Source organism: Solanum lycopersicum, chromosome 11, assembly GCF_036512215.1.
Source record: "Solanum lycopersicum chromosome 11, SLM_r2.1".
NCBI lineage: Eukaryota > Viridiplantae > Streptophyta > Magnoliopsida > Solanales > Solanaceae > Solanum > Solanum lycopersicum.
The window spans coordinates 36,567,688-36,639,776 of NC_090810.1; the positions used below are offsets into that span (position 1 = coordinate 36,567,688).

At 36.5% G+C, this 72,089-nt stretch overlaps 2 protein-coding genes across 2 annotated transcripts in view; both read left to right on the forward strand.

The window, feature by feature from the left end:
* Positions 1 to 1,704: 1,704 nt before the first annotated feature.
* On the forward strand, positions 1,705 to 3,273 carry LOC112940263 (paired amphipathic helix protein Sin3-like 2). The gene is made up of 5 exons (XM_026028043.2): positions 1,705 to 1,876; positions 1,955 to 2,091; positions 2,264 to 2,339; positions 2,407 to 2,513; positions 2,883 to 3,273. Exons 1-5 carry the CDS (start codon positions 1,723 to 1,725, stop codon positions 3,000 to 3,002), a joined length of 594 nt encoding a protein of 197 aa, XP_025883828.2. The 5' UTR covers positions 1,705 to 1,722; the 3' UTR covers positions 3,003 to 3,273.
* A 62,581-nt stretch (positions 3,274 to 65,854) lies between these two features.
* The window catches only part of LOC138339381 (uncharacterized), a 15,136-nt gene continuing 8,901 nt past the window's right edge, over positions 65,855 to 72,089 (forward strand). Inside the window, exons 1-2 of the mRNA XM_069290974.1 lie at positions 65,855 to 65,914; positions 66,249 to 66,323. Of these exons, the coding sequence (XP_069147075.1) occupies positions 65,855 to 65,914; positions 66,249 to 66,323 (135 nt within the window). The remainder of the gene's footprint in view (positions 65,915 to 66,248; positions 66,324 to 72,089) is intronic.

Here is a 72,089-nt window from a genome sequence, read left to right on the forward strand (position 1 = left end):
AATTGTTCTTTTTTGGAATATTTATAAATTTTAATCGTAAGTAAATGCAATCTAGAGTTATAAAGTATAACCCAAAATAGTCCAATTTATTATTATGAAAATTAGTAAGTATGATTTTGAAATTTAAATTCAAAATTTGAGCTCCAATTTGAAATTAAAAATGTTCACGCCTTACCCTAATTTTGAGTTAATTTCAAAATTTTATCTTCTTTTTTTTTTGTCACATCAACCAAATTTTTGGAACTATATATAATGTGCATAGTCCATAATTTATTTTATTGAGACTCTTTACATTACATATACAACTACACTTTTTTTTCTTTCTAAATTCATTTTTTGGCCTCACCTTTTGTGTGTGTTGTACTTCATTTGAGGCAAAAGGAAAAAGGTAGAGAAGAAAAATGAATCTAAAAAGAATTTTCTTTTTCTTATTCTAATCTAGATCATTGATTTAGCTTCTTTTTTGTTCATGGATCTACTGAGATTTTCATTTTTTCTTCTTTACTAGGTGAAATCTTTTAGAGAATGGAGCATGCATTTTTATTCCTTTTTTGTATCGTTTTTATTGTAAAATATTGTTGTTGTTCTATTTTTGTAGGATGAAGCGATTTGGAGATGATGCACATGATAACCCTCGATTTAAGAGGTCAGTTGATTCTTCCCTAGAGAATCGTAAAGTATCTCTGTAGTGATTTTTAATTTATTTACATGACTATCATAAAGTTTTGGTTCTGCCCAAGTTAAACCTTGATTTAAAGTGAATGAAAACGTATATTAACCAGTACTTGAATTTGAGAACAATACAAGTTGGCTTAATTTGTGTAGATACTCGAATAACAACTTGTTCCACTTCATGAGCTTAGAAACACATGAATGATTATTTCTATCACAAAGTTTCAATTTAAAATTGACAAACATTTTTGTATGTATTTTTAAGTGTTAATTATGTAGATATGTTAATCATTTAAACATGTGTACTCCTTTAGTTATACAGAAGTTGTAAATCAATTTAATTCATTTAGCCACTCAAATTACAACTTGTTTCAATTGAACACATGATAAAGTAGCCTTATTTAAGACTTTTAGTTCGAATTTTAGAAAACATTCCAACATTGTTTTCCAAGTATCAATTGTATTGATATTGTAACCAATTAAAATGTTACCTCATTTAGTTATATACTTTGACGTCAATAAGGTGTAAAAATTCAAGCATTTGATTTGCAATCTTCCATAATTTCACCCACTTAATTTATTATTAGATCATACCTATAATTACATAATTACATTGACCATTTAATTTGGTATATATGCCTTTTCTTTTATTATTAGAGGAGGTGACACTCGCAGAGCTAGCAAAGATAAAGGAGGTTCTAGTGCTAGTAAATTTGACTTTGAACACGCAATCAATTTAGTGAACAAAATAAAGGTTAGATATGTGTTATCTTATAATTTTAATAATAAAGGTCGTACTTTAATCTTAACTTACTCAAGTATAACTTCTTGCAGAAACGTTTAGAAGACCATGACTACAAATCCTTCATAAATATTTTGAGCGTGTATAGAAAGGAGAACAAGGACATCAAAGAGGTGTACCATGTGGTAATAAATCATTTGTAATTTGGATTTACAAATGTTATATAAACGACGACCTTCATATTTTTTTTGGCTATTTAGGTTGCCATAATTCTCAATGACCATCCAGATTTGCTAGATGAGTGCACTATGTTCTTGTTGAATTCAAGTACTAATTTGGACAACAACAAAACATTGATGAGGTTGCATAAAGAGCAAAAAACGACGCGTGCTGAAAAAGAGAATATGGGTAAAAGAACTCACATTGAGGATTATGAAGAACAAGTTGAAGATGCACTGAAACGTCAGTTCATGATTAGCACTTTTTGAAAATTTCTATTTGATTAGTATGATTTTTAATATAATTGTTTAATTTTTTCAGACACACATGTCAAAGAGTTCACTTTTTGTGAAAAGGTAAAGGAAAGAGTAAGAAGTCGGGCGGATTATCAGGCATTCCTAAAATGTCTTTATATTTATAGCAAAGAAATAATTACAAGAGAGCAGTTACAAAGATTGGTATGTTGATCATGCATCTAACCTATCATTTTTTCATCCTTTACGACAATAATCTTTGTTTACAATTTCTTCTATCAATGGTTTGATTGCAAATCATAGGCTAGACAAGCGGTATACTAAATAACAAATTGTGATATGATAGATTTGAAAGCATGAAAGATACTTATTTCAGGTTGCTAATACACTTGCAAAATATCCTGAGCTTATGGAGGGTTTCAATGAATTTATAGAGCGTTATGAACGAGTTGGTAAGTCATGATAGTAAATTTAATTGTGAAAATTAATTTTCATTATTATTGATTATTGCTTTTGTAGTTGGATTTCTTGCAAAGTGGGATGAAGAGCAAGACAAAGATCAAGATGAGGCTTCTCCACAGAGAATTAATCTTGAACAAGTTGTCACCTTTGTGAAGAAAGTAAAGGTTATTATTCTATCTTCTCACTTCTTTTATCATGTACTTGTACATGCGTTGTAAGTATATCTCACAACAATTAGTGGTATAAAAATTTGTATTTTAAGCACTTGTTTTATCGATGATTTAGCTACATTACCCAAGGTTGGTCTATTGTTAATATAAAAAATAATACGATCTAGACGGGTTAAAGTACCTTTTTAAAGATATATACCAAACTTCTAAACTCCCTTGACAAAATTTGAAACTTCTCCGCTGCATCTTATAAAGCTAAATTAAAGACTAAAAGAACAACAAAGAGTGTGTATTTTGAAATATTTTCTAGTTTTGAATGTGAATATGGAGTATTAAGAATATTGCGGTCATAACTTTGTGTAGGAGCGTTTTCAAAATGACGAACATGTGTACAAATCCTTCTTAGACATTTTGAAGATGTATAAAGAGGAGCACAACAAGAACATCAATGATGTCTATCATAAGGTGATAAGTCATTTTTAATTTGGATACACAAATATTATTAGATGGTCTTGATGTTTTAATTTGTGACTATCTTTTTCTTTTATGTGTAGGTTGCCATATGTCTCAATGATCATCCAGATTTACTTGAAGATTTCACAAAATATCTGCCAGAGTCTTCATTCCCAATGCTTAAGCTTTATCTCCATGAATTAACCATCTTCTTTAGTTCGTTATAATAATGCTACTGTCATGACTAAAGCTTTGTATCATTCTTGAAGAACTATTAGGGATATTGGTTGGTTGTTTGGGGTTCTTTGTCCTATTTTTAATGAGTAGAGATTTTAGTTTTTATTAGCAATAAGTACTGTTAAATGGTTTCTTGAATATTATTATCTTCACTTCTACCAAATCAAGAAAAAAATCTTTCATCCTTTGTTTTCCTTCTTATATATAGTTATAAGAAAATAATTTCATTAGTAATTATTTATATACTAGGTAAATTATCTGCGCTCCACCCAGTGATAAACTATCTCAATAAGCTTATCGATGATCATATTGATTTTATTTTCAAGTGAGTACACTAAATTATCAAGAATATTTTATCCAAAGATTAATTATCATATTTTTGTAGTCCTACAACTAAAAATATTTAATTCTAAGTCTCAATACACTTTATTATTAATCCTAAATTTTACTCTAGATTTTTCATCACCTTAGATGTGAATCCTCGGATATAAGCTTTTATTTCTCTTTCCAAAAAGAAAAATAAACATTTTATTCATCTTTTTCGAGTGTTTCTTTTATAAGATTTTTGCGTTCAATAAATGTCGTGCATTTTATTGAATTCGTTGTGTACTTGATAAATTTAATAAAAACTCAAAAACACATATCTTGAAGTTTGATAAAATAACATATGTAGAAAAAATTATTTGGATTAGGTGTTGTCTGATCAGCACGACCTCTTATTCAAAATCATTCACCGCCGATGACACTAAATCGCTAGCCACAAAATATTTTTTTTGCTAATGCTGATGCTTCTTGCAATGTGTCTATCCCTTTTAATTCTCATATTTAACATTTTCCAACACTCAATTTCCTTTGTATCTCATCTTATATGAAACTTAGAACACGTAATGGAGTTGTGATTCCTCAAAAAGCACATCTAATTTCATTAGTGCTAAAACTTGTAATAGAGTTAGCAATATAAAATTTCTCTAATATTGCCTTGATAATCCTTCCAAAGGTGGACAAAAAAGGAATAAATATATTATTTTACCTATCTTTTAACTACATGAAATAATGAAAAGTAAATCGTGAATAAGTCCCTCAAGGATTATAAATTAGTCAGTTATTTATTTGTTGTCTTTTCCTCCCCCTTTTCCCATAGGTCATGATATTGTGCATATTTATATGCCTAAAATCCACACTTAAGCTAAGTTCAAGTACATTTTTCCATTGTATCAATACTGTTTTGGTCGTGTTAATGCATTGTGATTAGCCAATGTGATTAGTTGGTTGCAGTTTTGGAAGCAAGGGATATAGGCACACAAGTAATAGGAAGTGAAGAGATTGTGGGTCGGATAACAAAAGCACAAAAGATATAGTTGCAAAGGAGTAAAAGGAAGTTCAGATTGAGAAAATCTCTATCTTTGTATCCTCTCCGCATTACAAAGAGGGAAATAATTTAGGATTAAGGGCAGAATAAAATAGGTCATATTTTTTTTAATTGGTCGGGTTAGGTAGGTGGATCACTAAATGGTTTAAATGATATTTTTGTTTTTTAAAATTTTGATTTGTTATATAAACAATTAATATCAACAAATTTTTATTAAAAGAAATAATTAAATAGATTAAGTGATATTTTGAGGAAAGAGGAGATAGTTGAGCGACTTTTGAGTTAAAATTTAAAATTGAGTGACAATCTGAAAGAGAAATGCATAATTGAGTGACTTTTGAGTTAAAATTGAAAGTTGAGTGACTTTCTGAAAGAATAGTGCATAGTTTAGTAACAATCTGAGATATTAACTCGAATGGTCTTTATCTTATCAACATGATACTCAAATATGCTAAAGCTTGACCTTTGTGTCATATGGTTTGATCTCTTCTAAAAAATGAAATTAAACTATTGTCTGATGAGATTCATTTGGCTATGAACAAGTTATTTCGAGATAAGTTATTTGTCTAATGCTTGCCCATCTTAGCCTTTAATTTTCCAACTCTTTGTTTCTTCTCTACAACCAACTTGTTCGAAGTCATTGCTGCCTTACCGTTGGTGTTGCACTGGAAAATTTATCATTTATTGATATTAGTGTTGAAATTGTTAAAGAAGAAAAGAGGGAAGAAGAAAAGGCTATTATTAGGGTTAAAGGGAGAAAGAAAGAGCGATCAATTCATGGGTCTTTAATTGGGTTTGGGGTTGTGGGTATTGGAATAGGTCGGAGCGGGTCGAGACAATTAAATGGTTTGTTTCCTAATTTATCTTATAAGAAATTAACACATAATAAATAATAATAATAATAATAATTTTTTTTAATAAAAAAAAGGGGTTAGTTTTAAGGTAGAAATGGACCAAATAGGTGGAGTAAGACGGAGAGGTATATTTATCCCAATAAATGGAGAAAGGGTATATTTAAACATTTTCAAATAGTCCAAAGGGTACTTTGACCCTTTTCCGAAAATAAAATTTATAAAAAAATTCACCTTTTTAATAAAATTGTATTACTTTAATAGGATAGTGACTTAAAATTTTATTTTTCTAGAGGACAATTGGAAACATGTAAGAATTTTTTTTATTGAACTATTTTCATTTTACTATTTTGAATAATTTAGTAATTTTAAAAAAAGTAGTCGTTAGGGAACCTTTCAACTCAACTTTGTGCTAAAGATTCATTATGACTTTAACTCAAATCTAAAGCACTTCTACTACTTAAGAATGGGCCTTAATAAATATGAACAAGTATTATATCACCGGGCCTAAGTTGATATTCTTACGACTACGGATATAAGACTAGAAAATTGTGAGATACTACAAGAATAACCCGAGGTATTATTATATTTTATGTATAACTTCAACATATATAATCATGCAATTAAATGAAAGATTTTTTTATTTGAATAAGAAATAGAATTAATCGCCGATAAAAAAATCTTTCAATAATGTCTGATTTCTTAAAAAGGAATATTATTTCAGCGATAAGAAAACATGTATGCAATCATTTTTAAAATGAGGGCCAGAATTTCAAAAATTATATGTTCAACGATTTTGGTATGTTGTACCAAGTCACATAATTTTATATAAACACATAATATTAATGAAAAGAGATTTGACCAAATAATTATTTTTCATTTTGAGATAAACTACATTGACCACAAATTTAAAACTTTTCCAGAACTGCTAGAAAAATAATCAATTGTTCTTTTTTGGAATATTTATAAATTTTTAATCGTAAGTAAATGCAATCTAGAGTTATAAAGTATAACCCAAAATAGTCCAATTTATTATTATGAAAATTAGTAAGTATGATTTTGAAATTTAAATTCAAAATTTGAGCTCCAATTTGAAATTAAAAATGTTCACGCCTTACCCTAATTTTGAGTTAATTTCAAAATTTTATCTTCTTTTTTTTTTGTCACATCAACCAAATTTTTGGAACTATATATAATGTGCATAGTCCAAAATTTATTTTATTGAGACTCTTTACATTACATATACAACTACACTTTTTTTTTCTTTCTAAATTCATTTTTTGGCCTCACCTTTTGTGTGTGTTGTACTTCATTTGAGGGGAAAGGAAAAAGGTAGAGAAGAAAAATGAATCTAAAAAGAATTTTCTTTTTCTTATTCTAATCTAGATCATTGATTCAGCTTCTTTTTGGTTCATAGATCTACCGAGATTTTCATTTTTTCTTCTTTACTAGGTGAAATCTTTTAGAGAATGGATGAAATGATCCTCTTAGTCGTTTTAGAAATTTTAACCAGCATTATTATATTAACCTTTTTAGTAGATTTTGTAAATAATTTATATGACTTATAAGAATGAGTGACATAATTTTTAGATTTAATAAAGAATTATTTTATTGCTAAGAATAATGAAAAAGGAAAAAAATAGAAAAACAAAAGAAAATCAAATTAAAAAATAAAATAAAATAAAATGATTAAAAAAAGGGCAAAGTGCCCTAAATGGTTGAAGCCGCACACGGCTTATGAGAAAAACAAAAGAGAAGAAGGAACGATCTGTGGAAAAAAACGCAGATAAGAAAAGAAAAGAAAGGGAGAAAAGAAAAGGAAAAAGGAGGAGAAACAACAATATTTTTATCTCGAGGTATCAAGGTAATTATTCTTATCCTTTCTATTAAATTTTTGTGTAACTAGGAATAGATTTTTAGGTTAAAACGTGTATAATTTATACTAATATGTGAACTTGTGAACTTGGGGTTATAAATGTGTATAAGTATTATGGTTCAATCATTGGACAATGATTAGTCCTAATCATTGGACAATGATTACTCAAAGATTAGGATTATTAATAGTGGAACGATAAATATGAATTGAAACATTGAAAATAAGTGGTTTCAGCAGATAGTTTTGTAGTCCGCTATTGATATGTTGGGCAGTTAGTTTCGGCTTTAATTATTTTCATTTAATTATCATATAAGGATTCAAGTTTTGATATATTGAGATATGTGTTAAATAGTGGGTGCATTATGATATATAAAAATCATTATAATTATGTTATTCGGAGAATTAATATTTAACCTTAAACTTGAAATTTAGAAAATATGAGATTTGATCAATTGGTTGGAATAAAGATTTAGAAATTTTATTATAAATTCGGATGAGTTTGGTTCTAAGATAGAGATATAGCAATATGAATGTTGTTAGTTTCGAAATCATATCGTGGTTATTTATTTGAATAGATTTTATTGGTTTGGAAGTCAACCAAAAGAGGAAGGCTCAAGTTTTGGAGTCATTGTTCGACTATTTGAGGCAAGTGGATTTCTAAACTCTTGTTAAGTGTATGAAATGCGTGTATTTCCTTGTGGTATATGTTTGGGAGTAACGGGATCGGTGAATGGGTTGACTTGTCCACATTGATTAATTATAATGATGAAAAAACAAAGGATAACAAAAGGCAATGTGATTAATTGTTTATGTGTGATGTGTTGAGAAAGGGTTGAAGACTTGTTGAATCATTGTTGATGTGACTTCATGTTTGTGTGGTTGTGAACTGTGCGATGTTATGAAAATGGTCATCTCCTCATTATTTGTGTGAGCTTGTCATGTGCATTATTCTGAGGCATTGGTTGTGACAAGTGTTATGTACATTGAGAAAGAATGAGTACTTAAGAGGATGTACCAATTCGAGGGACGTATCTCGCGCCGCGATGGATACTATATTTCGTGGGACGTATCGCGCTCCGTGATGGTTACTATTATCGAGGGTCGTGTCGTGTGCCGCGATAGATGCATGGACAGATATATCCCCCATCGGTCCTGGACTTAGAGACAGCGGGTGTGTATCACTAGGTTAGACATGCATCATTATACTTGACATTGTATTCCATTACATTACACATACTTATCATTAGTAAACTTGATATTGTGTTTTGCTGATCTTGTGATTGCCTTTCTGCGAAATTTGTGATTGATGAATACTGAGCTTGTTATTGAGGATATGTAATTTGTTGAATTGTTGTTGTTGAGGATATGCAATTTGTTGAAATGTTGTTATCGAGGATATGTAATTTGTTGAATTGTTGTTGTTGAGGATATGCAATTTGTTAAAGTGTTGTTGTGGATGATATGTGATTTGTCTAAGTGTTATTGTTGATCTACGTGCTATGCAAACTGTGAGCTGTTAGGTTGGGCTGATTTGTGTGCAAGTTGTAGTTGTAGAGGTTCGGTTGGGGGTGGTAGGAGTATCCATATTTTATCCCCTTATCTTGTGTTTAGACGTTTACTTGCTGAGTACCGCGTGATTTGGTAGTCACCCCTTGCTTCTACAAATTTTTTTGTAGGTTACTAGCCCAGATTTTTATGATATATATTCTCTTCTTTTCTGAGGCTTCTTGGAGATTTGTGAGGTAGTTGTTTGTCATCTCAGAAGACCTTCTTACTCCTATTTATGATCTTGTTCTACTCTAGCAACAATGTCATATGAGACTTGTATTTTTCTTTTGACTCGATTGTAATACTTAGAGGCTTGTACACGTGACAACCAGATTTTGGGGGTATTTTTAAGTTGAACATAAATTTCCGTAATTTTATTGTTATGGTCGAGATTTAGGCTGACTTGTCTTGGTGGAATAAGACGAGTGCCATCACACCCATTTTTGGGTCGTGACAAAATGGTTTCAGAGCCCCAGGTTCATAGGTCTCACGTGTGTACAAGTCCAGTCTAAATAGAGTCTTGAGGATAGGTTTGGAGACGTCTATACTTATCTTCGAGAGGCTATAATGACTTTTAGGAAAAGAATTTCACTTCTTGAATCTATATCGTGCATCATTGTCCGTTCTGATTCTTATTGTCTCGTTTCATTCTCTCTCACTTATAGTGATGAGTCGTGTGTGGTTCCTTAAGTTTAAAGTTAGTGTTTCCTATATGACCTGATAATAAGATGAAAAATATGTGTGGTCAGATTTGAAATGTTCAATTTGAAACGATTGAGTTAAGTTATGGCTTGGCGATAATTTTCGTAGAATTTCTAAATGATGAGTTTGAACAATGGTCTGATGGAGTTCATGAATGTGTTATCCTCTTCAGGTTAGTTTCCCCAACTGAAGGAATAATACTTATGTGGTATAGGCAATATCTGGAGTGGTTTGACAATTTGAAATGGAATGATTAAAATGATGGCTTATGGAAATGAATACGGTGATGTCAAGTGCGAGCACTAACTACTTAAAGAGTTATCAATTGTATCACATGCTCGTATAATGATATCCGATGTTGTATTTACATTTGAGAAACCAACTAGCTTGTTACTACTAACAAATGAGTTAAGCATTATTTATAAGAAAGCTTTTAGTGGTGGATCTTTGGTATAATATTAATGTGTGTGTAGGTTATGAAGTGTATCCTTAGGATTCTAAATGAGCAGTGGTGATTTTATCATAAGCTCCAATTAAGTGGATTAATATTTAAATGACTATCTTATGTGTAAAGCAAGTCCTAACGAGTATACTTGGATGAAGGCAATTGAAAATTTTAGTAAGAAAATGTGTATAAAGTTAAGTTAGTCTGTTGAAATTGATTGCTATAGTTGAGTTTGAGATGTCATGTCATGAAAAGGTTGACTTTGTGGTAGTGATAAGGCTGACTAGGCATAGTGATAAGCATAGTTTGTGATGGATGATGATTAGGTTGCAACTATATGATAAGTTTTGTTGGTTAAAAGACTTTTATATGATAAGGCTGACTTTCGAATGTTTGAGTTATGGTTTACTACTGTTTGTGAGTAGCATGGTTGTATGGTAATTTTTATGAGGAATTATGGTGTCACTCGAATAGAATTGAAAGGAGCTAGAGCCAGAATGGAATGAATTAATGGGATGTAGTTTAACCTTTAGAAGGAGGTGAGAACAAGGATATTATTCAGATTGTAAGGGTCAAAGATTTCAGAAAGAGTGGATAATTAAATTCAGAAATATGTGATTTCATCGGTTTTGCCCTGATTATGATAATATATAGTGTCACCAGATCAACTGATTGATTTAAATAAAAACTATTGGATAAAACTTGAGAAAGGAGTGTATATAGATGTTCAACTCGAGTGTGATTATATGTATTTTTTTTGGTTTTAAGTTGATAATGAGTACGGTTGAAGTTTTGGCGAAGGATATGATATGATCGATAGAAAGACAAAATGAAAAGGTAATACAAATGAGTTCATAAAAATCTTCGAGGTATGAGTTAATGTTAATAATAATGGGATTGTGCTACATGGTTGGAATTTTTTTTTTAAGATTTTCATTGTGAGTTATACTCGTGGTTGTGTGTTTTGTCAAGGTATGGATTGGTAAGGTAAGAAATGTCGATCACAATGAGTATGAAGCACTTGACAAGACTTAAAAAGAATTCGATTAGTAAATTTTGTTACTTTTGATTGTTATATTTAACGGGGGTTTCAATACATCATGAATTGTTGGTTAAAGGATAAGATTGGTAATCAAGTCAGTGAAAGGAAAAAGAGAATGGTGTATTGAAGGGTTCAAGATATTTAGAATTTTATGCCATGGAAAGAATCTAAGAAAAGTGAAGGAATAAGACCTCTCGTATAAACCCTTGGTTGGTAGTTGGAGGATTTGTTGATTTTTTTGCCTATGAGTTTAGATATGACTGTGAGATATGAACTAGTTCTGTACAAACTTACCAGAAAGTTATCATAGACTTTTCTAAAGGTTGAGTTTTGGTTGGGTGACAGATAACTATATGTGGAAGATTCTATATAGTTATGTCGAGCTAGATTGTTCAAATTATGATAGATAACTTATTGATGTTTAGTGGTGTGGACCTTTTACATAATTAATGAGGATTTGAGGGGATTGAAATTTGTGTTATAACCCTTGGATGAGACTCTTATTTATCATGTGATACTTAAATGGAAAGAGAGAGAGAGAGAAAGTCATTGTTCAAAATTTTTGGAGGTTATAATTTATTTGCTAAGAAGACTTTGATACTAGTGATGGTTTGAGAGTGAGGTAAATGGATGTTGTGGTTATGATGTTTGTTGATATTAAGAGTTTTGACTTCGATGGAGTATTGTAAGAAGTATGTGGAGTTTGACAATCGAGTATGTGTAAGATTGTAATAATATCAGGCTAGTTGAATGTGGGTGGCTAAAAAAAAAAATCTGATATGGAGTCATTTAACTATAATTGTTTGATATGTTTACTATGAAAATAGTATCTTATGTTATCCGGCCTTGATTCTGTACATTTTTAAGTAACCACCTACTTTGTTCAAAAAAAAAAAAGTTTAGAGTGCGATTCGTTCCATATACTCGTGTGTTTTTCTACATCTATGGGTAGATTTCTAGTGGTTGATCGGATGTACCGATCCTCTTATGTCTTCTTGATAGGGTAGGATCCTTGGTTAGACTTGTTCACTTCAGTTATGACATATTTGATGTTGTTTGAAAAATTAGAAATATATCATTATTTTTATATGCACAACCTTGCTTATGTGAACTTACAAAAGAGCTTTCATGAATAGTTACGGTTATCCGACAGTGTTGTAAAAGGTTCTGCATCCTAGCGTATATAATTTGAAGGGTGGTCACTTGATATTGTTCTTCATTGGATTAGATATGTTTGATTATCTCTTGATGAGTATTGGATGTCTAAAGATCAGATTTTCATTGTTTAAGCTCATGAAAAGATTAGGTTGTGAGAAGAGAATCTTGATAAGGTCTATGATGGTTTGTGTAATAGGTGTATGTGATCGTTGATCCAGGTTCACTTCAGATTTTAGTGGGTATGGATTCAGAACATTATCCTTGTTATGTGAGAAAAGATTTGTTATGATGATTGTGTTATGTTCCAGTGGGTTTCAGTTTAGATTGGGTTCATTGGTTGGTTTATGGCGTGATATGTAAATCTTCCAAAGTTTCATTCAAAACTTCAGTTCTTGGTAGTTGATATTTAATGGAATGTGCTAAAGATGAATTGATCACTTGGAGAGATGAACACGACTTTGAAAATCATACCTCAAGTTTTAGGCCGTGTTAGTTATCCTTCCTTCTCCTACTTTATGTTCGAGGACGAACATGATTTTTAGTGGTGGATAATGTAATGATCCTCTTAGTCGTTTTAGAAATTTTAACCAGCATAATTATATTAACCTTTTTAGTAGATTTTGTAAATAATTAATATGACTTATAAGAATGAGTGACATAATTTTTAGATTTAATAAAGAATTATTTTATTGCTAAGAATAATGAAAAAGGAAAAAATAGAAAAAAAAGAAAATAAAATAATAAAATAAAATAAAATAAAATGATTAAAAAAAAAGGGCAAAGTGCCCTAATTGGTTGAAGCCGCACATGGCTTATGAGAAAAAAAAGAGAGAAGAAGGAACGATCTGTGAAAAAAAAAACGCAGATAAGAAAAGAAAAGAAAGGGAGAAAAGAAAAGGAAAAAGGAGGAGAAACAACGATATTTTTATCTCGAGGTATCAAGGTAATTATTCTTATCCTTTCTATTAAATTTTTGTGTAACTAGGAATATATTTTTAGGTTAAAACGTGTATAATTTATATTAATATGTGAACTTGGGGTTATAAATGTGTATAAGTATTATGGTTCAATCATTGGACAATGATTAGTCCTAATCATTGGACAATGATTACTCCAAGTTTAGGATTATTAATCGTGAAACGATAAATATGAATTGAAACATTGAAAATAAGTGGTTTCAGCAGATAGTTTTGTAGTCCGCTATTGATGTGTTGGGCAGTTAGTTTCGGCTTTAATTATTTTCGTTTAATTATCATATTAGGATTCAAGTTTTGATATATTGAGATATGTGTTAAATAGTGGGTGCATTATGATATATAAAAATCATTATAATTATGTTATTCGGAGAATTAAGATTTAACCTTAAACTTGAAATTTAGAAAATATGAGATTTGATCAATTGGTTGGAATAAAGATTTCGAAATTTTATCATAAATTCGGATGAGCTTGGGTCTAATCTAGAGATATAGCAATATGAATGTTGTTAGTTTCGAAATCATATCGTGGTTATTTATTTGAATATATTTTATTGGTTTGGAAGTCAACCAAAAGAGGAAGGCTCAAGTTTTGGAGTCATTGTTCGACTATTTGAGGCAAGTAGATTTCTAAACTCTTGTTAAGTGTATGAAATGCGTGTTTTTCCTTATGGTATATGTTTGGGAGTAACGGGATCGGTGATGGGTTGACTTGTCCACATTGATTAATTATAATGATGAAAAAAAAGGATAACAAAAGGCAATGTGATTAATTGTTTATGTGTGATGTGTTGAGAAAGGGTTGAAGGCTTGTTGAATCATTGTTGATGTGACTTCATGTTTGTGTGGTTGTGAACTGTGCGATGTTATGAAAATGGTCATCTCCTCATTATTTGTGTGAGCTTGTCATGTGCATTATTCTGAGGCATTGGTTGTGACAAGTGTTTTGTACATTGAGAAAGAATGAGTACTTAAGAGGATGTACCATTTCGAGGGACGTATCGCGCGCCGCGATGGATACTATATTTCGAGGGACGTATCACGCGCCGTGATGGTTACTATTATCGAGGGTCGTGTCGTGCGCCGCAATAGATGCATGGACAGATATGTCCCCCATGGGTCCTGGACTGAGAGACAGCGGGTGTGTATCACTAGGTTAGACATGCATCATTATACTTGACATTGTATTCCATTACATTACACATACTTATCATTAGTGAACTTGATATTATGTTTTGCTGATCTTGTGATTGCCTTTCTGCGAAATTATTGATTGATGAATATTGAGATTGTTATCGAGGATATGTAATTTGTATAATTGTTGTTGTTGAGGATATGCAATTTGTTGAAGTGTTGTTATCGAGGATATGTAATTTGTTGAATTGTTGTTGTTGAGGATATGCAATTTGTTAAAGTGTTTTTGTGGTGGATATGTGATTTGTCTAACTGTTATTATTGATCTACGTGCTATGCAAACTGTGAGCTGTTAGGTTGGGCTGATTTGTGTGCAAGTTGTAGTTGTAGAAGTTCGGTTGGGGGTGGTAGTAGTATCCGTATTTTATCCCCTTATCTTGTGTTTAGACGTTTACTTGCTGAGTACCGCGTGATTTGGTACTCACCCCTTGCTTCTACAAATTTTTTTGTAGGTTACTAGCCCAGATTTTTATGATATATATTCTCTTCTTTTCTTAGGCTTCTTGGAGATTTGTGAGGTAGTTGTTTGTCATCTCATCAAACCTTCTTACTCCTATTTATGATCTTGTTCTACTCTAGAAACAATGTCATATGAGACTTGAATTTTTCGTTTGACTCGATTGTAATACTTAGAGGCTTGTTCACGTGACAACCAGATTTTGGGGGTATTTTTAAGTTGAACATAAATTTCCAAAATTTTATTGTTATGGTCGAGATTTAGGCTGACTTGTCTTGGTGGAATAAGACGAGTGCCATCATACCCATTTTTGGGTCGTGACAATGGAGCATGCCTTTTTATTACTTTTTTGAATCGTTTTTATTGTAAAATATTGTTGTTGTTCTATTTTTGTAGGATGAAGCGATTTGGAGATGATGTACACGATAACCCTCGATTTAAGAGGTCAGTTGATTCTTCCCTGGAGAATCGTAAAGTATCTCTGTAGTGATTTTTAATTTATGTACATGACTATCATAAAGTTTTGGTTCTGCCCAAGTTAAACCTTGATTTAAAGTGAATGAAAACGTATATTAACCAGTACTTGAATTTGAGAACAATACAAGTTGGCTTAATTTGTGTAGATACTCGAATAACAACTTGTTCCACTTCATGAGATTAGAAACACATGAATGATTATTTCTATCACAAAGTTTCAATTTAAAATTGACAAACATTTTTGTATGTATTTTTAAGTGTTAATTATGTAGATATGTTAATCATTTAAACATGTGTACTCCATTAGTTATATTGAAGTTGTAAGTAAATTTAATTCATTTAGCCACTCAAATTACAACTTGTTTCAATTGAACACATGATAATGTAGCCTTATTTAAGACTTTTAGTTCGAATTTTAGAAAACCTTCCAACATTGTTTTCCAAGTATCAATTGTATTGATATTGTAACCAATTAAAATGTTACCTCATTTAGTTATATACTTTGACCTCAATAAGCTGTAAAAATTCAAGCATTTGATTTGCAATCTTCCATAATTTCACCCACTTATTTTATTATTAGATCATACCTATAATTACATAATTACATTGACCATTTAATTTGGTATATATGCCTTTTCTTTTATTATTAGAGGAGGTGACACTCTGCAGAGCTAGCAAAGATGAAGGAGGTTCTAGTGCTAGTAAATTTGACTTTGAACACACAATCAATTTAGTGAACAAAATAAAGGTTAGATTTGTGTTATCTTATAATTTTAATAATAAAGGTCGTACTTTAATCTTAACTTACTCAAGTATAACTTCTTGCAGAAACGTTTAGAAGACCATGACTACAAATCCTTCATAAATATTTTGAGCATGTATAGAAAGGAGAACAAGAACATCAAAGAGGTGTACCATGAGATAATAAATCATTTGTAATTTGGATTTACAGATGTTATATAAACGACGACCTTCATACTTTTTTTTGGCTATTTAGGTTGCCATAATTCTCAATGAACATCCAGATTTGCTAGATTAGTGCACTATGTTCTTGTTGAATTCAAGTACTAATTTGGACAACAACAAAACATTGATGAGGTTGCATAAAGGAAAAAACGATGCGTGCCGAAAAAGAGAATATGGGTAAAAGAACTCACATTGAGGATTATGAAGAATAAGTTGAAGATGCACTGAAACGTCAGTTCATGATTAGCATTTTTTGAAAATTTCTATTTGATTAGTATGATTTTTAATATAATTGTTTAATTTTTTCAGACACACATGTCAAAGAGTTCACTTTTTGTGAAAAGGTAAAAGAAAGAGTAAGAAGTCGGGCGGATTATCAGGTGAAGGAATATTGATTGTATTGAAGTGTTAAGCTAATAAGGGAATACATGGGAGATATATATAGGAGATATAGGAAGGAGTAATAATCCTAATAGGACTAGGATTAAGGAGTACTAATCCTAATAGGACTAGGATTAGTACACAGTAAATACTAATATTATTTAATACTATTTATTTAATACTATCTGTTATTATCCCCCCTCAAGCTGAGCTGAGCGGAAGCGAACTGAAACTTGAAACTGAGGTAATCGTGCTGTCGGATTGGGAGAGGCTTGGTGAGAATATCAGCCGGTTGTTCTTCAGTGGGTACATACTGCACAGTCATGGTGCCGGCCTTAACTTCATCGCGAATAAAGAGACAATCGGTATCAACATGCTTCATTCTGGTGTGTAGGACGGAATTCTTGGCCACACAGATGGTTGATTTGTTGTCACAATAGAGAGCAGGAACAGTGTGAGTGGCGCAGAGTTCGCGAAGAATATATGTGATCCACATGGTTTCAGCAGCAAGAAGAGCAAGGGCGCGGTATCAGCTTCAGTCGAGGACTGAGAGACCTTGGGTTGTTTTTTTGTACACCAGGAGATCAGGTTCGGCCCCAAAAAAACGAGAAACACTGATGTAGATTTTCTGTCATTTTTATCATTCGCCCAATCTGAATCTGAGAAACCCTGAAGCTCCAAGTCCCTGGGTCGAATGAGTAAACCACGACCAAGAGTGCCAAAAATGTACCTGAGAATGCGTTTTAGACAATGGTAATCATGTTCACTTGGTTGATGCATGCGCTGAGCAACTCGGTTGACAGCAAACTGGATGTCAGGACGGGTAATGGCCAGATACTGTAGAGCCCCAATGAGGCTGCGGAAGTGGGTGATATTGGCAAAGGGGGTGTCGGCTCCATTCGTAGACGAAGAGACTGCCATCGGTGTTGGTTGACTGGTGCATTTTTCCGGTCCAGCTTTCTGCAACAGATCTCGAGCATATTTTGACTAATGAAGAAACAAGCCGCTGCCTGTCCGAGAAACCTCCATTCCCAGAAAATAATGTAACGGGCCAAGGTCCTTCATTTTGAAGGTAGTATGCATAGCTCGAGTGACATCCTGAATGAGAGCTGCAGTAGAGCCTGTAATAATGATATCATCTACATAGACAAGAAGAATGACTGTACCATGTGCTGAATGTCGAGTAAACAGACTCGTGTCGTGTACGAAACACGTGAAGCCGAGTCCCTGGAGGAATGTTTTCAGACGTGTGTACCAAGAAGGGGGGGGGGCTTGCTTGAGCCCATACAGAGACTTCTGGAGTTTGCAAACATGTTGAGGGAAGCGGGGATCAACATAGCCCGGTGGTTGCGTCATGTAGATAGTTTCATCAAGCATGCCATGAAGAAAAGCATTGGAAACATTTAACTGATTGATGAGCCAATTGTTGCGCACGGCGAGTGACAGTACCAGGCGAATGGTTTTCTGCCGAATAACAGGACTGAATGTCTCGGAGTAATCAAGCCCATACTCCTGATTTTAGTCTTTAGCAACCAAACGAGCCTTGTACCTGGAAATACTGCCATCTGCATTGTGTTTAATTTTGTACACCCATTTACAGCTCACTGGGTGCCGCCCATGGGGCTTAGGTACAAGAACCCAATATTTCTGATCAGTCAAAGCCTTAAACTCTTTATCCATAGCATGACGCCAATAAGAATTTTTGAGGCAACAGAGTAGGTTGTTGGTTCACTATCGGGAAGGGGTGTATTTGGTAGTATGGTAGCCTGAAAGGTTTTGGGTTTAAAGATACCGGCTTTGCCACGGGTTAACATGGGATGAGTATTGGGGGGTGGCATGGGCGGTGGTGATTCGGGGGTGGCTGGGAAGGACCCAAAACGGATCGGGCTGGAGATGTTGTGGGTATGGTGTGGTTCGGGTTGGTTGTGAGTGTGGGTGGTGGTTGCGGGTGTATTGTGGGTGACGGTCGAAGGGGTGATGAGGGGTGGTTGGGTAGTGGGTGGAGGTGTGGGGGAAGGTGGTGAGGGACCCTGTGAGTATGTTGGAAACAGGAGAAGGACGCCAATGAATGATGTATTTGTGGAGGAGGAAATAGACTCGTAGGGAAACTCATTTTCGACAAATTTGACATGACGAGATATGTAGACTTTATGAGTTTGTGGGTCAAGACAGCGATAACCCTTGGAGGTAGGATGATAGCCTAAAAAATACAAGGACGGGATCGGGGTTGTAATTTATGAGTAATATGAGGGCATAGCCAAGGGTAGGCAAGACACCCAAAGACGCGGAGGTTGGTATAATTGGGAAGTTCTTGGTAAAGGAGTTGATAGGGTGATTTGTTGGAGAGGGTGTGACTGGGCATTCTGTTAATGAGGTAGTTTGCAGTGGCTAGAGCTTCTACCAAAAAGGAGACAGGGAGATGAGATTGATGTAGAAGAGTAACCACCGTTTCAATGAGATGGCGATGCTTACGCTCAGTCACCCCATTCTGTTCGGGAGTGTATGGACATGAGGTTTGATGTATAATTCACCGGGATTGCAGAAACTGGCCAAAGATGTTATTTACATATTCCTTTCCATTGTCACTTCGAAAAAGTTTAACATGAGAATTGAATTGTGTTTTGACCATTTTTTCAAAAGTGAAAAAGGTGGTGTATGCCTGTGATTTGTGTTTTAGTGGGTACAACCAAGTGTATTTTGTAAAATCATCCACAAAACAAATATAATAAATATAATAGAGAAAACCAGTAAATGAAGGAACAGCAGTAGGACCCCATAGGTCAGAATGAATAAGTTGAAAAGGTGCAGTTGTACGCTTCTCAGATAAGGTAAAAGGTAATTTATGAGATTTAGCAATTGAACAGGAGTCACAATTGTTTACATGAATGGAAGAAACACCTAATTGAGAAATTAAAGAATTTATTATTTGAGTAGACGGGTTACCCAGACGAGTGTGCCACAACAGACGGTGGCCATCAGCCGAAAGAGACACCAGAGCCACAGGAACGCTTTCTGAAACTGGGTGGGCAGACGAACTTGTGCTAGGAAGAACGTACAGACCATGCTCACAGGGGCCCTGAAAAATCACCCTCTTGGTAGTATTGTCTAGGATCTGAAAATCATTAGAGGTGAACAAGAGTGAGCAATTATTGTCTTTTGTGAATTGGTGAACTGAAAGGAGTTTTGTTTTAATAGAAGGGACGTGGGTAAGGTTACCTAGGTGAAAGATAGCGATGGGGTTCTTAATGGTACCCGTGCCAGTGTGAGAAATATTAAGGGACTCACCTTTGCCAACTGTAATACCATTAGAGCCATGATATGGATTTGGAGCGTTAAGCATGGATAGATCAGAAGTAACGTGCATGTTGGCCCCAGTATCCAACAGCCATTCAGAGGAAGGGCCGGCTTGAGATGCATAATTGGCACGGTTATCACTATTTCGGCTCTTCTCATACCGAAACCAGTAACGAACAGCGGTGTGTCCTGTTTTCTGACAAATTTGACAAGTTGGACGATCCCGCTCGTAAGTGCCCTGCCCGCCGCTGGAAGATGACTGCCCGCCGCTGCCGAAGGAGTGCAGGCTGTTGTTGCTGCCGTGCTGCTGACCGTCGTACGGAGGACGACTGCCCTGCCGACTGCCGCGCTCGCGGCCTCCGCTGTTTCTGCCGTAGCCGCCGTGGCTCCCCTGCCGGCCGCCACCACTCCCCCCGTGATAGTTCTGGCTTGCGGTGAGGGCGGTGGCCGGCTCCATAATAGTGGCTTCTCAGAGAAGAAGTTTGCTCTCCAGATCCACGTTGATTTCTTCACTTTTTAGCCACGAGGAGAGAGTAGCCAGGTCAACAGGCGTGGAATGATGCGAACCGCCTGTTTAATGAAGGAGTAAGCTGTTAGGAGCCCCCGAATGACGCACATGACGAGATCTTTTTCGGAAATGATTTCGTTTACAGTGTCGAGGGCTGTGATGATGGTGGAGACCTCATCTAAATACTCCGCCATGGTTTTCGTGCCTTTGGTAATTGTGTTGAGACGATCACGCAATTGAAAAATATGAGAGTGGGAAATTGATGCATAGCGTGTTGCGAGGGCCGTCCACAGGGATGAAGCAGTTGTATAGGATCGGACGTGTTTCTGAACCGTGGAAGAGATGACCGCAATCAAACATGATCGGATCTGGCCATCCACGGCTTTCCAGGCGGCATGGGCCGGATTGGTTTTTTCTGATTTGTCCGTGGCGGTGATGACTGCCGGTGGCGGTTTTGTGCTTCCATCGACGTATTTAAGAAGGTAACTGGCCTCAAGGGCTGTAAGAACGGTGATTTTCCATGTAGGGTAATTTATGTCTGATAATTTTTCGGGAATCAGGGCATGAAGATGCCTGAAAAGGAGCTTAACGCTAGAAGGAAGTGAATCGAGAGGATCCACCTCGGTTGTCATGGCTGCCGCCGCCCAAGATAAGAGAGGGAACGATCGGTGCCCTAAAGAGAGAAAAAAACCTAGAGAAGATCTAGGTTTTCTGGCTCTTGATACCATGAAGGAATATTGATTGTATTGAGTGTTAACCTAATAAGGGAATACATGGGAGATATATATAGGAGATATAGGAAGGAGTACTAATCCTAATAGGACTAGGATTAAGGAGTAATAATCCTAATAGGACTAGGATTAGTACATAGTAAATACTAATATTATTTAATACTATTTATTTAATACTATCTGTTATTATCAGGCATTCCTAAAATGTCTTTATATTTATAGCAAAGAAATAATTACAAGAGAGCAGTTACAAAGATTGGTATGTTGATCATGCATCTAACCTATCATTTTTTTCATCCTTTACGATAATAATCTTTGTTTACAATTTCTTCTATCAATGGTTTGATTGCAAATCATAGGCTATACAAGCGGTATACTAAAAAGTAAATTGTAATATGATAGATTTGAAAGCATGCAAGATACTTATTTCAGGTTGCTAATACACTAGCAAAATATCCTGATCTTATGGAGGGTTTCAATGAATTTATAGAGCGTTATGAACGAGTTGGTAAGTCATGATAGTAAATTTAATTGTGAAAATTAATTTTCATTATTATTGATTATTGCTTTTGTAGTTGGATTTCTTGCAAAGTGGGATGAAGAGAAAGACAAAGATCAAGATGAGGCTTCTCCACAGAGAATTAATCTTGAACAAGTTTTCACCTTTGTGAAGAAAGTAAAGGTTATTATTCTATCTTCTCACTTCTTTTATCATGTACTTGTACATGAGTTGTAAGTATATCTCACAACAATTAGTGGTATAAAAATTTGTATTTTAAGCACTTGTTTTATCGATGTTTTAGCTACATTACCCAAGGTTGGTCTATTGTTAATATAAAAAATAATACGATGTAGACAGGTTAAAGTACCTTTTTAAAGATATATACCAAACTTCTAAACACCCTTAACAAAATTTGAAACTTGTCTGCTGCATCATATAAAGCTAAATTAAGACTAAAAGAACAACAAAGAGTGTGTATTTTGAAATATTTTCTAGTTTTGAATGTGAATATGGAGTATTAAGAATATTGCGGTCATAACTTTGTGTAGGAGAGTTTTCAACATGACGATCATGTGTATAAATCCTTCTTAGACATTTTTAAGATGTATAAGGAGGAGCACAACAAGAACATCAATGATGTCTATCATGAGGTGATAAGTCATTTTTAATTTGGATACACAAATATTATTAGATGGTCTTGATGTTTTAATTTGTGACTATCTTTTTCTTTTATGTGTAGGTTGCCATATGTCTCAATGATCATCCAGATTTACTTGAAGATTTCACAAAATATCTGCCAGAGTCTTCATTCCCAATGCTTAAGCTTTATCTCCATGAATTAACCATCTTCTTTAGTTTGTTATAATAATGCTACTGTCATGACTAAAGCTTTGTATCATTCTTGAAGAACTATTAGGGATATTGGTTGGTTGTTTGGGGTTCTTTGTCCTATTTTTAATGAGTAGAGATTTTAGTTTTTATTAGCAATAAGTACTGTTAAATGGTTTCTTGAATATTATTATCTTCACTTCTACCAAATCAAGAAATTTTTTTTTCATCCTTTGTTTTCCTTCTTATATATAGTTATAAGAAAATAATTTCATTAGTAATTATTTATATACTAGGTAAATTATCTACGCTTCACCTAGTGATAAATTATCTCAATAAGCTTATCGATGATCTATTGATTTTGTTTTCAAGTGAGTACACTAAATTATCAAGAATATTTTATCCAAAGATTAATTATCATATTTTTGTAGTCCTACAACTAAAAATATTTAATTCTAAGTCTCAATACACTTTATTATTAATCCTTAATTTTACTCTAGATTTTTCATCACCTTAGATGTGAATCCTCGGATATAAGCTTTTATTCCTCTTTCCGAAAAGAAAAATAAACATTTTATTCATCATTTTCGAGTGTTTCTTTTATAAAACTTTTGCGTACAATAAATGTCGTGCATTTTATTGAATTCGTTGTGTACTTGATAAATTTAATAAAAACTCAAAAACGCATATCTTGAAGTTTGATAAAATAACATATGTAGAAAAAATTATTTGGATTAGATGTTGTCTGATCAGCAAGACCTCTTATTCAAAATCATTCACTGCCGATGACACTAAATCGCTAGCCACAAAATATTTTTTTTGCTAATGCTGATGCTTCTTGCAATGTGTCTATCCCTTTTAGTTCTCATATTTAACATTTTCCAGCACTCAATTTCCTTTGGATCTCAACTTATATGAAACTTAGAACACGTAATGGAGTTGTGATTCCTCAAAAAGCACATCTAATTTCATTAGTGCAAAAACTTGTAATAGAGTTAGCAATATAAAATTTCTCTAATATTGCCTTGATAATCCTTCCAAAGGTGGACAAAAAAGGAATAAATATATTATTTTACCTATCTTTTAACTACATGAAATAATGAAAAGTAAATCGTGAATAAGTCCCTCAAGGATTATAAATTAGTTAGTTATTTATTTGTTGTCTTTTCCTCCCCCTTTTCCCATAGGTATATTGTGCATATTTATATGCCTAAAATCCACACTTAAGCTTAGTTCCAGTACACTTTTCCATTGTATCAATACTGTTTTGGTCGTGTTAATGCGTTGTGATTAGCCAATGTGATTAGTTGGTTGCAGTTTTGGAAGCAAGGGATATAGGCACACAAGTAATAGGAAGTGAAGATATTGTGGGTCGGATAACAAAAGCACAAAAGATATAGTTGCAAAGGAGTAAAAGGAAGTTCAGATTGAGAAAATCTCTATCTCTGTATCCTCTCCGCATTACAAAGAGGGAAATAATTTAGGATTAAGGGCAGAATAAAATAGGTCATATTTTTTTTAATTGGTCGGGTTAGGTGGGTGGATCACTAAATGGTTTAAATGATATTTTTGTTTTTTAAAATTTTGATTTGTTATATAAACAATTAATATCAACAAATTTTAATTAAAAGAAATAATTAAATAGATTAAGTGATATTTTGAGGAAAGAGGAGATAGTTGAGAAACTTTTGAGTTAAAATTCAAAATTGAGTGACAATCTGAAAGAGAAATGCATAATTGAGTGACTTTTGAGTTAAACTCAAAAGTTAAGTGACTTTCTGAAAGAATAGTGCATAGTTTAGTAACAATCTGAGATATTAACTCGAATGGTCTTTATCTTATCAACATGATACTCAAATATGCTAAAGCTTGACCTTTGTGTCATATGGTTTGATCTGTTCTAAAAAATGAAATTAGACTATTGTTTGATGAGATTCATTTGGCTATGAACAACTTGTTTCGAGATAAGTTCTTTGTCTAATGCTTGCCCATCTTAGCCTTTAATTTTCCAACTCTTTGTTTCTTCTCTACAACCAACTTGTTCGAAGTCATTGCTGCCTTACCGTTAGTGTTGCACAAGAAAATTTATCATTTATTGATATTAGTGTTGAAATTGTTAAAGAAGAAAAGAGGGAAGAAGAAAAGACTATTATTAGGGTTAAAGGGAGAAAGAAAGAGCGATCAATTCATGGGTCTTTAATTGGGTTTGGGGTTGTGGGTATTGGAATGGGTCGGAGCGGGTCGAGACAATTAAATGGTTTGTTTTCTAATTTATCTAATAAGAAACTAACACATAATAAATAATAAAAATAATAATAATTTTTTTTAATAAAAAAAAGGTGTTAATTTTAAGGTAGAAATGGACCAAATAGGTGGAGTAAGACCGAGAGGTATATTTATCCCAATAAATGGAGAAAGGGTATATTTAAACATTTTCAAATAGTCCAAAGGGTACTTTGACCCTTTTCCGAAAATAAAATTTATAAAAAAATTCACCTTTTTAATAAAACTGTATTACTTTAATAGGATAGTGACTTAAAATTTTATTTTTCTAGAGGACAATTGGAAACATGTAAGAATTTTTTTTATTGAACTATTTTCATTTTACTATTTTGAATAATTTAGTAATTTTAAAAAAATTAGTCGTTAGGGAACCTTTCAACTCGACTTTGTGCTAAAGATTCATTATGACTTTAACTCAAATATAAAGCACTTCTACTACTTAAGAATGGGCCTTAATAAATATGAAGAAGTATTATATCACCGGGCCTAAGTTGATATTCTTACGACTACGGATATAAGAGTAGAAAATTGTGAGATATTACAAGAATAACCCGAGGCATTATTATATTTTATGTATAACTTCAATATATCTAATCATGCAATTAAATGAAAGATTTTTTATTTGAAAAAGAAATAGAATCAATCGTCGATAAAAAAATCTTTCAATAATGTCTGATTTCTTAAAAAGGAATATTATTTCAGCGATAAGAAAACATGTATGCAATCATTTTTAAAATGAGGGCCAGAATTTCAAAAATTAAATGTTCAACAATTTTGGTATGTTGTACCAAGTCACATAATTTTATATCAACACATAATATTAATGAAAAGAGATTTGACCAAATAATTATTTTTCATTTTGAGATAAACTACATTGACCACAAATTTAAAACTTTTCCAGAAATACTAGAAAAATAATCAATTGTTCTTTTTTGGAATATTTATAAATTTTTAATCGTAAGTAAATGTAATCTAGAGTTATAAAGTATAAATCCAAAATATTCCAATTTATTATTATGAAAATTAGTAAGTATGATTTTGAAATTTAAATTCAAAATTTGAGCTCCAATTTGAAATTAAAAATGTTCACGCCTTACCCTAATTTTGAGTTAATTTCAAAATTTTATCTTTTTTTTTTCACATCAACCAAATTTTTGGAACTATATATAATGTGCATAGTCAAAAATTTATTTTATTGAGACTCTTTACATTACATATACAAAAACACTTTTTTTTCTTTCTAAATTCAGTTTTTGGCCTCACCTTTTGTGTGTTTTGTACTTCATTTGAGGGGAAAGGAAAAAGGTAGAGAAGAAAAATGAATCTAAAAAGAATTTTCTTTTTCTTATTCTAATCTAGATCATTGATTTAGCTTCTTTTTTGTTCATAGATCTACTGAGATTTTCATTTTTCTTCATTACTAGGTGAAATCTTTTAGAGAATGGAGCATGCCTTTTTATTCCTTTTATTGTATCGTTTTTATTGTAAAATATTGTTGTTGTTCTATTTTTGTAGGATGAAGTGATTTGGAGATGATGTACATGATAACCCTCGATTTAAGAGGTCAGTTGATTCTTCCCTGGAGAATCGTAAAGTATCTCTATAGTGATTTTTAATTTATGTACATGACTATCATAAAGTTTTGGTTCTACCCAAGTTAAACCTTGATTTAAAGTGAATGAAAACGTATATTAACCAGTACTTGAATTTGAGAAAAATACAAGTTGGCTTAATTTGTGTAGATACTCGAATAACAACTTGTTCCACTTCATGAGCTTAGAAACACATGAATGATTATTTCTATCACAAAGTTTCAATTTAAAATTGACAAACATTTTTATATGTATTTTTAAGTGTTAATTATGTAGATATGTTTATCATTTAAACATGTGTACTCCTTTAGTTATACAGAAGTTGTAAATAAATTTAATTCATTTAGCCACTCAAATTACAACTTGTTTCAATTGAACACATGATAAAGTAGCCTTATTTAAGACTTTTAGTTCGAATTTAGAAAACCTTCCAACATTGTTTTCCATGTATCAATTGTATTGATATTGTAACCAATTAAAACGTTACCTAATTTAGTTATATACTTTGACCTCAATAAGGTGTAAAAATTCAAGCATTTGATTTGCAATCTTCCATAATTTCACCCACTCAATTTATTATTAGATCATACCTATAATTACATAATTACATTGACCATTTAATTTGGTATATATGCCTTTTCTTTTATTATTAGAGGAGGTGACACTCGCAGAGCTAGCAAAGATGAAGGAGGTTCTAGTGCTAGTAAATTTGACTTTGAACACGCAATCAATTTAGTGAACAAAATAAAGGTTAGATATGTGTTATCTTATAATTTTAATAATAAAGGTCGTACTTTAATCTTAACTTACTCAAGTATAACTTCTTGCAGAAACGTTTAGAAGACCATGACTACAAATCCTTCATAAATATTTTGAGCGTGTATAGAAAGGAGAACAAGGACAGCAAAGAGGTGTTCCATGAGGTAATAAATCTTTTGTAATTTGGATTTACATATGTTATATAAACGACGACCTTCATACTTTATTTTGGCTATTTAGGTTGCCATAATTCTCAATGAACATCCAGATTTGCTAGATGAGTGCAGTATGTTGTTGTTGAATTCAAGTAATAATTTGGACAACAACAAAACATTGATGAGGTTGCATAAAGAGCAAAAAAAGACGCGTGCTGAAAAAGAGAATATGGGTAAAAGAACTCACATTGAGGATTATGAAGAACAAGTTGAAGATGCACTGCAAACGTCAGTTCATGATTAGCATTGTTTGAAAATTTCTATTTGATCAGTATGATTTTTAATATAAATTGTTTAATTTTTTCAGACACACATGGCAAAGAGTTCACTTTTTGTGAAAAGGTAAAGGAAAGAGTAAGAAGTCCGGAGGATTATCAGGCATTCCTAAAATGTCTTTATATTTATAGAAAAGAAATAATTACAAGAGAGCAGTTACAAAGATTGGTATGTTGATCATGCATCTAACCTATCATTTTTTTCATCCTTTACGACAATAATCTTTGTTTACAATTTCTTCAATCAATGGTTTGATTGCAAATTATAGGCTAGACAAGCGGTACACTGAAAACAAATTGTAATATGATAGATTTGAAAGCATGCAAGATACTTATTTCAGGTTGCTAATACACTTGGAAAATATCTTGAGCTTATGGAGGGTTTCAATGAATTTATAGAGCGTTATTAACGAGTTGGTAAGTCATGATAGTAAATTTAATTGTGAAAAGTAATTTTCATTATTATTGATTATTGCTTTTGTAGTTGGATTTCTTGCAAAGTGGGATGAAGAGCAAGATAAAGATCAAGATGAGGCTTCTCCACAAAGAATTAATCTTGTACAAGTTGTCACCTTTGTGAAGAAAGTAAAGGTTATTCTTCTATCTTCTCACTTCTTTTATCATGTACGTGTACATGAGTTTTTAGTATATCTCACAACAATTAGTGTTATAAAAAATTGTATTTTTAGCACTTGTTTTATGGATGATTTAGCTACAATACCCAAGGTTTGTCTATTGTTAATATAAAAAATAATACTATGTATACGGGTTAAAGTACCTTTCTAAAGATACATACCAAACTTCTAAACACCCTTGACAAAATTTTCAACTTCTCCGCTGCATCTTATAAAGCTAATTTAAAGACTAAAAGAACAAGAAAAAGTGTGTATTTTGAAATATTTCTAGTTTTGAATGTGAATTTGGAGTATTAAGAATATTGCAGTTATAACTTTGTGTAGGAGCGTTTTCAAAATGACGATTATGTGTACAAATCCTTCTTAGACATTTTGAAGATGTATTAAGAGGAGAACAACAAGAACATCAATGATGTCTACCATGAGGTGAAAGTTATTTTTAATTTGGATACCCAAATATTATTAGATAGTCTTGATGTTTTAATTTGTGACTATCTTTTTCTTTTGTGTGTAGGTTGCCATATATCTCAATGATCATCCAGACTTACTTGAAGATTTCATAAAATATCTGCCAGAGTCTTCATTCCCAATGCTTAAGCTTTATCTCCATGAATTAACTATCTTCTTTAGTTCGTTATAATAATGCTACTGTCATGACTAAAGCTTTGTATCATTCTTGAAGAACTATTAGGGATATTGGTTGGTTGTTTGGAGTTCTTTGTTCTATTTTTAATGAGTAGAGATTTTAGTTTTATTAGGAATAAATATTGCTAAATGGTTTCTTGAACATTATCATCTTCACTTCTATCAAATCAAAGAAAAAAAATTCTTTCATCCTTTGTTTTCCTTCTTATATATAGTTATAAGACAATAATTTTGTTAGTAATTATTTATACACTAGGTAAATTATACGCGCTTTGCGCAATGATAAACTACCTCAATAAGCTTATCGATGATCATGTTAATTTTGATTTCACGTGAGTACACTAAATTATCCAGAATATTTTATCAAAAGATTAATTATAATAGTTTTGTAGTCCTACAACTAAAAACATTTAGTTCTAAGTCTAAATACATTTTATTATTAATCCTTCATTTTACTCTAGATTTTTCATCACCTTAGATGTGAATCCTCGGATATAAGATTTTTATTCATATTTTCAAAAAGAAATATAATTATTTTATTCATCAATTTCGAGTGTTACTTTTATAAAATTTCTGCGAACAACAACTGTTGTGCATTTTATTGAATTCATTGTGTACTTGATAATTTTAATAAAAACTCAAAAGGACATATCTTGAAGTTTGATAAAATAATATATGAAGAAAAAATTATTTGGATTACATGGTGTCTCGTCATGACCTCTTATTCAAAATCATTCACCGCCGATGACACTAAATCGCTAGCCACAAAATATTTTTTTTGCTAATGCTGATACTTCTTTCAATGTGTCTATCCCTTTCAATTCTCATATTTAAAATTTTCCAGCACTCAATTTCCTTTGTATCTCAACTTATATAAAACTTAGAACACGTAATGGAGTTGTGCTTCCTCAAAAAGCACATCTAATTTCATTAGGGCTAAAACTTGTAATAGAGTTGCAATATAAAATTTCTCTAATATTGCCTTGATAATCCTTCCAAAGGTGGACAAAAAGGAATAAAGATATTATTTTACCTATCTTAACTACATGCAATAATGAAAAGTTAATCGTGAATAAGTCCCTCAATGATTATGAATCAGTCAGTTATTTATTTCCTGTATTTTCCTCCCTCTTTTCCAATAGGTAATGATATTGTGCATATTTATATGCCTAAATTCCACACTTAAGCTAAGTTCAAGTACACTTTTACATTGTATCAATAATGTTTTAATAGTGTTAATGCATTGTGATTAGCCAATGTGATTAGTTGGTTGAGTTTTGGAAGCAAGGAATATAGACACAAAAGTAACAGGAAGTGAAGAGATTGTGGGTCGGATCATAAAAGCACAAAAGACAAAGTTGCAAAGGAGTGAAGGGAAGTTCAAACTGAGAAAATATCTAGCTTTGTATTCTCTCCGTGTCGCAAAGAGGAGGACTTTAGGAAGAAAGACAGGTCCGTATCAACTCTGCATCACGTACCCTCAATCTAATTTTCGGCTGATCTATTTCCAACTATAAATAGAGTCGAGTCTTGTTATTTTTATCATTCTTTTTCTGGTTTATGGAGAATGACTACTTGGATGAGTTTGTACTTCAAATTTGTTGTTCATTCCTACTCTTTTCATCCATTGATTTCTCGTATGATTATTGAATATTCAAAGAATGAGAATCAAATTATGAGTATCTAATTTCTCTAATCCAGGACTGTAGCTACAGATGATTGTGTAGTATTGAATTTTATGGATGAAAGTTGGTTATCACATAAATTTCCTATTTGATTCCTGTATTAGTATTTTATGATTGGTGACCATTGATATTAATTCATTGGCTAATTTTGTCACGCCCCGAGCTACCCCCGAGGCGCGGACACGGGTCCTAGGACCACAAGTGATCCCAAGCTAACCTGTCACGCCCAGAGCCTTCACCCTGGATGTGGCCGACATCCAACGACCATTGCTCGCCTTGAGCGAACTTTAGTCCTAGCTTACTCAACTCAGTAGAATACTTAACTCAACTCAATCAAGAAATTGAGCATGATTAATAGAAACACTTAATATGATAGTCTGGCCAAAATGACACTTGAGTCTCAACACTTGAATATATGAAATTATAACGTAAAAGAGACTTCAAAACTGAACTACTAACTGTCTATGAAGCCTCTAAAATGACTCAGATGGATGTTGGGACACCACAACATCCTAATGAATTAACTAGCAAAGCAATTCAAATGATGTCCTCGGGAATGCAAGGAGGCTCATCACTGACTCTGGAGCTTGAACTGGATCTACGAAGCGCTGCATGCTGATCTTGGTTAACTGCGTCTGCATCATGAGACGATATAGGTCAACTGGCATTAGTACATTGAATGTACGAGTATGCGAGTTGGAATATAAACACATCTATAAAGCTTGAAAGGGATTAATGATGAACTTACCTTGGCTCTGCTTGAATCATAAGATAACAACTCAATATAAATCAATAAGGACATATGCAATATATATGAAACTGATAAAACAATGTAAAAACTTAGTTCATTAAATATAGAACAATATTTAAACTCAATTTATAAATTTCTGTGGGAGATTCTCTAATCGACAACCATCACTTCAGCCTAAGTGATGATACAACATTTTATCTCACGCTGCCGAGGACCATCCAATACCTTGCCATCGGTATATGACCTTACTTAACTTAGTGGATCCAGTAGCTTAGCTTAGGTGATCATCTAAAAAGTATGACCCGTTAATTCCCATGATGGCTACATGGTTTACATGGAGACTTGAGTTAACATGAACTCTCATCACCATATCGGTGCTCAATACTACTCCTAAAATATATTTTAGCTCATGCTTTTAACATAACTTCCTTCCTTTGAGTTGAGATAATTTGCTCGACCCTTTTTTTGCTTTAACAAGCACTCTTGGAATCAATATTCCCCTTTTTCTTGTTCAAAAGTCTTTTGGAACTCTTAGTTTCCTCTTACTTAAATGTGAAAACATTTATAAACCGTTAGGGAATACTTAGTTCCCTTGTAGCTTTTGAGAGATGAACTCAACTCTTATTCTTTATTTCACTTGAAGTTCCCCTATAACTTTTGAGAATTTAACTCAAATCATTACTCTTTTCTCAACTTGTACCTTGAGACTTAAAATAAAGTTAAAATGATTGTTTAAGAATCTTTGAAAACTTTAAGAACTTACTTTGACTTACTTCTTAACTTTTAAACTTGACTCTTAACTTCTTTGACCTTGATCTTAGTTGCCCTTGAATTAGGGTTATGAATTGAAGGATCATGATCTCATGTTTATGGATGGTTTCATGAGTTTTAGATGTACTTGATAGTGTTGGAATCAACTAGGAATGATAGGTATATCAATTAGGAACTAGTATAAAAAGATAGGGAAATAACCAGGTTTCCAGGTGACATTTGCGCTTTGAGAGGCGCGGGGTGCCAGAGTGTTTCAGAAAGACTTTGGCCTGAGGCGCTTTTGATGGCGCCGCACTCCAGGGCCTGCACTGAGGGGCTCTGGCAGGCATGGCGCCCCAGGGGTTGTTAGATGGAACCTCCAACTTTTCTTCTCCGTTTTCATATCCAAACCTCCTAAACTTCCATGGATCCCATCACAAACACTTAGGATCACTAAATACCTCAGTTCTAGATAGATTAGACCCAAAACAGTCCGAAAACACTAATCAATTCTACTAGAGATAAACTACAATTCAACCAACAAGAATTTCACAATTTTTCATCAAGAACTTCCATGTTCATCATTCAATAAACTATAACTTGCTGAATTGAATCAAATTGGGGTGTGGGTGAAAGGACCTGTCACGACCCAAATCGGGTCGCGACTGGCACCCACACTTACCCTCCTATGTGAGCGAACCAACCAATCTAAACCTTAACATTTCAGTATAATATCAACAGAAAGTAATGCGGAAGACTTAAACTCATTAATAAAATCAATAACTATTATTATCCTCAAAATCTGGAAGTCATCACCACAAGAACATCTATGATCAAATTACTAAACTAAGAGTATTCTAAAAAGCTAAAACAAGTAAAATCTAGTCCATGCCGGAACTTCAAGGCATCAAGACATGAAGAGGAAGACCCAGTCCAAGCTAGAAGCATTAGCTCACCCTGAAATCCGGTGTAATTGAAGACTGGCTAGAATTACGGTTGAGTTGAAGACGATGACACGTTTGCTGCACTCCACAAATAACAAAGAAGAAAACATAAAAGTAGGGGGTCAGTACAAACACAAGTACTGAGTAGGTATCATCGGCCAACTCCAAATAGAAAACAATATATATCAAGTAATATCATAAATCAACTACAATAATCAACATGTAGCAACAACAAGCACTATAATCATTACCAAGTACCGCCAAGTTCACACATGAGGACTCAAGCCTCCATACCATACTCAGTTGGGAATTAGGTTCATTAGATTGAGTATATTAACATCTTTCAAGATTCATTATCTTTATTCCTCTTGTGTCGGTACGTGACACTACGATCCCCTACTACTATGTGTCGGAACGTGACACTCCGATCCCCTAAATCTACGTGTCGGTTCGTGACACCCGATCCCTTAATTCTACGTGTCGGTTCGTAACACCCGATCCCCTAATTCTACGTGTCGGTTCGTGACACCCGATCCCCTAATTCTATGTGTCGGTTCGTGACACCCGATCCCCTAATTCTCATTCTATTAATTTATCAAGCCTTCTTTTATACCAAGGCATCATCATCTCATTACTTTAGTTCATCAAGCCTTCTTTTATACCAAGGCATCATCAATAACAAGAGATATTCAAGATTTGGGATTCAATAGCTTCATCATGCTTATTTTATCACAATTATATAAACACATCACACAAGCACACAATTAAGCATATAGAAGACTTACAATACAACCCAACACATATCATTCGCTATCAAGAGTTTACTACGAATAGTATAAAAACCATAACCTACCTCCACCGAAGATTAGTGATCAAGCAGGCAATTTCCCCAAGCTTTGTTCTTCGTTTTCTCTCTTCCTCATTCGATCCTCTCTCTCTCTTTGTTCTTTCTACTTTTCTTATTCAAACCCTCTTTCTTTTACCCTAATTAGCATATAATTAAGAACAAAAGATGGCAATAATAACCCACTAATTAACTTAAGGTTACCTCTTTTAACCCCCAAGTAATTAGACTTATTAAAATTAACCCACTAACTTTATAATTAAAGAAGGAATAGTCCAAAACGCCCCTTAAAATAATAACAGAAATCCGACCCAGCCTGGGATTACGCAGCCTGTGACGGTCCGTCCTGCTGCTCCGTCACAGAGTTCAGAGACTCAATTTCTCTGAAGAGTCTGTGACGGTCCGTCACACTTGTGACGGTCCGTCCTGCCATTTTGTTACGAAGTTCAAAGAGTCGATTTCAGTACCCAATTTTCAGAATTCTAAGTATTTTGGAACGAGATACCCTCGACGGTCCGTCGTGCCTACGACGGTCTGTCGTGGGGCTCGTTGTCTTTGCCAGTTTTTCTAGAATCAAAGTCTGCTGCTCAAAACGACTAAACAGGTCGTTACAATAAATACCAATTTACCCATCGTTCGTCCTCGAACGATCATAAGAAGAAAAACAAGGGCGGAAAGAAGTACCTGAGTCTGTAAATAGGTGTGGATATCTCTCTTGCATATCAACCTCTTTCTCCCAAGTGGCTTCTTCGACTGGTCGATTCTTCCAGTGAACTTTGATGGATATAATCTCCCTTGACCTCAACTTGCGAACTTCTCTATCTAAAATAGCAACAGGCTCCTCCTCATAAGACAAATTCTCATCAAGCAAAACTGAATCCCAAACGGATAATGTAGTTTCCATCCCCATGGTATCTTTTCAACATAGACACATGAAATACCGGATGCACTCCGGACAGCCCTGGAGGCAAGGCTAACTCATAAGCCACCTCCCCTACTCGCTTGAGTACTTCAAATGGACCAATATACCTTAGGCTAAGTTTACCTCGCTTACCAAACCGCATCACCCCTTTCATGGGCGAAACCTTCAGCAAGACTTGTTCACCCTCCATGAACTCCAAGTCTCTAACTTTTCTATTTGCATATTCCTTTTGCCTACATTGCACCGCTAACAGCTTTTCTTGAATAGATTTCACTTTCTCTAATGAATCCCTCAAAAGGTCAGTACCCCAAGGTCTAACCTCAAATGCATCAAACCACCCAATAGGAGACCTACATCTTCTCCCATATAGTGCCTCGAATGGGGCCATATCAATGCTTGAGTGATAGCTATTGTTGTAAGAGAACTCCGCTAAGGGTAAGAAGCTATCCCAATGACCACCAAATTCTATCACACATGCGCGAAACATATCCTCCAACACTTGAATCGTTCGCTCTGACTGACCATCGGTCTGAGGATGGAACGCAGTACTAAGGTCCAACCTAGTACCCAATTCCGCATGCAATGTTTTCCAAAACTTAGAAGTAAACTGCGTACCTCTATCTGATATGATGGAGAGTGGAACCCCATGCAACCGAACAATTTCTGAGATATAGATTTTGGCTAACTTCTCTGCATTGTTAGTCACCTTGACCGGAATGAAATGAGCAGACAGTTAACCTATCAACAATCACCCAAATGGAGTCATACTTACCCATTGTCTTGGGAAGACCAACCACGAAGTCCATTGCAATCCTTTCCCACTTCCATTCAGGAATGGGCATTCTCTGAAGTGTTTCTCCGGGCCTCTGGTGTTCATACTTTACTTGTTGACAGTTTGGACATTTGGCAATAAAATCAACAATGTCACGCTTCATTCTACTCCACCAGAAGTGTTGCTTTAGGTCACGATACATCTTGGTTGCACCAGGATGTATAAAATACCTTGAACTATGAGCCTCTGTCAGAATAGTGTTGATCAAATCGTCAACTCGGGGTACTCATACCCTTCCCTTGATTCTCAAAACACCTTCCTCATTGATTTTTGCTTCCTTAGCCTCTCCGCGCAATACCTTATCCTGGATTCTGCTTAGTTTCTCATCATCAAACTGTTTTCCCTTAATCTTGTCAAGAAAAGAAGATCTTGCCTCCACACAAGACAACAATCCTCCCTTCTCGTTTACTTCTAATCTCATCAAGTCGTTAGCTAGAGTCTGAACCTCTCTAGCCAATGGACGTATGGAAACTTGCAAGTGAGCTAGACTTCCCATGCTCCCTGCCTTTCTTCTTAAGGCGTCTGCCACAACATTAGCCTTTCTCGGATGATACAAGATAGTGATGTCGTAGTCTTTCAGTAGTTCCATCCATCTCCTCTGTCTCAAGTTCAAATATTTTTGAGTAAAGACATACTGTAGGCTATGATGATCCGTGTATACTTCACACTTAACCCCATATAGATAGTGTCTCCATTGCTTTAAGGCAAACACTACCGCAGCCAATTCCAAATCATGGGTCGGGTAATTGCGTTCATGCACCTTTAATTGCCTTGAAGCATAAGTAATTACATTCTTCTCTTGGATTAGCACCGCACCCAAGCCAGAATAGGATGCATCACAATAGACAATGAAATTCTTACCCTCCACTGGCAAGGTAAGGATTGGTGCGGTAGTCAACAAAGTCTTGAGCTTCTGGAAGCTTTCTTCACATTCATCCGACCATACAAATGGAACATTCTGCTTAGTCAAGTTCGTCAATTGGGAAGAAATGGAAGAGAATCCCTTGACAAATCGACGGTAATAGCTAGCTAAACCAACAAAGCTCCTTATTTCTGACACATTAGTAGGTCTTACCCAATTCTTTACTGTCTCAATCTTAGAAGGATCTACCATCACCCCATCCTTCAAAACCACATGCCCCAAGAAGGACACTGAATCTAGCCAAAACTCACACTTGGAGAATTTGGCATAGAGCTTCTTCTCCCTTAACATTTCCAGTACCATTCTCAAATTCTCTTCATGTTCCTTCTTGCTCTTTGAGTATACCAATATATCGTCAATGAATACGATCACATAGAGATCCAGATATGGCTTAAAAATCTCGTTCATCAAGCTCATGAAAGCAGCAGGGGCATTCGTAAGACCGAAAGACATTACTACAAATTCGTAATGCCCATACCTAGTTCGAAAAGCAGTCTTTGGCACATCCGTTGCCCGTATCTTCAATTGATGATAACCGGACCTCAAGTCAATCTTAGAGAAGACACGAGCACCTTGTAACTGATCGAACAAGTCATCAATGCGAGGAATGTGATACTTGTTCTTAATAGTTACCTTGTTCAACTGTCGGTAGTCTATGCACATCCGAAAACTCCCATCCTTCTTCTTCACAAATAACACCGGAGCACCCCAAGGAGATGCACTTGTTCTAATGAAGCCTTTGCTCAACAACTCTTGAAGTTGGGCCTTTAACTCTCGTAACTCCGCGGCAGCCATTCTATAAGGGGGTATAGAAATGGGGCGAGTACCCGGTTCAAGATCAATGCAGAAGTCAATATCTCTATCCGGTGGCATGCCAGGAAGGTCTGCGGGAAACACATCTAAAAACTCACGAACTATCGAGGCCGACTCAATTGGAGGTACTTGGGTAGTATCATCCCTGAGATGTGCCAAGAACGCTAAGCAAACCTTACTAACCATTTTCTTAGCACGAAGAAAAGAGATGATAAGAACCGGATTGGAAGTGTAGTCACCCTCCCACACTAACGGATCTGTCCCAGGCTTGGCTAACGTCACAGTTTTAGCATTACAATCCAAGATCAAAATTCGGAGAAAGCCAAGTCATACCCAGAATTACATCAAAATCAACCATTTCTAAGATAACCAAGTCTACATAAGTGTTGCTCCCCACAAAAGTCACCAAACAAGACCTATACACTTTTTCAACTATCACAGACTCACCTACCGGAGTAGAAACCCGAATAGGCATGTCAAGCAATTCACTATGTAAATTAAGACCATTAGCAAATGCGGAAGATACATATGAAAATGTAGAGCCAGGGTCAAATAATACAGAAGCCATACAATCACAAACCAAAAGATTACCTGTGATAACAACATCTGATGTCTCCGCTTCCGACTGCCCAGGGAAAGCGTAACAATGGGCCCTATCACCTAATTGCCCGTTGCCCCTACCATGTTGCGCTGCAGTAGTTCCCATTTGTCTGTCACCCCGGCCGTTTTGATGACCACCATTACCTCGGCCACCACGTCCTCCAGAATAACGGCCTCTACCATGACCACCTCTACCTCTAGCTATTGGGGGTCTATAACTCTGTTTTGGACAATTCCTCTTAATGTGTCCAGTCTCCCCACACCCATAACACTCTCTGGAGTCAAGCATGGGTCTCTCAGAGAAGTGCTGACCGGTCTGAGGTGGACCCCCAACTACAGTCTGTAGTGAAGACTGAATTGGTCGAACTGAGTAACCTCCTGAACCCTGTCCTCTAGAGTAAGAACCATTAAAATCACCTCTCTTTCGAAACCTTTTTGATGTCGATGCCATGGTGAAGTCATCTGGCTTCACTCCTTCCACCTCTATCACGAAGTCTACCACTTCTTGAAAGGATTTTGCCGTAGCCGCTACCTGTAAGGCTGAAATCCGCAGTTCTGACCTCAACCCCTTCACAAAACGGCGAATCCGCTCTTGTGGACTGAAACAAAGTTGGGTGGCATACTTGGATAATGCACGAAACTTAGCCTCATATGCAGTAACCGACATCCTACCTTGCTCTAGGCTCAAAAACTCATCTCTTTTCCTATCCCTCAAAGTTCGGGGAATATACTTCTCCATAAACAAGCTAGAGAATGATGCCCAAGTCATAGGTGGTGCCTCTGTTGGTTGACACTCAACATGTGACCGCCACCACATTTTGGCGTTCCCTTGAAACTGATAAGTCACAAACTCAACACCAAACCGTTCTACTATACCCATCTTGTGTAGTAGCTCATGACAGTCAACCAAAAAATCATAGGCATCCTCAGATTCAGCACCCTTGAAGACTGGAGGTTTCAATTTCAAGAACTTACTGAAAAGTTCATGTTGATCATTTGTCATTATAGGCCCTGTAGTCAGACGAGGAAACGTGCCTATTTCCAATGGAACATCCATGCGGGGAGCCGCAGTAGCCGCATGTTGTACCTCCGGAGCCTGAGGTGCTGGTGTAGAAAACACTGGAGGCGTTTGACCTTGATTAGATAACCCACTAAGATAAGCAAGAATCTGATTGATCATCTCTGGGGTAGGTTGGGGAGGAAATCCCTCATTCTGTACTTGTTCAGTTTCCCCCTCCTCACCCTCTCTTACTACTTCTTCAGTCGGTGGAGGAGTCACTGCCCTAGTATCAGATGGGCTAGGTGCTCGTCCTCTTCTTCTAGAGGACGTCCTCCCACGACCTCTACCACGGCCTCTTGCCGCTACTCTTCCTCGAGCTACAGCCCTAGTGGCTGGCTCAGACGCTTCTTGTCTTGTCGATGTTGGTGTTGGCGCAGTCGTTGCTCTAGTTCTAACCATCTGAGAAATAGAGTGAAGATGGTCAGATACCAATTTGTATCACCTAGATACCAATTGGACCCAAGTAATAGCACGAAAGAAAGAAAGAAAGAATGGAATTTTCCTAAAGTCTTATATCCTCTTAAAGAAAAGTAAAGGCGTCCCCCTACCATTCCTTAAGACTCTACTAGACTCGTTATTATGTGATGATACCAACGAACCTAATGCTCTGATACCAAGTTTGTCACGACCCAAATCGGGTCGCGACTGGCACCCACACTTACCCTCCTATGTGAGCGAGCCAACCAATCTAAACCTTAACATTTCAGTATAATATCAACAGAAAGTAATGCGGAAGACTTAAACTCATTAATAAAATCAATAACTATTATTATCCCCAAAATCTGGAAGTCATCACCACAAGAACATCTATGATCAAATTACTAAACTAAGAGTATTCTAAAAAGCTAAAACAAGTAAAAGCTAGTCCATGCCGGAACTTCAAGGCATCAAGACATGAAGAGGAAGACCCAGTCCAAGCTAGAAGCATTAGCTCACCCTGAAATCCGGTGTAATTGAAGACTGGCTAGAATTACGGTTGAGTTGAAGACGACGGCACGTTTGCTGCACTCCACAAATAACAAAGAAGAAAACATAAAAGTAGGGGGTCAGTACAAACACAAGTACTAAGTAGGTATCATCGGCCAACTCCAAATAGAAAACAATATATATCAAGTAATATCATAAATCAACTACAATACTCAACATGTAGCAACAACAAGCACTATAATCATTACCAAGTACCGCCAAGTTCACACATGAGGACTCAAGCCTCCATACCATACTCATTTGGGAATTAGGTTCATTAGATTGAGTATATTAACATCTTTCAAGATTCATTATCTTTATTCCTCTTGTGTCGGTACGTGACACTCCGATCCCCTACTACTATGTGTCGGAACGTGACACTCCGTTCCCCTAAATCTACGTGTCGGTTCGTGACACCCGATCCCCTAATTCTACGTGTCGGTTCGTGACACCCGATCCCCTAATTCTACGTGTCGGTTCGTGACACCCGATCCCCTAATTCTCATTCTATTAATTCATCAAGCCTTCTTTTATACCAAGGCATCATCATCTCATTACTTTAGTTCATCAAGCCTTCTTTTATACCAAGGCATTATCAATAACAAGAGATTTTCAAGATTTGGGATTCAATAGCTTCATCATGCTTATTTTATCAGAATTATATAAACACATCACACAAGCACACAATTAAGCATGTAGAAGACTTACAATACAACGCAACACATATCATTTGCTATCAAGAGTTTACTACGAATAGTATAAAAACCATAACCTACCTCCACCGAAGATTAGTGATCAAGCAGGCAATTTCCCCAAGCTTTGTTCTTCGTTTTCTCTCTTGCTCGTTCGATCCTCTCTCTCTCTCTTTGTTCTTTCTACTTTTCTTATTCAAACCCTCTTTCTTTTACCCTAATTAGCATATAATTAAGAACAAAAGATGGCAATAATAACCCAGTAATTAACTTAAGGTTACCTCTTTTAACCCCCAAGTAATTAGACTTATTAAAATTAACCCACTAACTTTATAATTAAAGCAGGAATAGTCCAAAACGCCCCTTAAAATAATTACAGAAATCCGACCCAGCCTGGGATTACGCAGCCTGTGACGGCCTGTCGCGCCTGCGACGGTCCGTCCTGCTGCTCCATCACAGAGTTCAGAGACTCAATTTCTCTGAAGAGTCTGTGACGGTCCGTCACACCTGTGACGGTCCATCCTACCATTCCATTACGAAGTTCAGAGAGTTGATTTCAGTACCCAATTTTCAGAATTCTAAGTATTTTTGAACGAGATACCCTCGACGGTCCGTCGTGCCTACGACGGTCCGTCGTGGGGCCCGTTGTCTTTGCCAGTTTTTCCAGAATCAAAGTTTGCTGCTCAAAACGACTAAACAGGTCGTTACAAGACCTAACACAGAATGATCTCACATACCTTAACGGGATCACACCCGACGAAATCCACGCAACGATTCTTGGTGTTCTTGCTTCTTCTTCTCCTTTCTCTTCTTTTCTCCACTTCTTTTCTCTTATCTCAAAAACTTATCTTGTTTTCTAAAAGCGTGAAATGAATAGAGTCAGCTTAGACCGTAAATTACTATCCAAAAAATGAAATTAAATAATTGGGTAAGGAAAAGACCAAAACACCCTTTAAAAATCCGTATTGGACTTTCCTCATTCCAACAACCCAACTTCCGAAAGTCATATCTCCCTCATGACCTCAAAATTTTGCAAACTCAGCGTCGTTGGAAGATCTTTCCAACCATATAAAGAACTCAAACTAACTCCTCCTGATCTGGGAGTTATGGCCGTTTGAAAATGACCCAAAACTCACTTTTACACTAATTTTTTTTTCCAGATTTCCTATTTATTTCCAAAAATGATTATTCTTGGTTTCTAGCTTATTCTTAGTTATTTCAAGTTATGAGATGTTACATAACCCTGTTGTCATGTTCATGAGCATACTAAAGATAATAAACTGGTGCGGAAGCTAAATCATATTTAAAATGAAAAGATTGGGAAATACCCATATACTATAACTGAGATAAACGAAATACTGATGAGTTTAATGCAAAGAAGATATTAACTCCACTCTAAGCTGAATCTAACTATTTCTGAAATAAGCCTTTAACTAACTTGAAATTTTGGGACAGATCAACTAGGTGTAGCAAAGCTGAAACTAAAGGACTAAAATACTAAAAAGAAGCTCATGACTATTTTCCTCGGAGGATGAGAACTCACTACTGATTCTGATGAACTGGAGATCGGAAATCTAAGTGTGATATAGATTCTGAAGAACCTGAACCTATATCATTAAAAGGTATAGTGCACATATGCATCAGTACTTGAAAGGTACTGAGCATGCAAGATGAGTAAAGCATATACAACTAAACAAAACAATAATGCAGTGATATAATCTGAACATGATATAGATGCTGAATGCTGAGATGACTGAATGCGGTGACCAATATATAACATGCTGAATCTGAATACTGGATATATTGATAAATTGTCAATGCAATGGAATCTGACTAAACTGTGGGAGCTACTAATAACCGATAATAAAACCACATGAGCTAAATGTGGAGTCTGATGTATATGCCCCATTGAGAGGACTCAATATACCATGCCAGAGGTATCGAGACATACTGGCGTGATCACTAAATTGATGCCCATAGAGGGTACTTACAACCTACGTGGCTAGTAGCTAGGTCTAGGACTATAAGGGTACGCTGAACCCTAGTTCAACTCGGTATTATGCTACTCACAATGAATTAGTTGTTTAACTGATTATGACTAAGTTTCTGTAAATACTAGATAGCTCAAAACTGAACATGCAAACTGAGAATGCAACAATTAATTTGATAATGATGTATTAATAACTGAGGCATGTATAATTGAATAACTAAAATATTTGACCTAGCATGTGTAATTCAAGAACTAAAGAAATACATATCTAGGGTTCTTAAATACATGCATTTATCTTAATATTCACAAATTGAGATAGCTAGGAAGAAGTTTAGAAGTTGAAATAGTATGTTTTGGGAAGAATTAAAATCTAGAAATATTCTTAAGTTAGGAAAAAGTTAGTTTTGGGCAACTTCAAATGGCCATAACTTCTAGCTCAAGATGAGTTAAAGGTAGTTCTGGATATGGTTGGAAAGACCTTGGAGATTTATTTTCTACACCGCCAAGTTTGCGTGATTTTAATTTCGTATGACTGAGTCATGACTTTAGGTTGTTGGGCTTTTAATTGAGGATAGTCCAATCCGGATTTGGGAAGCACAAAGTTGTCTTTTCCTTACCCTACTATTTCATTTCATTTTGAAGTAATAAATTGGGGTCTAAACTGATTTCATTCAGTTCACTCTTTTACAAAACAAGTTAGAGTTTTGAGAGAGGAGAAAAGAAGAGGAGAAAAGAGGAGAAAGGAGAAAAGGAATCAAGAACGTTCAAGATCGTCAAAGTTCAGCTTATGAAATTCGTCGGGGATGATCCCTAAAAAGGTATGTGAGATATTTCTTTGTTGGGTTAGTTCACCCACACACCAATTTGTTCAATTCAGCGAAGTATGAATAGATTGCATGATGAACATTGAAATTCTTAAAGAACAATGGTTAAATTCTTGTTGGTTAAATTATAGTATGTTTTAGTTCATTGGATTCGTGTTTCTAGGTTTTTTTCAGGTCCAATGTATTAGGTATTGAGGTTATTAGTGATCCTAAGTGATTGGGGTGAGATCCATGGAAGTTTAGAAGATCTAGAGGTGAAAAACACAGAAGAAAAGTCAAAACGCGCGTCCTACGACCTTGGGACGCCGCGCCTACCATAGCCCCACAGGACAGTCTCTGTTCGTAGGGCCTTGAGGCGGCGCGCGGGCCAGAGCGTCGAAACTTGGCTTATGAAGTTTGGGGCCCGGCACCCCACACCTCTCAGAGCGTCAAGGACGCGAGTTTACCCTATTCATTCCCTATCCTTTCGTACTACTTCTTAAGTGGTGTACCCACATTTTACTAGTTTATTCCAACACTCTAAGGTACATCTAAACATCATGTAATTATCCATAAACATGAGATCATGAACCTTGAATCCATAATCCAATTCAAGAAAAGTTAAGATCAATGTCAAAGAAGTTAAGAGTTAAGTCTAAAAGTTAAGAAGCAAGTCAAAACAAGTTTTTAAAACTTTCCAAGAGTCTTTACCAAACATGTTAAATTTGTTTTAAGGCTCAAGTTAGAAGTTAAGAAAAGAGTAAAAAGTTGAGTTCAATTCTAAAAAGTTATAAGGGAATTAATTATTCACTAAGAGTTAAGCTTCAAGTTATGTAAAGAGTAAAGAGTTGAAGTTCATCCATTAAAGAAATATAATGGAACTAAGTATTTCCCTAAGAGTTGTTGCAAGACGCAAGTTTCAAGCTAAGTAAAGAGTAAAGAGTAAAGAGTAAACAATTAAATTAAAGTTCTTTTCTTCAAAATTATAGGGGGACTAAGTATCCCAATGTGATTTTGAAATGTTTTCACATTTAAACAAGTAAGGAAGCTATGTTTTGCAAAGATCCTTCGGGCTAGTTTTCAGAAAAGAGTTATAGCTTTATAAAATGAAGCAAGCAGGGAAACTAAGATTTTCAAGATAGCCTTTGAACTATATTTTTGAGCACTAATCTTAAATCACAGGAAAAGTTTTCAAAACATACACGATAATTATATTTTGGAAGTAGTATTCAGCACTGATATGGGGATGCGTGTTTCAAATTAACTCAAGTCTCTATGAAAACCATGTAGCCATCATGGGTAGAAAAGGTCATATTTTTACATGATTCCTTTTCAAAGTTTATTAGTGGATCCATTAGGCAGTTCAGGTCTTATGCTCTGGCAAGTTTAGGATGGTCCTTGTCAGCGTGAGGTAAAATACTGTATCATCAATATAACTATTAAGTGATGGTTGTCGGTTAGAAACTCCACATCAGTAGTTGCATGGTTCCTCAAGAGGTTTACTTAGTATGAATGGGGTAATGAGACTTCATTCATACATTATACAAGTAGACTTTGAGAGGAAGCATGATATGTCTTTTATTGAGATTATGAGTTTACATTAGTTTATATTGTGTTTTACATACATCTCAGATGTAATTGTATCTTTACATACACAAATTTGAAACCACGTTTTAACCAGATTTTCATTATATTACATGTCTTTAAACTGTTACATAATGAAATGAGTTAGTTATTCATGAGTTGAACAGAGCCAAGTTAAGTGTTCATTCTTACTCCTTTTCAAGCTTAAGTTGTTGTTTAGTATTCCAACTCGCATAGTCGTACATTCAATGTACTGATGACACTTGGCCTGCATCGTATCATGATGCAGATGTAGGTAACTAAGAATGACATTCCAGCGCAACGTTGATCCAGTGAGCAATTCAGAGTCAATTGGCGAGCCTCATTGCTTTCTAGTTTAGTTCATTAGGATGTAGAGGGTTTTGTCCCAACATCCATCTCAGCTGTTAGAGGCTTCATATGTAGTTAGTCAAATATTCTTTCTTTTGTCATAATTTTGTTATTATCTTGTTTCAAATTTGAGTTGCCATTTTGGCTAAAGTAAGTGTTTATTTTTAAAAGATTATGATTTCAGTCCAGCTAGTTGAGTTAGTTAGCATCTTAATCCTTATATTAATGCTTTAAGTCTTCTGAGGGAGTAAGTAAGCCAGGCCAAGGGTTTGCTTGGGGCCAAGAATGGTCTTCGAGTGCCAGTCATATCCAGGGTGTTGGCTCGGGGCATGACAAACTTGATATAAGAGCTTAGAGTTCAAGAGTATTAGGGAGTCTATGAAGCCATTTTTGTAGACTCTTAGTCATCGGTATGAAGCGCGCCACATCTATGATTAGAAGGTTACAACATTTAGGAATTCCTAACTTCTTTCGTATTCTTTTTGTTTGCTATAGTTTATCGCTAAAAAGTTTGCTTCTAATTCGTGCCTGCACGTGTTTTCAGAGAATCATGCCTCCACGAAGATCAGTCAGAGGTCGTTTAGCTAGGATGATTGTTGAGGAACAAGAGTTGCCAAATTAACCTGAAGTGCAACCTCAAGAAGAAGTTATCCATGCTGAATTCTGTGAGACTATCTACATGTTATGTCAGGTTGCAACTCATCAAGTTAGACAGAGAGGTAATAAACATGAAGTGGATGATACCTCAAGGATTCGTGAGTTTTTAGGGATGAATCCACCAAGCTTCATAGGTTCAAGTGTCAAAGAGAATCCATAGAACTTTGTTGAAGTACATTAGAATTTTTTTGACATATTGCAAAGTTTTTGATGCTGAGTGGGTAGCACTAGATGCATACTAACTAAAGGGTATCACTAGAGTCAAGTTAGACCAATGGAAAGGGAATAGGGCTGAGGATGCGCCAATAGTGAGTTGAGATGTGTTTGAGAATGCTCTCATGGGAAATTTCGTTCCCCATGAGTTGCGAGAGGCAAAGATTATAGAGTTTTTAATACTTAATCCATAGTCTGAGTGTTCATGAGTACAGTCTAGAGTTTCCACAACTTTCCCTCTATGCTTTGGAGATGGTTGTTGAGATGAGGAGAAAGATTAGTTTATTTGTTGCTGGATTGTTTCGTCAGCCAAGTAAGGAAGAAAAGACAACAATGTTGATATGGGATATGGACTTAACAAGGCTAATGATTCATGTGCAACAAGTTGAGGAGGATAAGCTGAAGGATAGAGAAGGTAAATAAGAGGGCAAAGACATCAAACAATGAGTTCTGGAAGCAAAAGACTTTTACGAATTCCTCCTTCCAATAGAAACATGATGGACCTGATCCACCATCTATAGTGCCCTTGCACCCAGAAACAAAAGTGAGCGTAATGGTCGGAGTTCACAAACCTTTAGATCTAGATACGCCAAGTCTCAAGGTAGTGAAGCGCAAGGAGGTAACTGGGTTCCTGCATGTGCTAGGTGTGGTGGAACCCACCCAAGAAAGTGTCGTCATGGTCAGGCAGGTTGCTTCAAGTGTCGACACGAGGTCATTTCATGAAGGAGTGTCCAAAGAACATGCAAGGAATGATACAAGTAGAGGAACAAATCTCCTCTATGCAGTCATTAGACACCAAGAGTAAGAGAACTCGCCAGATTTTGTCAAGGGTATAATAAAAGATTTAATTTTGATGTTTATGATTTATTAGATCGATGAGCAAGTTTATGTTTGGTAACTCGTTATGTTGTTGTCACACCCTGAGCCTACACCCTGGGCTAGACTGGCACTCGTTGGACCATTGCTGGCCTCTAGCGAACTCTTAGAATGGCTTACTTAACTCAGCGGAAGACAACGATCATACTTAATAAGCATGCAAAAACTTAACTTAACTAAATAGAAATACTATTTTGGATGCTTTAAAAGTTCAAACATTTAGTCTGGCCAAAATGAAAACTAAAGACTTCAACATAAAAATGAAAATGAAAATACTACTGAGCAATTAACTATCTACAAAGCCTCTAAACTGACTAAGATGGATGTTGGGACAGACCCCATAAAATCCTAATGATCTAAGCTAGAAAATCAATAAAAACGATTTCCCAAAAATGAAAGGAGGATCACCAAGTGACTGTGGAGTGCTCAACGGGATCAACGATGCACTGCGTGCTGATCCTGGTTACCTGTGTTTGCATCATGAAACGATGCAGGCCAAGTGTCATTAGTACATTGAATGTATGAGTATGTGATTTGAAATGCTAAGCACACGCAAGATTGAAAAGGAGTAAGAAAGAACACTTACCTTTGCTCTGCCCAACTCATGATCTACTAACTTCTTCAATATGCACAGTTTAAAAGTAATTGCAATATAAAGAAATACCGACTGAAAATATGTTATAAACTCTGAATGTATACAAGTATACAAATAATATTTGATATGTATGTAAAAATATAAATAACTAATATATATGAAAATACAATACTTCTAGGAGAGCTTCTCTAATCGACAACCATCACTAAAGAGCTACAGTGATGATATAACGTTACTCGACCCACACTGCCTGCCATCCTAACCTTGCTAGAGTAGAGGACCTAAACTGCCTAATGGATCCACTAGTAAATTACGAAAAGGGGTCATCTAAAAAATATGACCCTTTTCTACCCACGAAGGCTACATGGTTTACGTGGAGACTTGAGTTAATCTGAACTCGCATCCCCACATCGGTGCTCAATAATACTCCCAATATATATACTATCTCTTACATTTTTAAAATATACTGATTATGTGATTTGAGATTAGTGCTCAAAACTTAGCTTTTAAAAAGCTCTCTTAGAAATCATAGTTTCCTTTTTCTTCTATTATAACAAGCCATAGGCTCTAAGGAATTCTAGATTTTTTTTTTCTCGAAAGTTTGAAAACATTTTGGTTTAAGCTCTGAGGGACTACTTATTTACCTTATAACTATTGAGAAATGAACTCAACTTTATGCTATTTACTTACTCGAAACTTAACTTTTAGGGAACACTTAGTCCCCTTATATAATTTGAGAATTTAACTCAACTCTTCACTTGAACCTTAAAACAAATTTAAACTTTTGTTTAAGACTCTTGAATGCTCCAGGAACTTACTTTGACTTGCTTCTTAACTTTTAGACTTGACACTTCACTTCCTTGACTTTGATCGTAACTTTCCTTGAATTGGATGATGAATTCAAGGATCTTGATCTCATGTACATGGATTATTTCATAATGTTTAGATGTACCTTATAGTGTTGGAATCAACTAGGAATTATAGGTACATAAAGTAGGAACTTGTACAGAAATATAGGGGAAAGAACGGGGTCTCCAACAGGTCGTGGCGCTATGAGAGGCGCGGGGCGCCAGGTCCTTTCGGAAAGACCCTGGTCTGGGGTGCGGTGAAAGGCGCGGTGTTCTAGGGCTTGTCAGGCAGAGCCTGCTTTGAGGGGCTCTGGCAGGCGCGGCGCCCCAAGGGTTATCTGACAGGACCTTCGACTTTCCTTCTCCATTTTCATCTCAAAACTTACTAAACTTCCATGGATCCCATTTAAAACACTTAGGATCCCTAAAATCCTCATTACCCAATAGATTAGACCCAAAAACAGTCCAAAAACATGACAAACATATTAGAGATCAACTACAATTCAACTAATAAGAACTTCACAACTTTTCATCAAGAAGTTCAAGATTTTCATTCAAATAAACTCTAATTTGCTTTCTTGAGTAAAATTAGGGTGTGGGTGAAAGGACCCAACAACGAATGATATCACGTACCTCGATAGGGATCACCCCTGATAAAATCCACACAATGATCTTAGCGTTTCTTTCACAATTTTTTTTATCTTCCTCTTCTTTTCTCTTTTCTCCCAATCCCTAATCGTTCTTTTGTTTTTCTAAAACTGATTTATGACTTGGTTTTACCCTTTAATATAACCCAAAAATGAATTAGGAAATACTAGGGTGAAAAGACAACTTTACCCTTATTAAAATCAAGATTGGATTTTCCTCAGCTCAACAACCCAACTTCCAAAAGGCATATCTCCCTGATACGACATCAGATTTTTTCAAACTTAGCATCGTTAAAAAGATATTCCCAAGGAATTTCTAACCATATAAAGAAATCATCCAAAATATTATTAACTGACCAAAAATCACTTTTGAAAGCTGGAAATTTTCCAGATTTCCCTACTTATTTCCAAAAATGATTATTCTTGGTTTTCTTAGCTTATTCTTAGTTACTTTAAGGTACGAGATGTTACAGTTGCAAACAATTTTGAGATTTTTCTTGAGAAATTTTGTGAACCTTTCTATGTATCTACCCCTATAAAAGAGTCTATTCTAGCGGAAAAAGTCTATCGTGATTGTCCTATCTCTATCAATCACAAGATTACCATGGGTGACTTAGTTTAGTTAGACATGGTAGAGTTTTATGTCATTCTAGGTATGAACTGGTTTCATGCCTATTATGCATCAATAGATTTCAACACTCGAGTAGTAAAGTTCAAGTTTCTAATGAATCAGTTTTAGAGGTTAAAAACAGTTCAGCAGTGCCTATCAGTCGTTATATTTCGTACCTTAAGGCAAAGAAGTTAGTTTCCAAGGGTCGTGTCTATCACTTAGTATGTAATGACTTAAATGCAGAGATACCTCCTATTCAGTCAGTTTCAGTTTCAATAGTAAAAGAGTTTCCAAAAGTCTTTCCTAATGATCTACCCGAAGTCCCTTTTGAAAGAGAAATAGACTTCAACATGCAAATCATTCCAGATACTTGTCCTATCTCTTTTACGCCATATTGAATGGTACTAGTAGAGTTGAAAGAGCAATTGAAGGATTTTCTAGAGAAGGGTTTTATTTGACTAAATTAACTGAGGAGAGAGTTAAATTTTAATGGTTTGAAGCTTGTGGGAAAAGTTTTAAGGAATTGAAAAAAAGTTGACTACTGATCAATTTTGACTTTACCAGAAAGTACTCAAGTTTTTGTGGTGTATTGTGATGTATCTAGAGTTGGTTGGGTTGTGTGTTAATATAGAATGACAATGTTATATCTTATGCCTCCAGAAAGTTGAAAATGCATGAGAAAAAATTACCAAAACCCATGACTTAGAGTTGGTTGCTGTAGTTGCTTCGAAAGATGACGCCATTATCTTTATGGTGTTTATGTAGAGGTGTTCATCGATCACAAGAGTTTTCGGCATGTGTTTAGTTAGAAATATCTTAATCTCAAGCAAAGAAGGTTGTCTACGAGTAGTACTGCACATTTTGGGGAAGATAAGAAAGAGTTAGAAAAGGAGGTGCATATACTTGCATGACTACAAGTGTGATTAATTAATTACATAGAAGGAGGAGTGATAGTGATGAATGGTTATGAATCATCATGAGTGAGAGAAGTAAAAGGTAAGAAAGACCAATCCCTATCTGGCTTGAATTAAAGACAAGTGTTCATAAGCAAAGAGCGATGTCTTTTGAACAAGGGGGAGATGGTGTATTGAGATATCAAGGTAGGTTGTGTGTAACAATGGTAAATGATTGAATTACTTTAAATTTTCACCCATGAAGGGTGTTATGAGATTTGGTAATAAGGAAAATCAGTTTGTAGAGAAGCTACTTGAGAAGCCAAGGAGGATAGGAAAAAGAAATACTTGCACCTCTTTGAATCCAGAGAAGTTCCAAATTGAGGTACTAATACTTTTCTTGACATTGATATTAAGTTGGCATATTGTGTTTATATATTGTTGTTGGGTGTATGAGCTAAATGTAAGATGTTACACCATAAGCCTAGTAAGAAGTGATCTCATTCGAGGACAAATGTTCCCAAGGGGGACATATTGTAACATCTCGCAACTTGAGATATCTAGGAAGAAGCTTAGATTAAGTATAGTCCAATCTGGATTTGGGAAGGGCAAAGTTATCTTTTCCTTACCCAATTATTTTATTTAAGTTTTAGGTAGTAAATTGGGGTCTAAACTGATCTTATTTAGTTCACGCTTTTAGAATACAAGTTAGGGTTTTGAGAGAAGGGAAAAGAAGAAGAGGAAAGAGGAGAAAGGGGTAAAGGAAGCAAAAAAAAATCAAGATCTTTGAAGTTCAACTTGTGGACTTCGTCATGGGTGATACATAAACAGGTATGTGAGATATTTCTGTGTTGGGTTAGTTAACCCACACCACCAATTTTTTTAATTCAGTGAAGTATGAATAGATTGAATGATGAATCTTGAAGTACTTGGAGAACAATGGTTAGATTATTGGTAGATGAAGTAGTAGTATGTTTTAGTTGATTGGATTCGTGTTTTCTAGTTGTTTTTCGGGTCTAATCTATTGTCTATTGAGGTTGTTAGTGATCCTAAGTGATTGGGGTGAGATCCCTGGAAGTTTAGAAGATTTAAAGGTGAAAAAAAACAGAAGAAAAGTCGAAACGCGCGTCTGTAGGACCTTGGGGCGCTACACCAACCAGAGCATTCCAACTTGCTTTATGAAGTTTGGGTCTTGGAGCCCCATGCCTCTCAGAGCTCCATGGATGCCAGTTCACTCCATTCATTCCCCATCTTGTTGTACTAAGTTCCTAAGTGATGTATCCGCATTTCCTAGTTGATTCCAACACTCGAAGGTATGTCTAAACATCATGAAATCATCCATAAACATGAAATCATGAACCTTGAATCCATAATCCAATTCAAGGAAAGTTAATATTGAAGTTAAAGAGGTTAAGAGTCAAGTATAAAAGTTACGAACCAAGTCCAAGCAAGTTTTTAAAATTTTCCAAGAGTCATTTACAAACATGTTAACTTTTTTTAAGGCTCAAGTTACAAGTTAAACAAAGAGTAAAGAGTTGAGTCAAACTCTCAAAAGTTATAAGGGAACTAAGTATTCCCTAAGATTTAAGTTTCAAGTTAAGTAAAGAGTTGAAGTTCATCCTTTAAAGAATTATAAGGGAACTAAGTATTTCCCAAAGAGTTGTTTCAAGACATTTATGTAAATAATTTTTAAAGGATCTTGGTACTCAGGTAAATCTCTATACAACATTTCATCCGTAGATGGATGGTAAGATAGAGTGTACCATTCAGACCTTAGAGGACATGTTGAGATCTTGTGTGGAAGATTTAAAGGGTAATTGGGATAATAACCTACCTCTCATAGAGTTCACTTGTAATAAAAACTTCCATTCTAGTATTCAGATGACCTCTTATGAGGCACTATTGGCATAGATGCAGATCTCCACTTGGTTGGTTCAAAGTAGGCGACTTAGCCTTGATTGGGGCAAATTTGGTTTATGGGGCTTTGGCGGAAGTTTAAATCATTAGAGATAGAATAAAGACAACTCAAAGTCGTCAAAAGTGTAACTTTCTGTAACTTGAAATAACTAAGAATAAACATAGAACCCAAGAATAATCATTTTGGAAATAAATAGAGAAAATCTAGAAAATTTCTGGATTTTAAAAGTCAGTTTTGGTCATTTTCAAATGGCCATAACTTCCAGCTCACGAAAATTTAGGGTGAGTTCTTTATATTGATGGAAATATCTTTCCAATGGCATTGAATTTGAGAAATTTCGAGGTCATATGAGGGAGATATGACTTTCAAAAGTTAGGTTGTTGGATTGAGGAAAGTCCAATCTAGATTTTAAAGGGTGTTTTGGTCTTTTCCTTACCCAATTATTAATTTCGTTTTTGGGTAATAAGTTGGGGTCTAAGCTGATCCTATTCAGTTCTCGCTTTTAGAAAACAAGTTAGGGTTTTGAGAAAAGAGAAAAGAAGAGGAGAAAAGAGGAGAATGGAGAAGAAGAAACAAAAACACCATGAATCGTTGCGTGGATTTCATCTGGGTGATTCCTATCAAGGTATGTGAGATCATTGTGTGTTGTGTCCTTTCACCTACACCCCAATTTGATTTAATTCATCAATGATAGAGTTTATTGAATGATGAACATGGGAGTTCTTGATGAAAAAAATGTGAAATTCTTGTTGGTTGTATTGGTTCCTATCTAGTAGATTTAATTGATGTTTTCGGACTGTTTTTGGGTCTAATATATTGGGTAATTTTGTATTTGAAGTTCTAATTGTTTGGGGTGGGATCCATGGAAGTTTTAGAGGTTTGAAGATGAAAAATAGAGAAGAAAAGTCAGAGCACCCGTCTGACACCCTCTGGGGCACCGTGCCTGCCAAAGCCCCTCAGGGCAGGCTCTGTCTGACAATCCCTAGCGTGCCGTGCCAGCTAGAGCACCTCAGACCAGAGTCTGTCTGAAAGGCTCTGGCGCTCCACGTCTCTCAGAGTGCTAAGGCCACCTAGAGACCCCGTTCTTTCCCTATCTTTCAGTACTAGTTCCTAGTGATATACTTATCATTCCTAGTTGTTTCCAACACCTCTTAAGTACATCTAAACATCATGAAATCATCCATAAACATGAGATCATGACCCTTGAATCCATAATCCAATTCAAGGAAAGTTAGGATCAAAGTCAAAGAAGTTAAGAGTCAAGTCTAAAAGTTAAGAAGCAAGTTGAAGTAAGTTTTTAAAGATTCTAGAGTCTTAAACAAACATGTTAATCATTGTTTTGAGGCTCAAGCTATAAGATGAGCAAAGAGTAAAGAGTTACAGAATCTCAAAATCTTGAGAACTAATCTCAAAATCACAGAATCAGTATGTTTTAAAAACATAAGAGCCAATATGTTTATTTTTGGGAATAGTATTGAGCACCGATATAGGGATGTGAGTTCATATTAATTCAAGTCTCCATGAAAACCATGTAGCCATTATGGGTAGAAAATATTCATACTCTGGCAAGGTTAGGATGGTCCAAAAGCATGAGCCGAGTAATGTTGTGTCATCACCAAAACTCTTAAGTGATGGTTGTCAGTTAGAGAAGCTCCCACAGAAGTATTGTATTTTCTTATACATAGTTATTTGTATTTTCACATACATCTCAGATATTAAATGTTTACTTGTATAAATTCGGATTTTACAACATATTTCAGTCATTTTTCTTTATATTGCATTTACTTTTAAACTGCATATATTGAATAAAAGTTTGTAACTCATGAGTTGAAAAGAATCAAGGTAAGTGTTCTTTATTACTCCTTTTTACGCTTAAGTGTCGTTTAGAATTCCAACTCGCATACTCTTACATTCAATGTATTGATGCTAGGTTTCCTGCATTGTGTTACGATGCAGACACAGGTAAAGAGGATCAACATCCAACACACCGTTAATCCAGTTGAGCATCCCAGATCCTGTTGGTGAGACTTTTTGCTTTTTGGAGGATCCATTTTATTACTTTCTAGTTTAGATCATTAGGATGTTGTGGAGTCTGTCCTAACATCCATTTCATTTATTTGAGTCTTCATACACAGATAGTCAGTTAGATTGTTCAGTTGATGTCTCTTTTATTCTACATTTCAGATGTTTCAACTTTGAGACTTAATTGTCATTTGGCCAGATTATTATACATTAAATATGTTCCCTTGAAAATGTCCTTATTGTGTATATTAATTAAATCTTCTGCTGAGTTAAGTAGGCCAGACCAAGGGTTCACTCGAGGCCAATAATGGTCACCGAGTGCGAGTCCTGCCTAGGGTGTAGGCATAGGGTATGTGATACACCGTGTTTTCACAGTATTATTAATACTTTTTCCTTAAAGTTTAGTGTGCCCGAAGCCTTTTTGTGCTAATTTTTATATAAGTTTCTCTTTATTTGTAGGAAATCTGTCCAAAGATGAATGCGGAGATTTTGAGCGAAGAAATGCAGAAGAGACCACCTACGGAGCTTGTGACGGTCCGTCGTGCTTGTGACGGTCCGTAGGTGGCAGTGTAGTGCAGCTGCTGAAGGAAGATGGGGAAGTCTGACCAAGTGTGAGGTTACGGAGTCCATGACGGTCCGTCGAGTCTATGACGGTCTGTCCTGCAGGTTCGTCATGATGTTCAGAGAAGTAATCCTAGTACCCATATTCAAAGAGTTGATTTTGGAACAAAGGCCCTCGACGGACCGTCGTGTTTCTGATGGTCCGTCATACTTGCTATCGAGGGTATGAAAAGAACAGCAGAAGAAATTGCACAAGTATGGGACGACGGAGTCCATGACGGTCCGTCGTGACCACGACGATCCGTCGCGAGGTACGTCGACCCAGCCGCATTTTGACAAACTTCCAGCAAATAGAGTCCTTGTTTAATTAGGTTTTTATTTTCTATAAATAGTTCGAAAAACCTCGTTTTTGTAGTGAGACTCTGGATCATTATTAGACTCCGTATTGTTAGACACTTTTTGATTATCATTAGACTTTTTGTGAGATTATTGATTACTTTGAGATTCTTGCAAGTGATTATTGGTGGTTTTTTGTGATTAATCTAGCAAAATTTCAAAATTTTACTCTTTCTCATTGAAGTAAGTACATGAATTCTTATATAATATATTTGAATATTGTGATTATGACTATGGGTAACTAAACTCCATAACTAGGGTTATGGGAACCATACGCGAATAATGAGATAAAACCTAACTAAAATAACAATTCTAGAATAGTGTCTTGCATGTATTAATAATTCTTTCGTTTAGAAGTCTTTTTAACGGATGACCAACGTTAGAACTCACCTTAATGCTACTTGCCAGACCAAGGAGGTAGAAAATAGGAAAAGAATTATCAACATAGATTTAGTGTATACTATCTAATAGGCTAGTATTGATTGGTACGAGGTAATAACTTAGTCAAATATCGAATACGATGCTTAAATATGAGGTAATGATAAGGTTTATGATAGCAACACACACAGCCGGACCAAGGTGCGGAGTGAGATTTTCTAGATGCCGGACCAAGGATTTAGAAATACATAACTTATCACTTTGCATGCAAGATACTAGGAAAGAATTGTTATAGTTAGAATTATCAAATTATGAACCTGAGGGGAACACGTAAACCCTAGTTACTTTGATTAATTGATTAACATCCAACATTCAAAGCTGTTAAGTGTCTCTTTCAATTTAGGTAGTTATTATCATTCATTTAGAAATATAAACCCCGCTTTTATTGTTTTTACTTTCCAAGGAAGTCATTGACTAAACAAAAGTAATAATAGATTGAAGTTAAGTCTAGACTATTTTCCTCGTGGGAACGACCCCAACCTCACTAGTTGGGTTATTTACTTGACACAACCCCTTTAATTCTTATTTGAGAAGTAAGTTTGGGCGTATCAAATTTTGGCGCCACTGCCGGGGATTATAGCTTTTAGATTAACTTGAACTTATTACAATAATTTAGTTGATATTTTCTTGATTTTACTTTGTTTTATTGTTTTTGATTCTTTCAGAACTATCCTCCTTGTATGACAAATACACGGAGAGGAAGAGAACCCTTGTTTTCCTACGATCACGAATTAGAGCGTACATTACGCAATATGAATCGAAACTTGGGAATAAATGATGATGATCCAAACCAGAACATCCCAGCTCCGGTTGATGTTCATGGTCAGTTGTTACCCGAAGCTCCGGGTGAACACCAACAGAGGGGAAAAAATCCCGTTCCACGGCTCCAAACATACTACAGACGCTATGATAATATAGCAGACTCCGATGGGCCACTTGTCTTACCTCCTCTACCCACAGGCCACACCTTTGTGGTAACTAGTAGCCTGATGTAAATGCTCACTGCCATAGGTTTGTTTTCAGGGCTACCTTCTGAGGATCCACATGCCCATATAGCTAAGGTAAGGGCAGTGTGTAAAAGTTGTGTAGGGAGGCCTGATTTGGATTTAGATGTAATAGGTCTCAGAGTGTTTCCTCTCTCACTGACGGGAGAGGCTTCTATGTGGTTCACTAAGCTCCCATACAACTCAATCTTCACTTGGAACCAACTAAGGGGTGTCTTCTTAGCACGCTACTATCCGATCTCCATGAAACTAAACCACAAAGACAGAGTGAACAACTTTGTGGCACTACCTGGAGAGTCAGTGAGTAGTTCTTGGGATAGATTCACCTCATTCTTGAAAAGTGTTCCAAATAACCATATATATGGTGAGTCACTAAAGGAATACTTCTATCGGGGACAAGATGATAATAATAAAGTTGTGTTGGACACTATAGCAGGTGGATCTTATGGGGAATGTCCTTATACTGAGATTGCCGAAAAATTAGAGAAAATCTCCCGGAATAATAAAGCTTGGAGTACTAGGAAGTCTGATACAGGGAGAAACAGCTTCGCAGTGCAGTCCACTCACAACCCAGCCATAGATCAGATTCGCGAAGAAATGGATCAGATGAGAACCGAGCTTGGGTTGGCACTAAAACATGTCACTAGGGTGCAGAGAAGATAAATGCAGTAAATTACTTGTCGAAACCACCGCCACAAAACTATGAGTGCTATTATGAGGAATAGTCCTATGCAGTAAATGAACATACGAGGGGTTTCCGACCAAGTGCCCAAGGCTCTAATTAGGAGAATTGGCGCCAAGGTCAAGGGAACCAAGGTCGGAACTATGGTAACTACAATCGTGAGGGTCATTATGTCCGAGATGGAAACTACAACTGAGACAACAACTTCAACAGGGGTAGCTATGGTAATAGAAACGACAGGAATGGACCTTATGTTCCTCCTCTAAATCGTGAAGTTAGTCCTCGTGATGGTGGAGGTAGTATGTCGCGAGTTGAGGATATGTTGCATAAAATGATGAGGAGGTTCGATGCTAGTGATGAGCACAATAAAGAGTTGAGGAATGATTTAGCGAGTATTGGGATAAAAGTCGATACACATGCAATATCGATTAAGCAACTTGAGTTACAATTGGCCTAATTATCTGCGACTGTGAACACACGGCAACCGGGCACTCTTCCTACCAACACTGTCCAAAATTCAAAAAATGATGGACTTTGTATGGCAATTACTACTCGTGGTGGCAAGCAAACCATTGACCCACCTATGCCGTCTAATGAGAAAAAGGTCACAAAAGATACTGATAAAGTGGTAGATGTTGATGGTGAATTAGAGGATAACACTGTAAAAGATGCTGAAGTGCCTAAAAAGGTAACTCCCATGTCTAGGCCACCACCCCCATTTCCTCTAAGATTATTGAAAAAGACCGAGGATGGTAAATATCGGCGTTTTATAACAATGTTGAAGCAACTTTCTATCAATGTCCCTTTGGTAGAATATTTAGAACAAATGCCCGGTTACGCCAAGTTTATGAAAGATCTGATCACAAAGAAAAGATCGGTCACTTTTGAGGATGATGATAGAATGCAGCATTGTAGTGCTATTGCTACAAGATCTCTGGTACAAAAGAAAGAAGATCCGGGTGCATTAACTATTCCTTGTACAATCGGGCTATTACATTTTGCGAAAACATTATGTGATCTGGGGGCAAGCATAAATCTCATGCCCATCTCGATTTACAAGAAGTTGGGTTTGGGTGATCCATAGCCCACTGCGATGCGGCTACTGATGGCTGATCGAACAGTAAAAAGGCGTATAGGGATACTCCACGATGTGCTAGTAAAAGTTGAGTCATTCATATTTCCGGAAGATTTTGTTATTCTTGATTGTGAAGTCAATTTTGAAGTGCCCATTATTCTTTGGAGGCCATTCCTTGCTACGGGAAGAGCCTTAGTAGACATGGAAAAGGGGCAGATGAAATTTTGGTTGAACAATGAGGAAGTGACCTTTAACATTTGTAGGTCCATGAGGCAGAGTGGTGAACTCCAATCGGTATCTGCTATATCCTACAACATGGGTGAGACATCTAAGACACAAATAGAAAAACGTCTAGGTGTAGAAGCATTAGCGGCACTGATAATGAATTTTGATAGCGATTGCATTGAAGAGTATGAGTCATTAGTCACGGCTCTTGACCGAGGTGATGTTCGGTTTAAACCGAAGAAATATGAGCTAGATATGAAGAATCGCGAGTCCCCACCCGCAAAACCATCTATAGAGGAGGCTCCGAAATTAGAACTAAAAGCTCTCCCACCTCATCTCAGGTATAAATTCTTAGGAAATGGTGACACTTTGCCGGTAATCATTGCATCAAACTTGAATGAACAACACGTTGAGAGTTTGGTGAAGGTGCTAAAAAGGTTCAAAAGAGCTATTGGGTGGACTATTACAGACATTATTGGGATCCCTCCTGGTATTTGCTCTCATAAAATCCAACTCATGCCTGATCATAAGCCAAGCATTGAGCACCAGAGACGCTTAAATCCTCCTATGCAAGAGGTCTTGAAGAAGGAAATCATTAAGTGGTTGGATGCCGGAGTAATCTATCCAATCGCTGATAGTAGTTGGGTATGCCCGGTGCAGTGTTTACCTAAGAAAGGGGGAATGACTGTGGTCCCCAACGAAAATATGAACTTGTTCCAATGAGACCAGTTAATGGATGGAGGGTGTGTATGGATTACCGCAAACTAAATTCATGGACTGAAAAAGACCACTTTCCTATGCCATTCATGGATCAGATGTTGGATAGACTTGCTGGAAAAGGGTGGTACTGTTTTCTTGATGGATATTTGGGGTATAATCATATTTTTATTGCACCAGAAGATCAAGAGAAAACCACTTTTACTTGTCCATATGAGACTTTTGCGTTCAGAAGAATGCCGTTTGGGTTTTGCAATGCAGCCGCCAAATTTCAGAGATGTATGATGTCGATATTTTCTGACATGGTGGAGGATACTATAGAACTTTTTATGGATGATTTTTCTGTGGTTGGTGATTCATTCGAGCGGTGATTGTCCAATTTATATGAGGTCCTTAAGAGATGTGAAGATTGCAATTTAGTATTAAATTGGGAAAAATGTCATTTCATGGTGAAAGAGGGTATTGTTTTGGGTTATCACATTTCAGAAAAGAGCATAGAGGTTGATCGAGCTAAAGTTGAGGTAATAGAGAGACTTCCCCCACCGATCTCTGTGAAAGGTGTGAGAAGCTTTCTTGGGCATGCAGGTTTTTACCGGAGATTCATCAAAGACTTTTCAAAGATTGCACATCCATTGTGCAAACTGCTGGAGAAAGATTGTAAATTTTGTTTTGATGAATCCTGTCTTAGCATTCAGTGAGCTAAAAGACGAATTGGTGTCTGCGCCTATCATTATTTCTCCAGATCGGAACAGTCCATTTGAGGTGATGTGCGATGCTAGTGGGGTGGCTCTTGGTGTAGTATTAGGACAGAGAAAAAACAAAATCCTTCACCCCATTTACTATGCTAGTAAAGCCCTAAATGAAGCTCAGAAGAACTACACAGTAACCGATCAAGAATTCCTTGCAGTAGTCTTTGCTTTTGAGAAATTTCGCTCCTATTTGCTAGGTACTAGAGTTATAGTGCATACTGATCACTCAGCATTGAGATATTTGATGACAAAGAAGGATGCGAAACCTAGGATGATTCGTTGGGTATTACTGCTACAAGAATTTGACTTTAAAGTCATGGATAGAAAAGGAACTGAAAATCAAGTTGCTGATCACTTGTCTCGTATAGAGGATGAAGCTATGAGAGTTTTAGGGGATAAGACTGACATTGATGATACTTTCCCCTATGAGCATGTATTGGCTGCTTCACAAGACTTGATCCCATGGTTCGCACCATACTTATATAGGAGTTGTGTCGACGGGATTATTCGGCGTTGTGTGCCAGAATGTGAGATGTTGAGTGTGTTGGAGGCATGCCATTCCTCACCCGTTGGTGGACATCACAGCGGTATCCGAACCGCTCATAACATATTACAATGTGGTTACTGTTGGCCAAGTCTTTATCAATATGCTCATGACTTTGCTAAAGCATGTGACAGATGCCAACGAGATGTCGACATTTCAAGAAAGCAAGAGCTCCCTCTAAACCCCATTCCTGTGATTGAGTTATTTGATGTTTGGGGTATTGACTTTATAGGCCCTTTTGTGAGTTCTCATGGAATGAAGTACATTCTAGTAGCATTTGATTATGTATCTAAATGGGTCGAAGCCATCTCCCTCACAAACAATGAAGGGAAGAGTGTCACTGCATTCTTGTAAAAGAATATATTCTCTCGTTTTGGCACCCCAAGGGAAATCATTAATGATGGGGTCTCCAACTTCTGCAACAGATTATTCAAGTGGTTATTGGAGAAATATGGGGTTCGCCATAATGTGGACACCCCTTACCACCCTCAAACTAGTGGGAAAGTTGAAGCGTCGAATCGGGAGATCAAACAGATATTGTCAAAAAGAGTGAACGCTAGTAGAACGGATTGGTCAAGGAGGCTTGATGATGATCTTTGGGCCTATCGGACAACATATAAGACTCCCATAGGTATGTCTCCATACCAACTTGTATATGGGAAAGCTTGTCATCTTCCGGTTGAGTTAGAGCATATAGCCATGTGGGCTATGAAGAAGTTTAAAATGGATTGGAGCGAAGCTGCAAAACAACGGTTAAATGGGTTGAATGAACTCGATGAATTTCGCCTGAAAGCTTATGAAAGCTCAGCCCTATACAAAGAAAAGATGAAGAAGTACTATGACAACAAAATTGAAAAACGAGAGCTTATGGTCGGGGATTTGTAACTTTTATTCAATTCTAGGTTGCGCTTGTTTCCGGGCAAGCTCAAGTCCAAATGGACTGGTCCTTACTTGGTTACCCAACTATTCCCTCATGGAGTAGTTGAGTTGGAAACTAAGGAGGGTGTGCGGTTCAAGGTGAATGGACAACGCATAAAAATCTATTTCGGGCATAATGAATCGGGGAATGAAGTGATCGAGGCATACCATCTTGATGAAGTCTGAGTAATCAAGTGTCCTCAGTCGTGCTGCGACATTAAATCAGGCGCTTGTTGGGAGGTAACTCTATAATTATAGTCTTTTTAGTAATGGTAGCATTTTTCTACTAATGGGTTTTAAATTTGCAGGCACATCACCAGGAAATTCTGCAGAAAATTACTGTGGAGCAGTCACTGACGGATACAGCGATGGACCGTTGCATGAACCCGTCGTGCCAGGTACTATATACTATGGCACCCAAGCAAGATCGCATCTATGCACGTGGACGATCGAAGTCTGTCGCCCCGTGTGCCCGCATGGTCATTGGCTTTGATGATGAGCGTGACCCCGAGTATTTGCCCCAGACACTTCCACCCCTTCCTGTGCTGCACGTGTTCCCAGAGCCACACCCAAAAAGGTGGCGTTCGGCGTAGTCACTGCCTCCCAGTCTGATGAGGAGCGCACACTGACCGGCACACCCTCTAGGTCAGCCACAAATTAAGAAGGAGCGTCTGTCTCCTTAGGAGTATCGTGGTCGGAGGAAGCCTCTGGCTCTGTTGAGGTTCCCGCACTCGCCACCGCTGCAGCGTCAGCCTCGTCTGATGAGGCTAAAAGTTCGGAATCCACATTAGGTTCACCAGCTCAGGCCCTCACCCCAGCCACTGAACAGCCCAACCAATGGTGTGTCGACAAGCAATTTCAAGTCTAGTCCGACGCCATGTTCCTGACTGACAAAGGAGTTATGACTCGAACACTCACCTTGGAGCGGCGGGTCCTTACAGGGAGTCTCCCGATGATGCCTGGGTTCCACAATCTCTTCACCAGGCATCGCTTGGAGTGGACAGCACGTCCACTGGGACGTTACAGTGAATAAATGGTCCAAGAGTTCTACGCATCCTACGTAGCGACTCTGCGATCACAGATTGATAGGCGGGCTGCCCCCGGTAAACAGGCCCCACTGGAGCAGGTCCGAGTACGGGGCGTTCAGGTCGACATTTCCCTACCCGCCATCCGCCGGTTTTTATACGGCGAGGGTGTTGGTGCTACTCGGACCCCTCTCACTGCCGAGTTTGACTACCGATGGCAGGTTGTTAACGATGGCCAGTTCCTGCGCGAGCCATCGTTGAGAGAGACCACCAAGAGGTGGATGGCCATGCACCTGTCAGTTGATGGAGAGGGTGCCAACTAGGTGACCGAGCCAAAGGGGGCCATCAAGAAGGCCAACCTAACTTTCACGGCGAAGTTCTTCTGGCTTATTGTCCGCCACTGCCTTTCCCCCACAACCGCTGATAATATCGTTACATGGGATCGAGCAGTGTTGATGGCGGCGATAATAGCCGGGTTCAAGGTGGATTTCGCGTGGCTTCTACCGGCAGTCATGCACGACAGGGCTTTCAAGATCACAACTACTTACCTTTTCCCGTGCATGATCTTTTCTCTCTGCAGGTCCGCAGGTGTGCCTATATGGCACGTAGATCAGCTCAAGACCCCACAGGGCACTGTTGATGTAGGCCTCATCAGAGATGAGGCCAATGAGTTGGCTCCACGCAGAGGGCCCCGTCCAGAGCTGCCTCCACTTGCTGACAATCTTGCTGATACGGTAGCCCAGGACCGCACGGCTATGCAGGCGGTGTCCACTAACACTACCCCGGTCGAGTCTATCCCAGGTAGTAGCACTGCCCCAAGCTCCTCTCGCACAGCCCCTTTACCCGCGTTGGTCCCTCTTGCTAGGGTCCAAAAAGTAGAAACGCAAATGGCTGCACTTCTGTATAATATCTAGCCGTGGATGCAGAGGTCTATTACAGAGGTAGAAGAGCGCCTGGAGCGGAAAATGGTCCAGTATACAGAGCGTAAGATCGCTGAGGTTCACTAGCGCCTGGATGCCTTTGAGTTGAGGGTGCTAGCCCGTACAGCCCCTCTGGTGGATGTGTCGACTCTTTAGGCTGCGGTTGACAGTCTTCGTGTAGATATCGACATGATCTTAGAGGCTAGGGCGCCACAGTCTGAGGCCCCTTCTGTCGAGCCTACTGAAGACACAGTGTTGGCGGCCCAATTCGCCACCTCAGAGATCCACCACCTCCCCATCGAGAGCATGCCAAGAGGCATAGGGGTCGAGAAGAGGATGAGGCACGAGCACGGAAGAAGGAGCGCCGTGAGATGGAGGCTGCGAGGAGAGCCTCACTTGCTGAGGAGGCGGCGCACCAGATGAGAGCAGGAGAGTTAGCGGCTGGGGCGTCTAGCTCCCGAACTGTAGAGATAGTGGGAGGCACTGCTGATAGTGCAGTTGTTGCTGAGGAAACCACTGAGCGTGTCCAGATTGCAGAGGACGTGGGTTCCGGGGAACAGGACCCACCAGCTTGCTGATCGACGGCGCTTTGCGCCACAGATTTGCTTCACCTACCACTCTAGTATTTAAATTGTTTATGCATTAGGGACAATTGCATGTTTTTTTGTTGGGGGTGGGTTGAATGGAAAGTGAGTGGTATGGTGAAGTTTGAGTAGCCCAAATCACTATCCTCTTTTGGGGTTTTCTTGCCTGTGTTCTTTTTCCCCAAAAGACTGATTACTTTTTCTGTTGAACCGGCATGTCTATATCTTGTGTACATAGTTTAATTTTGGAGCATTATGGCTAAAATGATATCTTGATAAACTGGAAAATGATGCACTACTAGGCATAGTAACTGATAATTGTGTGGCTCTGAGCATGACATAGAGGTACACCATTGCATTATCCTAAGTCTAAAATTCGAACTAGGTGTCTGATAATCTGGTAGAGTGATGAGAAGTCAAGTGATTGTGAGGAAGATTTGAATAGTCCACTATTTGTACTGAGCTAGAACTTGCCTGGTTAGTCCTGCTAAAAGTAAGCTGTAATAGACAGTGAGGAAATGATCATAGTCCCTTATTCAATATAGCCCATTTAGCCTAAATAAAAGAAAACCAAATGAAATTTATCCTTGTTTGATCCAAATGATCTGAGCTTAAATTAGACCTTTCTTTTTCACCCTAACTGATCTTTTCTGGGAATAATGTGTTGGCCCTGGTCCCTCCTTGGACATGTGCACCTCAGCTTATGCGAAAAGCATAAGTTGAGGGTGGCTAATGTAGTAAACAAACTTTGTTATGGCCCTAACCAAACTTTGGGTATTGTGTACCTTGACTCATGGCAAAGCCATGAGTTGAGGGTGGCTATTATGAGGAATGCTCTGGAAAGTAGGGTTGAAAGAACAAAGAGAGAGAAAGAACAAAAGTAAAGTGACTCAAGAATTAGTTGAAACAAAAGTAAGGAAAAATAAAAATATACAAGAAATACAAGCAAGAAAAGAAGAGAGTCACTTACACAAATGAAGAAAAAAGAGAAAATAGCAAGGTGAAAGAATATGAGAAACTGGGCGAGATGAAATGATAGAAAATGGTATGTTTAGCCTATCTGTCAAGGTGGGCAAAAAGTCTCTAAAGTTTACATAAATACACCCTACCTGACCCTGAGCCTATGTTACAAGCTAATAAATCCCTATCGTGATCCTAAGGGTTGTATAGCGAACTTAAGTTAGTGAAAATAAGGCCAAACTTATGGCAATAGGTATGAATGAGTGTGACTTTTTTCTGAGAGCGAGTGTTGGAAAGTAATCCTTATACTCAAACTGAAATCATTGTGTGAAAAATGAGGATTTTGGTTCAAAGTGAGGACACTAGTTGCAACATCGGAATTGTTATCACCTCGGTGAGAAATTGAAGAGGATAGGTGTTAGTGCATGGTGAGTATGTTTCATGTTCTGATCCCACATAACTCAATTCTAATAGTGATAGCATGCATAGATACGATGATATTAATCGGGATTGATAGACAAATGATTGCAAAGGATAAAACATGGATACTATTGTACAAAGATTTTGTATTGAGTCATAGTGCGTCGCTTGAGCACAAACAACGAATTTAAGTTGAGGGTGTTGATATACCGTGTTTTCACGGTATTATTAATACTTTTTCCTTAAAGTTTAGTGTGTCCAAAAGCCTTTTTGTGCTAATTTTTATATAAGTTTCTCTTTATTTGCAGGATATCTTTCCAAAGATGAATGCGGAGAGTTTGAGCGAAGAAATGCAGAAGAGACCACCTACGGAGCTTGTGAAGGTCTGTCGTGTTTGTGACGGTCCGTAGGTGGCAGTGTAGTGCAGCTGCTGAAGGAAGATGGGGAAGTCTGGCCAAGTGTGGGGTTACGGAGTCCAAGACGGTCCGTCGAGTCTATGACGGTCCGTCCTGCAGGTTCGTCATGAAGTTCAGAGAGGTAATCCTAGTACCCATATTCCAAGAGCTGATTTTGGAATGAAGACCCTCGAAAGACCGTTGTGTTTGTGACGGTCCGTCATACTTGTCGTCGAGGGTATGAAGAGAGCAGCAGAAGAAATTGCACAAGTATGGGATGACGGAGTCCATGACGGTCCGTCGTGACCACGACGATCCGTCGCGAGGTACGTCGACCTAGCCGCGTTTTGACAGATTTCCAGCAAAAAAAGTCCTTGTTTAATTAGGTTTTTATTTTCTATAAATAGTTCAAAAAACCTCATTTTTGAGGTGAGACTCTGGATCATTATTAGACTCTGTATTGTTAGACACCTTTTAATTATCATTAGACTTTTTGTGAGATTATTGATTACTTTGAGATTCTTGCAAGTGATTATTGGTGGTTTTTGGTGATTAATCAAGCAAACTTTCAAATTTTACTCTTTCTCATTGAAGTATGTACATGAATTCTTATATAATATATTTGAATAGTGTGATTATGACTATGGGTAACTAAACTCCATAACTAGGGTTGTGGGAACCATAGGCGAATAATGAGATAAAACCTAACTAAAATAACAATTCTAGAATAGTGTCTTGCATGTATTAATAATTCTTTCGTTTAGAAGTCTTTTTAACGGATGGCCAATGTTAGAACTCGCCTTAAAGCTACTTGCTGGACCAAGGAGGTAGATAATAGGAAAAGAATTATCAACATAGATTTAGTGTATACTATAAAGGCTAGTAATGATTAGTACGAGGTAATAACTTAGTCAAATATCGAATATGATGCTTAATGTGAGGTAAAGATAAGGGTTAGGATAGCAACACACGTAGCCGGACCAAGGTGCGTAGTGAGATTTTGTAGATGCCGGACCAAGGATTTAGAAATACATAACTTATCACTTTGCATGCAAGATATAAGAAAAGAATTGTTATAGTTATAGATATATCAAATTATGAACCTGTGGGGAACAATAAACCCTAGTTACTTCGATTAATTGATTAAAATCCAACATTCAAAGTTGTTAAGTGTCTCTTTCAATTTAGGTAGTTGTTATCATTCATTTAGAAATAGAAACCCCCCTTTTATTGTTTTTACTTTCCAAGGAAGTCATTGACTAAACAAAAGTAATGATAGATTGAAGTTAAGTCTAGACTATTTTCCTCGTGGGAACGATCCCAACCTCACTAGTTGGGTTATTTACTTGACACGACCGCTTTACTTCGTATTTGAGAAGTAAGTTTGAGCATATCATTATGACAAAAATCCCTTGCAGATGTAAAGAGAAGAGACTTAAAAGTTTGAGATCGATGAGTAGGTTTCCAGAAATTGTCTTCCATGAAGGGGGTGATCAGACTTGACAATAAAAGAAAGCTTCATCCAAGGTATGTAGGTACTTACTGAATCCTGAAAAAGGTTGGTAATGTGACTTATGAGTTAGAGTTGCCAGCAGAACTAGCAGTGGTTCATCCAGTCTTCCATATTTCCTTATTAAAGAAGTGTGTGAGTGATCCTACATCGATTGTAACTTCAGAGAGTGTGTGGCTATGAAAGATAGCATCACCACTGAACAAGTTCAGTTGAAATTCTTGACCGTTAGGTTCATATATTGAGAAATAAATTTGTCACTTCAGTATAGGTTTTATTGAATATTCAATCCTTAGAGGGATCAACTTCAGAAGCATAAGCAGTCATAATGGTCAAGAACCGTCACCTCTTTCCTTTTGATTCAGTTTCAGCTTGAAATAATAGTTCCTCTCCGGTCTCTCAGCTTACTCTTGTGTAATTTAGTATTAGTGTCAGGTTCCTTCCGTTATCATTGCATTCCAGCATATTTGCATGTTCATGCAACTCAGTTCAATTAGATATCACTTTCTAGTATTAAGTTAGTAGGGATGTTAACTCTTTCCTCCAAACTCAACATATTTAGACTTCATTTGATGACGAGTGACCCAAACGCGGAGATATTGTAATACCTCAAAAATCATAACTAAGATTGAACAAGAGAAGGGAAAATTATGCAAGGTGTTCATGTGCCATGAAGAGAACTACAACCCATCACCCTGCTCATGGTTGTTCACCCAACAAAAGGTGAAAGATCATGGACCAATAAACGGTCCATGAAGCTTCATACAGTCCGTGAAGTGGCTTGTGAGAGGGACACAAAAGCACCATGGCTACTATAAAGGACCATAGACCACTATACGGTTCGTGGAGCTTAACATGAGCTATGAAATGGATCATGAAAGAGGCTTGATAGACTTTGAGGTTTGGGTCAATTTTAAACCTTATCTTTTAGTAAAAAATAAATTAAGTGGTCTATGACCTATATTATTAATGATCTATGAGTCTTTTTTCCATCGCCACCATGTTTTCCTTATTCTAAGGTTTGAGTAAAACGTTATGATCATTTTGGTGAAAGCCTGATGGGCTGAGCATCTACACGAGCTGCTAGACGGGTGTAACATCTCAAAATTTGAAATATCTAGGAAGAAGTTAAAAACTGGAAATAGTCATTTTTGGAAATAATAAAAAAAACTAGAAATTTGTTTTAAGTTAGGCAAAAAGTGAGTTTTTTGGACAACATCAAATGGCCATAACTTTTATTTTAGTATGAGTTAGAGTTACTTTCAGATATGGTAAGAAATCTCTTGGAATGATCTTTCCAACGCCGCTGAATTTATGCGATTTTGCATTTGTTTGAGTGAGTTATTTATGCCTTTGGAAGTTGGGTTATAGGAATAAGGAAAGTCTAGTTTAGATTTTTGAAGGGTAGTTTGGTCTTTTCCTTATCGTTTTATTTTAATTTGTTTTTGGTAAACAATTAGGTGTCAAAACTGAACTTAGTTAGTTTACGCTTCTGGAGAAAAGGTTGGGGTTTTTAGGGAAGAGAAAATAAGAGGAGAATGAAGAAGAACATTCAAGATTCGTCAAATCGTCGAGTTTAGCTTGTGGATTTCGTCGGGGTGGATCCCTACAAGGTTTGTAAGATCACATAGTGTTGGGTTAGTTCACCTACGCGCCAATCATGATTCAATAATTTAGTGAAATATGTTTGATTTGAAAGTGAATTCTTTGACTTTTTGATTGGTATTCGTTTTCATTCCTATGGATTGTGTTGTTGAAGTTTCTTGAGGTTTGATATGTTTGTGGGTGTAATTCCAGGTTGAATCTATCATATATTGATAGTATAAATGATTCCAAGTGTTAGGGGAAGGAACCAATGGAGTTTAGAGGGTTCAGAGTTGGAAAACATAGAAGAAATTTCATCGGTCAAATCTTGATAGTGCGTTCGCATCGCAGACCTACTCCCTAGATTCGGAAAAAATCATTTCGCGTCGTGGAGCGGTCACGAACTTTCAGTCTCAAAGGCTATTTTCGAACTAATAACTTAAATGCTTCTCCACATCACAGACTCACCCCCAAACAATGATTTCTTGATCTCTTCTCATTTTTAGATATCTAAAAGCATCCCTAAACATCACGAGATGTTTCCTATCACCAATCACAATCCTTGAATCTATAATTCAATTCAAAAAAAGTTAAGCGTCAAATTTAGAAATTAAGGAGCAAGTCAAGAGGAGTTCTTTAATGTTTTTAAATGTCTTTAACATATGTTTTAACTTTATTTTAAAGACTTAAAGTTGAAGTTCATTTCTTCAATGAAATATATTTCCAAGGAGCTTTTGAGCTAGTTTTAGAAAAGAGTAAATTCTTTACAATTAAGCAAGAGGGAAAACTTTGATTTCCAAGATAGACTTTGAGCTAAGTTTTTGAGTACTAATCTCAAATCATAGAAAAAAAGTATTTTTTCGAACTTAAGAGCTAGTAATGTATTATGGGAGTAGTATTTAGTAATGATATGAGAGAGAGTTCAGACAACTCCCAATCCCCATAAAGCATATACTTACCATGCGTAGAAAAGGGTCATACTTTTTTGATGATTTCCTTTAGTGCTTTTTAGCATAGAGTAGTGGATCCACTTAGTAGTTCAAGTTTTATACTGATGGAAAGGTATAAGAAGGCCCTGGCAGCGTGAGGCCAAATGATATATCATCACAATAGCTCTTACATGATAGTTATCGGTTAGAGAAACCCCCACAAAAATAATTGTACTTTTATATGCATAGTTTACTGTATTTTTACCTACACTTCTCAGTTATGTGTATCTTTGTAGACACAGAGTTGACTTTATATTTTTTTTAAAAAAATCTTTATACTTGTAACATCTTGTAACTCAAAATAGCTAGGAATAAGGTAACAAGCTAAAAATAATCACTTTTGGAAAGAAAGGGAAAATTTTGGACTTTTTTTTAAGTTTAAGAAGTGAGTTTTGGTCATTTTCAAACGGCCATAAATTCTAGCTCAGGATGAGTTAGAGGTAGTTCTTGATATTGTTTGAAATCCTTTGGAGAGATCTTTCCAACATCGCCTGATTTGTGCATTTTCAATATCGTATGAGGGATATATGCCTATCAGAAGTTAGATTGTTGAATGGGTGATGGTCTCAATCCGGATTTAAGAAAGGACAAACTACTCTTTTCACCAATTAATTTTCTATTTCATTTTAGGGATTTATTTGTGGTAAAAAAAAAGTTTAGTTCAGCTTTAGAAAATCAAAATCATGGTAAGGGCTTGGAGGAGAGAAAAAAGAAGAAGAAAAGGGAGAAAAGTCAAGAATTCGCAAGAACGCCAAGGTTTGCGAGCGAAAATCGTCGGTGGTGATTCCTATCAAAGTATGTGAGATATTTTCGTGTTGGGTTAGTTCACCCACACACCAACTTGTTTAAATTCAGTGATTTGAGTAAGGTTGAACGATAAAAAGGTGAGATTCTTGCAGAACATTGTTGAATACTTGTTGGTTGAGTTGTTACATGCCTAGTGTTGATCTGATTCATGTTTCCGGGTTGGTTTTTTAAGTCAAATCTATTGGGTATTGAGGGTACTAATGATCCTTAGTGTTTGGGGGAAGGAACCGTGAAACGTTAGAGGGTTTAGAGATGAAAAGGGAGGATAAAAGTTGAAACACTTGTGCGTAGGGCCCTAGAGCGTCGCGCCTCCCATAACCCCACAGGACAATCTCTGTCCGTAGGCCTTTGGGCTCCGCGCCAGCCAGAGAGCCATCTGATGTTTGGGGATTGGGGCCACACTCTTCTTAGAGCACCAATGATGCTAGTTCACCCTTTTCATTCCCCACTCTTTCATACTAGTTCCTAAGTGATGTACATGAAATCGTCCATAAATATGAGATCATGAACCTTTAAAACATAATCCAATGCAAGGAAAGTTAATGTCAAAGTGTAAGAAGTTAACAATTAAGTCTAAAAGGTTAAGAAGTAAGTCAAAGTATAGTTTCTTAAAGTTTTCAAGAGTCTTAAATAAACGTTTTAAATTTGTTTTAAGACTCAAGTTTCAATTTAAGTAAATAGTAAAAAGTTGAAGTCTTTCCTTCAAAGAAATATAAGGGAACTAACTATTCCCCAAGAGATGATTTAAGACTCAAGTTTCAAGTGAAGCAAAGACTAAAAAGTTGAATTCATTTCTCAAAAGCTATAAGGGAACTAAGTATTCCCTAAGAATTATAAATGTCTTCACATTTTGAGCAAGAAAGG

Coding starts and splice junctions, on each gene's coding strand:
- LOC112940263 (XM_026028043.2), top strand. CDS start 1,723: ATGTTCTTGTTGAATTCAAGTACTAATTTGGACAACAACAAAACATTG. Junction 2,340..2,406: donor AGAGCGTTATGAACGAGTTG/GTAAGTCATGAT, acceptor TTGCTTTTGTAG/TTGGATTTCTTGCAAAGTGG. Junction 2,514..2,882: donor CCTTTGTGAAGAAAGTAAAG/GTTATTATTCTA, acceptor AACTTTGTGTAG/GAGCGTTTTCAAAATGACGA.